This window comes from Motacilla alba, chromosome 4, assembly GCF_015832195.1.
Source record: "Motacilla alba alba isolate MOTALB_02 chromosome 4, Motacilla_alba_V1.0_pri, whole genome shotgun sequence".
NCBI classification, from domain to species: Eukaryota; Metazoa; Chordata; class Aves; order Passeriformes; family Motacillidae; genus Motacilla; species Motacilla alba.
The window spans coordinates 5,435,936-5,506,162 of record NC_052019.1 but is presented as its reverse complement, the minus strand read 5'-3'; the positions used below and the strand labels follow the sequence as shown (position 1 = coordinate 5,506,162).

The 70,227-nt window shown below is 45.9% G+C and overlaps 3 protein-coding genes and 1 long non-coding RNA gene across 6 annotated transcripts in view; 2 read left to right on the top strand and 2 right to left on the bottom strand.

Annotated features, from left to right (window-relative positions):
* Positions 1–6,968, top strand: part of LOC119700840 — a 9,559-nt gene extending 2,591 nt beyond the window's left edge. The window contains exons 1-2 of one of the 2 annotated variants that reach the window (XM_038136507.1): positions 3,484–3,632; positions 4,611–6,968. In XM_038136507.1, coding sequence (XP_037992435.1) covers positions 3,518–3,632; positions 4,611–6,142 — 1,647 coding nt within the window. In that variant the 5' untranslated portion in view covers positions 3,484–3,517 and the 3' untranslated portion in view covers positions 6,143–6,968. Of the gene's footprint in view, positions 1–3,483 lie in introns of those variants that run through there. The other variant, XM_038136506.1, reaches the window with a different exon arrangement.
* A 2,913-nt stretch (positions 6,969–9,881) lies between these two features.
* LOC119700603 lies at positions 9,882–21,166 on the bottom strand. The gene is made up of 3 exons (XR_005256825.1): positions 21,082–21,166; positions 19,907–19,969; positions 9,882–10,279 (listed from the first exon to the last, which is right to left on the bottom strand). It is a non-coding gene; the product is annotated as an uncharacterized LOC119700603 (long non-coding RNA).
* A 9,840-nt stretch (positions 21,167–31,006) lies between these two features.
* Positions 31,007–57,304, top strand: SMYD1 (SET and MYND domain containing 1). 2 transcript variants are annotated; one of them, XM_038136111.1, is made up of 10 exons: positions 31,007–31,478; positions 40,882–41,058; positions 42,645–42,858; positions 44,246–44,376; positions 46,110–46,148; positions 48,830–49,022; positions 52,487–52,579; positions 53,590–53,753; positions 55,244–55,412; positions 56,832–57,304. In XM_038136111.1, the coding sequence occupies exons 1-10, from the start codon at positions 31,342–31,344 to the stop codon at positions 56,988–56,990; spliced, it is 1,476 nt and encodes a 491-aa protein (XP_037992039.1). In that variant the 5' UTR covers positions 31,007–31,341; the 3' UTR covers positions 56,991–57,304. The 2 variants fall into 2 exon arrangements, with proteins under 2 accessions (XP_037992039.1, XP_037992040.1); XM_038136112.1 differs by lacking the exon at positions 46,110–46,148.
* A 1,805-nt stretch (positions 57,305–59,109) lies between these two features.
* Positions 59,110–62,237, bottom strand: FABP1 (fatty acid binding protein 1). Its single transcript, XM_038136113.1, has 4 exons — positions 62,082–62,237; positions 60,900–61,072; positions 59,775–59,867; positions 59,110–59,233 (listed from the first exon to the last, which is right to left on the bottom strand). Exons 1-4 carry the CDS (start codon positions 62,146–62,148, stop codon positions 59,183–59,185), a joined length of 384 nt encoding a protein of 127 aa, XP_037992041.1. The 5' UTR covers positions 62,149–62,237; the 3' UTR covers positions 59,110–59,182.
* Between the last annotated feature and the right edge of the window lie 7,990 nt (positions 62,238–70,227).

Genomic DNA, 70,227 nt, shown 5'->3' with positions numbered 1-70,227 from the left:
CTGACAGGGCCGAATGGCCAGAAATCCTCAGTGCCATTCACAGGGCCCATACCCTTTGAAATTGGGGCTGCCAAAGGGTCTGAAAAATTTGGGAAAATAGAAATGAAAGGAAAGCCAGGAATTTTAGCCATCTCCTCACTGACAAAGATGGGGGTGGTGGTGGACCTGGCAAACCAAGCTTTGCTACACTGCCCACAAATTGATTTGCCCGTCATCCTGGCAAGCCACAGGGTGATGTCAGTGAAAGCCCCCGAGATCCTGGTACACCCTGAGTGGGAGCCCCGGGTGAAACGGGTCACGGAGCAGTTCCCACAGGTCTGGGCAAGGAGCAAGCTGGACTGTGGGCAGACTGATGCTGCTGTGTCCATCAAAGGGCCAGATCCTCCTCCTCAGCTTCAGCCCTGGTACCCGGCTGAGGCTGAGGACAGCTTGTGGGACACAGTCAAAACCTTGCTGGACCAGGGTGTGCTAGTGGAGCAGCAGAGCACCACCAATGCCCCAGTGTGGCCCCTGAGGAAAGCTGATGGGAAAACGTGGAAGCTGACAGTTGATTTCAGCACCCTGAACCAAGTCACCCCAATGCAGACCTCCACGGTGGTCAGGTACCCCAACATCATGGCAGCCATCTCCCGGGGCTCCGAGTGGTTCTCGGTGCTCCACCTGACCAGCCCATCATTTGCCATCCCCTTGCACCCCGAGTCCTGGCACAAGTTTGCCTTCACAATTCGAGGACGGCAATTTGCTTTCACCAGAGTCCCCCCGGGTTTCCACAGCGCCCCTGCCATCTGCCATGCCCGCGTGGCGAGGATGTGGGAGCAGGTCAGCCACCGGGAGAGTGTGCTGTCCTGTGCTGGTGATATCCTCATCCACACCCAGACAAAGGAGAAGAACCTGGAGGTGCTGGCAGAGGTGCTGAGGGCTGTCCAGAAGACAGGCTTCAGGATCAGCCCCACAAAGGCCCAGCTGTGCTGGAAGGAGGTCTCCTTTGTGGGAGTGACTCTGGGGGAGGAAGGGCGCTCCCTGGAAAAGCAGAGGGTTGAGCTAATACAGAAGATGTCAGCCCCGTCTGATGTCACCACCCTGAGGTCCTTCCTGTTCCTCCTGAGGTTGTGCCGTGAGTTCATTGAGAGCTATGCAGAGAAAACAGCCCCCCTTTGCCACCTCCTGAAAAAGAACACACCCTGGGAGTGGGGGCCAGAGCAGGAAGAGGCAGTGAAGACCTTAAAGGAGAGTGTGGCACAAGCCCCCATGCTGGCACATCCTAGGGGGGACAGGCCCTATGTTCTGCAGCTGGCCAGCACGGGGATGGGGCTGCAGGCCACCCTTGGCCAGCAACACAGTGCCAACCTGCTCCCCGTTGCCCACGCCTCGCGTCTCCTGACGCCAGTGGAGCAACAGTTCAGTGAATACGAGAAGGAGGTTTTAACCTTAACCTGGGCCCTGCAGCACTGGGAGTACCTGCTGGGCTCGGCCCCAGTGCTGCTGAGGACCTCCTGCACCCCGGTGAGGTACCTCTTGTTGGGAAAGGGGGATGAAGGTCCCCTGTACTGCCCCAGGATGGCCAACTGGGTGTTGGCACTGACCAACAAGGAGGTCCCCGGGAACCTCTCACCTGGTGCCTACAGGGTGGTAATCAGTGCAGAGAGGGATGGGGAGGAGCTGGGAGTCTCCCTTACTGCCCCCAAGCCACGGCGGGCACCCCTCTTTGAGAGCAGCCTCAGCCTGGAGGAAGCCAAGGAGAGAGGCTACGTTGTGTGGTTCGTAGATGGGTCCAACTACCACGAGGAAGGGGTGCCCTACACGGGCTATGCCGCTGTCAACAGGGGCACGGGGGAGGTGGTGAAGGGGAGGTGCCTGCCACACTCCATCCAGGCCGCCGAGCTGGTGGCTGTGATGGCCGCCCTGGAAAACACGCCGTCAGACCAGCCACTGGCCATATTTTCAGACTCGGGCTGGGTGGTGCGTGTGGCACTGGAGTGGCTGCCCCTCTGGAGGGAGAGGGACATGCAGTCTGCTGATGGCAAGCCTGTCACCTATGCCAAAAAGCTGCTGTACCTTGCAAGGCTGGCAGAGCAGAGGGCGTGCCCGGCACAGATCATTAAGGTCAAGGCCCACAAGAAAGGAACAGAGGAAGCCAAGTGGAACAAGGAGGCAGACGCCAAAGCCAAGCAAGGCGCCAAGGAAGGGCTGATGTGGAAGGCCAGCAAGATATCAGAGAGTGGCCCAGTGTCGGTGGCTCCCAGCAGGCACTGGGAGAGTGTGGATCTGGTGGGCTTGCAGGCACAGGACCCCAGGCTCTGGGAGTTAGCGCAGGGCAGGGAGTACAAAGGGTGCAAGGTGTGGAAAGATGTCTCGGGGCTGATCCTGGCACGGAGGGAGGGGGCAGATTTCCCGGTCTGGGTGGTGCCTGAGCTGGTCCGGACAGAGCTGGTGGCCCTGGCTCATGAGCAGGGGCATCTGGGGACAGACAAGACCATGGTGAGGCTGCAGGGTGCTGGGTGGTGGCCCGAAATGAGAGAGGATGTGGACAGGTATGTCAGCAACTGCCTGACCTGTGCAGCCAACAATCCTGATGCCAAAACAGCCAAAGCCATCTTGGGCCACCAGAGGGCTTCTGGGCCATGGAGCAAGTTGCAGATGGAGTTTATTGGCCCTCTGTCCCAAACAGCCCAAGGCAATAAGTACTGCCTAGTGGTCAGTGATATCTTCACCAAATGGGTGGAAGCATTCCCAGCTCGAAACAACTCAGCCAGCGCAACTGCAAAGATCCTGGTAGAGCATATCTTCTCACAGTGGGGCGTCCCAAAGGAGATCCACTCAGATCACGGCCAGCGCTTCATCGGGGAAGTCACAAAAGGGGTGTGCCAGGCCCTGGGAATCAAGCAAAAGCTCCACATCACAGGGCATTTCCAGAAGCCAATCTCAGCAGAGGGGCCCAACCAACCACTGAAGACAGCACTGAGGAAGCTTGTGAGCCAGCAAAGGAAAGACTGGGATCATAAGCTCCCACTGACCTTGCTGGCACTGAGGGGGTCTCTGGCATCTCAAACACTTTCTCCCCCAAAATTTCCTCCTGCAAGAGACCCGAAGTTTCTGGAACGCTGGTGGCAAGGAGGGGAGCCCCCGGATGAAATGCAGCCCCGCGTGCTGATGGACAGGTGGGTCCAGGACATGCTGAGGACGGTGTCAGCCACCTATCACCAACTCGCCTCAGTGCAGGAGACCAGCATCCCTAAGATGGATAAGCAGCTGGGAGTGCTCCTGCGCCCTGTCGAGTGGAACACAGGGGACCTGGTCATATACAGAGGGGTTAGGGAGAAGAACCAGGTGCTGGAGCCCCAGTGGATGGGGCCTGTTAGGGTTGTGAACAAGGCCAGCCCCTCTGTGTACCAGGTAGAAATCAGAAAAGGGGCAAAAAGGCAGGAGAAATGGTTCCATTCTTCACAATTAAAAGCATGGAAGGGAAACTAACGGGGCTGGAGAGCCCGCCTTGCTTATGTTTTGCAGATAAAGGAAAATGGAAGGCGATTGTGACCAGCGGGAAGGGCGATCTTCGTGGCATCACCAGCCCTGTTTGTGCTGCGGGGAAAATGCTTTCAAATTTGTGATTGCAGGATTTACTTTGCTTTCTGGTATGTGCATAGTGCTGAGCACCCAGTGTGTCCAACCAATCCATCAGCATCTTGGTAAAAATGCCACTCATTCTCACTTAGACAGGCACCTTGACACACAGGCCACAGCCCAGCACAGGCTTAGGAGGCACACAAAAATTGGGACTGGTTGGCCCTGGTCCCAAGCTTACATAAAACACACGGGAATCATGGGATTAAATTCTAACAAAGGCTTAAATTTGTCAACAGTGGTTATGCATGGGGCAGAGGTGTACTTGGAAAATGAGTGGGGCTGGGATAGCACAAACAGACTTCCACAGCTGCTGGGAAAGGTGGGACAGCAAATAAAGGTGGGGTGCAGGGTAATTAACGGATCCACTCACCAGCGAGTAACTCAAATCTCTGTCACTGAAATAAAAACTAAGAAGAATCAGAACAAAATCTGTGCTGTGGAAAATTTGGACTGCTGGTACAATTTTACTTTGGTCCAGCCAGTCTTTGTGGTTTGCCTTTGGGCACACAGCAGTGTGGGGCTGTCCTTTAAATTTAAGATCAGCACCATAGCACCCTCCTTTGCTGCCATTAAGATCTCAAAGTGCCATTTTTTGGCCTGGCACGCACCCCGTTATGTTGAAATTGGTAACCAGGTAAAACTGGAAATTAAATACTCCCAAGAAAGTGTAGCTGACCCAATGCAAATTAATGGCACCACCATGACTGTCACAGCCCCTGACGGCCACGAGTGGATCATTCCCCTGACCTGCCTCTGTGAGACCAAAACACTTGATAGATCTGAATTAGATGCAGAGGCTTCATGGTATAATCAGGATTATGGACGCTGCCCACACCTGATCATAACCCTCCAGGTGTGGTGTCAAGGAAACCTGAGCGTAGAAATGTCCCCCAGACTTGGAGGAAAGTGGTGGATAGGAGGCCCCGAAGGATTTAAAAAAGAATTTGCCATCACTGCTGTCTTGCCCCCTTTTGTTTCCAAAATAGGTCCTTATGTAGTGAAGAAAAATCACATCCAGGAGCTGTTGACAGGGCCTGTCCGGTCACTAAAGAAGGTGGTGCTGTCTCTCTCCACTGTTAACATTTCCTCTGTCAGTCCACACTGTGCCCCCTTCCTGTCTACTCTGCACACTGGCTGGCTGGCATGGCTCCACAGCCGCTCCCTCCAGGGCACCCGGGCCAGGAGGGACCTGCTGGCCACAGCGCTGGGAGGAGGAGCTGCTGGCCTGGGAGTCCTCAACAGCATGGATGCTGAAGTCTTGGCAAACAAGCTGGAGACTGTCACCTCGGGCGTGCAGGGCCTCCTCAAGCCCCTGAATTCATCCCTGTCCAGCCTTGGGATGGGGCAGTGGCTTGTGTCAGAGGTGCTGCCCACCTGGGAACAAATAAGTGAGAAAGACCATCAGGTGCTGTTGCGAGCCCTGGGCATGGAACAAAGTAACGTCTCTCTTGCTCTTAGCTGCATCCAGGCCCAGATGTGGGTGCAGAGTGTTGTTGCAGGTATCCTGAGAGACGGTGACAACGGCATCCTGCCCACTGAGATCCGAAAGATCGTGTGGGACGCGGCCACAGAGAAGGAGCGGCAGCTCCAAGCCTGGTGGAGGCTCGTCAACTTCACCCACGACCACGCGCTCAACGCAGTCATTGCCCACGTCCTCACTGTGGCGGAGGCTCGCATTGAAAAGGTCTACCCCATCGTGGCCCTGGGGGTGAACACCAACGGGTCTGTGGTCTACCCCCTGGAGCACCGCATGTGGGCCAGGGTGTCTGCTGGGAGGTGGGAGACTGTAGATTTGGAAGCCTGCATTTTGGAGAGGGGGCTGGGATTCATATGCGAAGATGATGCCCTTAAGGCGAGTGATGTGTGCTTTGACACCAAAGAAGGGGTGTGCCACTTTGAGATCAACCCCCAGAGCAGTAACAAAACCATGTTAGTGTACGTAGGGAAAGGCTGCGTGTGCTTCAGAACAATGTGTAAATACGTGCAGATTAATGAAGCTTATAACCAGACCGTGTTTAGCGACTCAAATATGTGTGCTTGCAATGTAGCTACTATTAGAGGCTGTGATTTTGCGTATAAACCACCCGTGTTTACTAGCCAGTTGCTAATCAGAAACTATACCTTGTATCGTAGCATAACCCCGACCCCCATCGGTATGGATTTATCACTTGTAAAAGAAATGTTAGAGCATGCCGATTTGCAGCAGCTGCTAGAAAATGCCAAGGCCGAAGCTAAAAAGATCCTAATAACTGTTCACCACGATGGTAAAGTTATAAAACAGGTAATGGAACGAATTAAGAGGGCGGGAGAGCACCACTGGTGGGAAGTTTTTTTCGGCTGGTCCCCCACGGCCAGTGGCATTTTCAACATGCTGCTGCACCCCATTGTAGTCATCCTGCTAATGCAAATCTGTGTGTGCTTTGCCATGGTAGCCACTTGTTACCGGATGAGGCAGGTGAAGCTCTGCTTTGATAATCAGGTGAAAGAAGCAGGGCTGGCCAAGAGCCTCCTGAAATAGTCAAGGGCAAGACTGGGTTGGCCTCTGTGTTTGCCACCAAGAAGATCTTTTGGCTCCGCTGTTGGCTGCAACCCAGTAGGCGTTGAGCGGTGGGGACACACGCCATGCCAGACCTTGATGAGAGGGATGGCCTTCTCTGTCATCAGAGGGCCATCCAGGAGGGGAGGACAGGCCAAGCAGCCTGCAGATGGCATGAGTCACAGAATGGCTGAGGTTGGAAGGGACCTCTTGAGAGGTTTCATTTAGTCTGAACCCACCTGCTCAAGCAGGGTCACCTAAGCAGATGGCCCAGGACTGTGTTCAGGTGGGCTTTGACCATCTCCATGGATGGAGACTCCACAACTTCTCTGGGCAAACCTGTTTCATTGTTTGATCACCCTCATAGTAAAGAAAAAAAAGTTAGCATAAGTAGCTTGTTTTTGAACTTCCCATCCCCAAATAGTAATGTTAAGAAGCTGCTCTTGTGTGATTTAAGAATCCTTAAACCAGGGAAATGGGGTAAGGAAAGCCAAGGACACTGTCTTTGGAAGGAAAGAGAAGGAAAAGTAACACCTGAGCTCAGAAAAGCACCCATGGAAGGCAGCAGGGGTGTGAACAGCCTCAAAGACTTAGAAAAATGGTAAAAGACGAGCAGAAGAGAAGACCCTGTAATCACCATGGACTTTAAGGAGCTGAATCCACATGGACCTTTGCAGCACCACCTCCAGGTTCCCAAGACTCCCAGCACGCCTGGCCAGTGGATTGGTGAGATCTTGTTCTTGGAGCCTGGACATCACTGCTTTGCTTTGCTTTTCTTAGTTGTGCATGTACTCAATAAATCTGTCTGTTGGAGAATGGGCTGTCTGTTCAATCACTGCCTCTCACTCACTACCCAGGCTTGTACCCTTGGCTACACTGAAAAAGAGAAATCCTGGTTAAAAAATGTGGGGTTTTTTCCACTTTTATAAGCCCAGATCTCTCACTTGCTTTTTTGTCTGCAGAATATTCACTCAAACACAAAGATTTCAGCCCTGGGCTGCAGGATGGGACTCTGAGCTGATGCACAAACTCACTCCCCTCTCTCACCCTGCCCCTCCTCACCTGCATCTCTCCCCTGCCTTGGAATACAGAAAGAGCCTCAAAATACACATAGGGGTTCTCAAACAATTTTAAAACATGGACAATTTCAAGAATTAGATTAACCACCTCATTTCTAGGCCATGTTCAATTTAATCTCAGAGGTGCTGCACTCTCTGAGAATGGGGCAGGGGTGGGGGGTTGCACAGACAAAAAAAAAACCCTTTGCAATTTAGGATGAAATAAATAGATAAAACCTTTTAACCCAGCAGAAACCAAATGAAAACTAAGAAATTAAAATTTAATTTAAAATTTAAAACCCACTTTTCACAATCACCAGGCTAAGAAGTACAAAGAAATATCACGTTGCTGCAGCATAGGTGTATTAAAGAAATGCAAAACTTTCATAAAGACACTTCCCCTTAAAAATATACATTATAACTGAGCTCATAAAAATATAAATATAAAAATCATGGTCGAAACCCAGAGAAATCCATTTTTTCCCTCTCCAAGAACCATAAATACACCCATTTCACCCTGGGGATGGGAGATTGAACTCTCCCTTCACCCCTCCCACCTGGCTGGGAAAGGGCCATAATCTGATCCCCTCTATGCTTTGCTGCTCCCTTCAGTTTCCCCATCACAAAGCCTCACAGAAAACACAGAATTATTTTGGTTAAAGCACATTTCTTTCTTGCCAACACCTCACATGTTTCATGATAACCAATTTCCCAGTGAATAATTACCCTTTTGCACAAAGCCTTTACCCTTTACAGCACAGAAAATTCCCATTATCCACTCTTCAATCCCACACATGCACTGTGAGTGTGGCCCAGCAGGGATTAGCCCTGGGATGAAGGTATAGCCATAGGGAAAGGGGTTCCTACACCTACCCACAGGTTTTGGCTGAGCACAGAGCCCTGCACGTGCATCCCCTGCAGCTGCACCGAGCTGCTCCCTCTGCACAGCCAGCTCATGTGTGCATGTGGGTAGGGAAAGTTTAGAAAAATATGAATTTTCCCCCCTTAACTGCCATTTGTTTATCACCACAAACCAAGGAGGGCTGTTTTCACAGTAGCAGCACCACTGCTGTGGCTGTGACACCCTTGGGGCTGCAGTCTGGGGACAGGACTTCAGGATTTGTCAGCTCTTCCAGCAGTTTCAGTAGATGCCAGAAAAGATTCTTCCCAAACCTGCCTGCTCTTCTGAGTCAAATGGATAACACAACTGGATTTATTCCTTGGTCTTTTTGCCTCTGTCCTCTCTGCTTTGGGGCAGAGTGGACTCTGTGCAGTACACGTGAGCAGAGGCCTGTGGAAGCCCCCCATCCATCCACTATGCTCTGGCTTCCCTCAGCTCCAGCTAGGCACATCAAAGAGGTGGTTTTCAGCTCTAGCCCGGCCTGGCTGCCTCTGTGTCAGGCTGTGAGCAGGTTGCTAGCCCCACTGACCTAGCCCTATGGCAATAATTCAGGTTAAATTCTGAAAATTAGGGGTCAAGGTACTACTGGGAAGCAGTTTTGACTTAACATGAACAAAGTGATGTAAAAAGAAGCCTTGCTGGAACCTCAGACCTGCTGGGGTCCTCTTAAAAGTCTAAAAAAGTGCCCTTAAGGGACAGAAATGTAACAAACAACTTAAGACAAGGTAAGTGCTGATCTCTGGATATATCTCAGGAGGCTGCAGAGAAACTTCTCTGTTATTATTCTTGTGTACCTGGTGTGATGGACATTTCCTGCTGCAGCAGAGGAGCCTGGTGGCTTTGGAAGGTGGCCTGCAGTCACACAGAGGTGCCACAGCAGCTCCTCACTCCATTTGAGCAGACATGGAGTCTCCACCTCCTCCAAAGCACAGGTGAGTGGAGATATCTGATCGTGGCTGCATGGGGCCATCTGCAGAGCCAGCCCTGGGGTAAGGACCTGACAGCTACCCTGAACCCAAACCTCCCACATGGGCTCCAATCAAATGCAGAAGGGATTTGCACCTGGGTATTTCCCTGGCTAGGCTTTGCCTGAACACATGGCTCAGAAAAAGCTCGGACTTTGATTTCCCATCCCCAAACAGATTACAGCATTGTATTTTCAGAAAAATGTTCAACAAAGCTTGGAGCTTTGTGGGGGGTGGTTCTGCAAAGCCCTAAAGACCATCAAGGTTAATTTCATACCTTTTTGGGCAGGGCCAGCTGGGCAGATTTTGCTGTCAGAGCTGCCTCTCAAACCCACCATCAGCATTTTAACCACAGTCACCCTCTGGTGTTAACTTTGCTTTTCAGAGTTGAGGCTTGGCCATGGATCTTTTTCCAGTCTTTCCTTTTCTCTCTTCCCTCTTTCCCATGTCCAACCTTCACCCCTTCCTGCACCAGCTGCTTTCCACCCTCCCTAGCACCACTTTTCTTGCTTCTTGCTTCTCAAGTGTGACTGTCGCTCCAGATCATCCTTCAGGAGTGAGAAAGCCCCAGGGACAGTGATAAAAGGGCAGTGATAACCTGGCTGATCACAGTTTGTCACACATGGGCATGATGGAAGAAATGAGCTTTAGGCAGAGGGATAAGGAAGAGCATCAGGACTGAGAGGCACAATAAGGAGAATTGGTTTGAGAGTTAAAACGCTGGGTAGTTTATCTGGGATGTGGGACAGATTATGGTTTGTGTTGATTTTTTTCTCTTTCATAGACTCTCAGAGAAATTCTGTGATGTGCCAGCACTCAGCATGAAGGGAGATGCTTGATTTATTCCTCACAACAGCCTCAGGAAGTGATCAGATCTACATCAGCCTGGCTGAGAAGGGTCATGAATTACTCAGCAGGGAGTTAGCTTACTCTTAGGAGTGGAGAAATGACTGAAGATGTATCCTGCCTGCAGAAGGAATTCTTGTGGGCTCACTCATCTTCTTAAAAATAAAACACAACTGAAACAAATTCCAATTCTGAGAGATACCTATCACTAATGTGGCTGTTGAATTTGGCATGGCTAACAAAAGAGTGTAATGAAGAATTAGGCCTTCTACAGCATGGGACAATCAAAGTGTCCTCATTCCTCCAGCTGCTCTCAGCATCCTCACCAGTGGATAGGAGTCACAGGTATCTGGAAAGAGAATAGAAAATCATGAAGTTACTTGAAATAGTGCAGGCTAAAAGATATCGGGGGAAAAGATCTGCCTAACAACCTTTAAGTTATCCTTGCTCTCCATAAGCAAATGTTGTTTTAAGGCTACAAAGATGCCTACTTGCCTATGCTTGCCTAAGCAAATGGAATCAGAAAGTCCATTAAAAATTGCTGAAAAAAGAGAAAGAAACAAAAGTTCATTTGTTTTAACAGCACACCCACCAATGCATAAGAAAGCACCACCACAACAGCAGTGGTATGTGCGTCCCCACTTCCTTCACACTTCATCTGAAACCTCATCTGTAATCTAAACCCAGTGAGCTGCCAGAGCAGTCAAATCACACCGAGAGGTGAGGGAGGTGTGAGATGGGTGTTGGGGAGCAGATAATGCCACACAGTGAGGCAGAGATGGACACCAGCCTGAGGGGCTGCTCAGCTCCTTTCCTCAACCAGCTGCTGCCTCTTGCTGCTTGGAGCAGAGTGGAGAGATGAAAGGCAGGCTGTGCACCCCCTGCTCACAGGGCAGGGCAGGCAGGGGCTGGCTCTGCTGGGGCTGGTGACACAACACCTCCACCACAGACACAGCGCTGGGGTTGGCACCCCCGAACGTGTGTGGTCAGATTTCTGCACTTGTTGAGCTCAGAAAAAAACCAAAGAGATTAAAAAGAGCTGTAAACAAACCTGAAGGCAGGCAGTGAACAGCTGGCAACACCTTCTCCACCTCATTCAAGAGGCAATTTTCTGAAAGCAGAGCCACTTTTATAAAATCCCCTCATTTTAAGGGCAGTTCTAAGGAAATGGGTCCATCTCCTTCTTTAGGCTGTGATACTCTCAGAAAGTGACAGGGAATAACTGAGCAGGAAAGAGACATTCATCCCAAGAGTTTTCAAAAAATATCACAGAGCTGTAAGTGCTTGAACAGACTCAAATTCCAGCAATGCCAGTTGCTGACCATTCACAGATGGCCCCAAAATGCAGGCTTTATTAAATCTGATGGGATCTGATGCTGTTTTGCAGGATACAGAATCACAGAATCACAGAATAATGAGGTTGGAAGAGACCTCTAAGATCATTGAGTCCAACCTGTGCCCTAACACCTCACTAGACCATAGCACCAAGTGCCACACAACTCTACTATCAGGGTGCTGATTTCACATCAGCTTCCCAGTTATTCTGGGATGGAGCAGGGATGGAGCTCATGTGTGAAGAAGATGCTGGTGCACACTCAAATTTGAACACTGCACACAATACAGGTGAAAAAGGTGCCTTCCCAAGGGGCTCTGAGCTCTCTGCACCACGAGCACCACTGACACGAGCTATGGGGCCCAGGGACCTCAGTGCATGCCCAGATGTTGCTCCTGAAGGTGAGCCCAGATGTTGCATGAGAGAAACCCACAAAAGCTGAGCTCACGGTGCCCTGACCTGGACTTGCATGAAACTGCAGCACCAAAACTTCTATTGGCCTCTAAGAAGTGGGAAAAAGAGCCAAGTCTTGCAAGCTGCTGAGAAATCTGACGTTCAGGGGTGACACACCACTTTGCCCAGCCTGAGTGACTCATTTGTCCAGGCAGAAATGCAGTTTCCTGGTGCTGCATCTACATGGGGAGTGCAAAGCAAGAGAGGGAGCATTAGTGGGGTGAAGATGAGCAAGGCAGAGTGATTTGTTGTGGTTTTTTAAGCACAGCAGCTGGCTGTGCCCCCAGCATAAGAAGGACGTGGATCTGCTGAAGTGAGTCCAGAGGAGGCCATGAAGATGCTCAGAGGGCTGGAGCTCCTCTGCTGTGGAGACAGGATGAGAGAGCTGGAGATGTTCAGCTTGGAGAAGGCTCCAGGGAGACCTCCTGGCATCTTCCATCACCTAAAGAAGGTACACATGTAGACTGACATAATACAGTTCCAAAAGAAACATTTTGAGGGAAAAAACTTACCTAAATGCAAGAGGTATCACAGCCAATGTATTTCTCACACATCATGATATTATTGATAACTGTGGCTCAGTTTTTGGAGCTTGAATTTATAATGCAGATGGTTTGGAAACATCCAGCACTTAGCTTTGGGGGAACAACTTTCATTAACTAACTTTGTTAGGTTAGTGCTCAGAACACTGCTGGGAATTGTTTCCTTCTTAATTCTAAGGAATCCTTCTTCACTTTCAGGGTGTCTTTTAAATCTCCCCTCTCCCACACAAACAGATTTTCAGTTTTCTCCACAGCTCTCACAGAGTAAAACCCCACAATGTACTACTTCTTTCACAATCCCCCCACTGAGAATCTAGTTTTCTTTCAAACTTTCATATCTCAAGTACAGAAACAGCAAGGACCCGAGCCTGTCAATGCAGGAAGAAAAAGTCTGTGGCCTGAGGATCTGTGGTTTTGCCAGGTGTTGTTAAGTATCAATTCTGCAATGAAGCCCAAGTGTGTGACAAGTGGCACCAGCACATTGTGCAAGGTGGGCTCCCACAGGTGTTCAGGACTTGTGGCTGTGCCAGTCACCTGTGGAAGCTTTGACTGAAGTTTTATGCGCACACTCAGTGTTCCACCCTGGAGCAGAAGTGACTGACAGCACACTCCTAGGAGCAAATCTAGAATCAAAGCAGGATTTTCCTAAATTCAATAGGAATCAATGCCTAAACCTTCATTTTGCCAGGAAAAAAACCACCAAAAGCCAGCCCGGCCTGGCTGAAATAGCACTTCATTGCTTTCAACTGTAAATTGAGCTCTGAAAGGGAGATGAAGAACCCTTGGTGCTCCTTTTCCAAAGCTGTCCCACAGATTTATGGCACTGCACTTATTTATAGTTTCCTTATATTGGGAGTTTTTGTGACTATTTGTGTGGCACCTGTTTTAGGGTGCACTCAAGAGCTGTTGCAGCTGGTCAGGGTTAAAAAGATACCATGCTTGGCTGCTCAACACCGTGCTCTGAAAACAGACGCAGGATGGGAAACAGGTACAGCTGGAGAGACACCATAAGATCTGGCAGGGCTCTGACCTCCTCCCTCAGGCCATTTCCACCACTGCATGTCCAGAAGAACCAGCAGCTACAACATGTCATGGTTAAAAAAGCTGCCACTGTTTCACACTGTGATCTAGTTCCACCGGTGAATGGCACATTTAAAATGCAGCACAAGGTGCTGCGTTTGGGTAATTTGTAGTGATTTTGGTTGAATGCCTCTCAACCTTTAATGAAACATGCTTGGAAAAGTTAAAAGGTTAGATATGACAAGGATGTGGCTCCTCAGCCAGCAGTGGGGTTAACTTGGCAGGTGTTGGTGCTCCCTGTGTGCCTCTCTGAAACCACAGCCCGGGTTCGGGGCACACAGGGTGATTCAGTGGTTCTCCCTTTCTTTGGTGAGAACCTTCCACTGGGGAAACAACTTTTTGCTCTCTTCACTCTGAGATGTTCTGTTTCAGCTGTGGACTTTTTCAGGCAGATTGTGAACCAGGATCTTGCCACAAATTACTCACATACTGCAGCCAGTCACGAAACCAATGTACAAAAAGTCATAAAGGGGAGAACAAACTATAAAATAGTGACACAATTTTGCACATTTATGGCACTTTTCACAGGGCAATGAGTGTGACAGCTGTGTTCAGAGATGAGTATCTGGGCTGCACTGTGTTCACTGAGCAAGCAATTCTCCTGCTTGCAGGCATTTCCTGTTATTCCTGCTCCCTCAGAAGGGTGCTCTTACCACCCTCTGATGTTGGCTGACCTTCATGGAGAGTTCCAGCAGATCTGTTTGCCTGTGAGGGAGAGCAGCAGACACAGGGACACAATGATGTCCAAGAAATGGTAACCTTGGGGAGAAATGCAGGGAAGTGACAGGAGCAATCTGCTTCAGGGGCACAGCACGGCCAGGAGAAATCTGCCAGAATCTCTTTTTGCACCATTTGTAGCTGAAACAAGAGGTCTTGGAAGAGCTACTTAATCCAGGTGACCTGGTGAACCAGGGACAGAGCCAAATTTCACCTTGCAGTGCTGGAGTCTTCCATTCAAGCTCAGTTTTGAACAGCAGCTTTAACCTCGGTTTTGTGCTCTTCATGCAAACAGTTTTACCTTGTCCTTTATGCACAGAGCCAAGCAGCACACAAATTTTCCAGACAAGGAACAGCTCTGATTTAGTGCTGCAGAGAGGAATGCCTGTACCTGCCCTGGACACTGTGGTCTCCAAGGGGTCTCCAGGAAGATCTGAAAGATTTTCTGCTCAGACGTGATAAAGATCTGCGGCTTCATTTGTTTCTCAGATCAGAACTGTAATGCTTTGGTGGCTTTAATGGGAGGAGCAGATGAGAAGAATTAGGTTTCATTACTGACATTTGTCTCTAAGAAGTGAAAAAGAGATGCATTTAAGTAAAGAGTAAAGAACATCGTCAGTCTCTGTGCTTAGTACTTTAAATGTAAAGAAGTACTGGCACAAATGTGAAAGGCCAGGAACAAGGAGATCAGGAAACACATCAACAATAACCATTATTTATGTCCTTAGAAAATTGGTTATTGCTTACCTAAAATAAAGCTGTAAGTCACTTCTGCTAGATGAGAATCTGCTCATTTGCAGCATTTACATCACAGATGCATCATTTTTCAATGGAAATGTGACAAGAACACTTCATTTGGGATCTTATCTTTCATGTTTGACACCAAGAACCTTTATTTGGAGCACAGTTTCTGCAACCATTGTCCAGTGGGTGGGTGAGCAGAGTTCACATTTGGGAATGATCACTGAACAAACCAAAATAATTTCCTTGTTTCGCCAAATCATGCCTTTTCCATATTTTCAGAGATGTTAATCTCCTCCTCCTGACTTTCAAAAGTGCAACTCTATTTTCAAAAGTGAGTCAATTGGCACTTACTGCCCTTCAATTAGTGTGCTCTCAGTGTGCAAGTGGAGTACTACATCATGGCCTTTCCATCTCCTGGGAAGTTTTATGAGTTTTTTTAGACTGACTTCCTAAGAAAAGGAGGTCCATGTGACCACATGGAGCAAGGGTTCCCCAGTAACAAATGTCACTGGCCAAATTTGCACAGCCCTCTGTGACAGAGTGGCAGGAACTCAGAGGGAAGATCAGATCTGAGTGAGAAAAGAGATACACTGAAGAAAGCAGAGGCATTATCAGTCTCAAATAAAGACTAGAAGAGTTTAGGAAAGGGGACTGAAACAAGAACCCCATGGACACTTTGAACTCAAAACTGAATCCTCATGGACCTGGGGTTGAGGTTCCTGGGACCTCTGCCCAATGAATTGTTACTGGCACCTACATGTCCCTGCTCAGCTCAGCTTAGTTCAGTTTGTGTGCTAGAGAATGGACTAAACTACTTGACAGCTCAGGTTCTGACTACCCAGATTTATAATTTAGCAGTAGCAGGAAAAATCTCGAGCCAAGATTGTGATCAACTAGAAAATACAAATTAATTAAAAACAAAAACTCAAACCACCCCACGCCCTCAAAAAAAAACCCAAAAACAAAACAAAAAAAACCCCACCAAAACCAAACAAACCAAAAAAACCCACCAAAACCAAAACCCAACCAACCAACTAATCAAACAAACAAACAAAAACCCCCCAAAAACCCCAACAAACCAGAAAGAAAAAGCAGACTACATTATTTTCCAGGGCTTTTCAGCCTTCCTCTTATACTCACAAAACCAAAACTAAGAGAAATCAGACAGAATTCAAGGTTTTGAGGGCCCTGGTCTCTACTGTATCCCACAGCACAATAACCCACAACAGAAAGCTTCAGTTGGGCAGATTTACTGAGCACAGCAGCTCAGCACAGGTGGCTCTTCAAACAGAGCCACCCTGGGGAAAGCACAGTTGGAGTTGTGCACACCAACAGTGTGATGGCTTTCAGGTCCCACATCAAGGCTTACAGAAGCTTTCCTGTGACCTGAAGACAATGAGAGAGACACTAAACAGCCTCTCATGAAATTGCTTTTAAATGATCAGTTTGCAGAACCTCACAGTACTTGCTCAGTGCAGCAGCTTTCAGGGCAATGTCACACAGGCTTCAGGGGCTCTGCACAAGCCCTGCTCTGAACCCTGCAGGCAGACTGGGCAATTCTCCTCTTTCTCTTGCCTTTCCCTGCCTACCCCAGGCCCTGTAGAAGCTGATGTTTCCAATGTCTGTGGTTTATTGAAGGTCACACTCATGAGTCCTGGGAGCAGCACGAGAGCTTGAACACATTATGGAATTATAAAATCACAGATTAGTTTGGGTTGGAAGGGACATTTCTAGATCCAACCCCCTGCCCTAGATCAGGCTGCTCAAAGCCCAAATCCAAACTGGCCTTGAGCACTTGCAGGGATGGGGCATCCATGGCTTCTTTGGGCAGCCTTTGCCAGGACCTCACCATCCTCACAGGGAACAATTTCTTCCTAATATCCAATCTAAACTTGCCTTCTTCTTAAAAGCCATTCCTTCTTGTCCTGTCACTCCATGCCCTTGCCCAAAGTCCCTCTCCAGCTCTCTTGTAGCCCCTTTAGGCACTGGAAGGTGCTGGAAGGTCTCCTGGAGCCTTCTCCTCTCCAGGCTGAACAAGCCCAGCTCCCTCAGCCTGACTTCAGAGCATCTCAGCACCTCTGTGGCCTCCTCTGGACTTGCTCCAGCAGATTCATGTGTTTCCTATGTTGGAACCACAGGGCTGGATGCAGTATTTGAGGTGGGGTCTCACCAGAACAGAGCAGAGAGGCAGAATCCTCTCCCTTGGCCTGCCCACCCTGCTGGTGATGCAGTCCAGGACAGGTTTGGCTTTCTGGGCTGCCAGTGCAGATGGCCAGGTCATGTCCAGCCTCATTCACCAGTATCTCCAAGTCCTGCTCAGCAGGATTGCTCTCATTCCTTAAAAATCGGGAATACAGGAGGAAAATCTCCTAGACATTGTGTACATCACAACCATTTCTACGTCTAATGGACTCATTTTCCACTTAGAACTGGTAACCAAAAAAGCAAAGCAAACCAAAACCCCAAGAGCAAATAACATGAGTAATAATTTTGTTAAACTGCAGATAGGCCTGTAGCAGTTTCCTACTCTTTTGTTTTGGGGATTCTAATTCTGTTCTAAACAAATATTTAAAATCACACCAGTTCTACATCAGTCTTTCGTGGTTTTATTATTATTGTGCCTTCACTTAAAAATTTTTAATGGCCAGACTTGATGGTCTTTGAAGTCTTTTTCAACCTTAACAATTCTATAAAATGTTTTATCAAAATGCTTAATATGTAAGCAATTTTGATATTTATCCCAGATGCGCAGCACTCTCTAAGAAGTACATCTGAAATCACCACAAAATCCATTTTGCAGTTAACAGTCAGCAGCCCTCTCCTGGGTAAAAGGGAAGGTACAAGAGCTCAATTCAATTCAATTCAATTCAATTCAATTCAATTCAATTCAATTCAACTCAATTCAATAAATATCTTATGCCAAATGTAAAATGAATCCTGAAAGCAACACAATTGATGCAGCCTCGGCACTTTTCAGGATTAAGGTCACTTTTGCCTGGTCAAAGGGAATCTTTAAGTTCAGACCACTTCCTTCTAGACTGAGCACTGCAGATGCTGTGCCAAAATAGGTGCTGCTGCCCCCAGAAAGCAAAATAAGTGGGAAAACTGCAAAGGTTGAAGGGTCTTCTCTGGGGCTGTCACTGAAGATGTAACTATGAGAAATCTAGGACTGCATCTCAGTTTAAGTAGACAGTGCCTCTTAAAACCATTAAACAAACAACAACAAAAAACCCAATCGAAAACCAAAACAAAAAAAAAAAAAATCCCCAAGAACTTATTCAACTCAGTTAACAGCAGACATCAGGGCTTATGAAGAAGTCTGAAAGTGCAAACTGCAGAGGACTAGTAACAGAAGAGTTACTGACTTACTTAATCTGGTGTTTATTTCCTTCCATGTGAGAATGGAGTTATGGAATGGGCTTGCTAAGAAAGTAAGTGTGATATTATAGACAGAGCGAAAGTAACAACCAGCCCAAAGTGCTGGAAAAAGGAACCTGTAGGTTAGAGACTGCAATGGAGGCACGAAACTCAAAGCACACCACGATCCCGTTCCATGCGAGAGTGCTGACACAATGACATGAACAGCATTTACAGATAATACAGCCTCAGCTGCAGTTTTACACTAGAATTGATGAATTTTACTCTAGTATTTATGAAGGGAGCTGGTAAGGTGTCCTGTTGCAGTGTAACCATGGCTTAAACATTACCAAAGAGTATTTCTGATGTCTGAAGTGATGCAAGAGAATTGCAGCAAACTGTTGTCAAGTGCTGATGAGAATAAACCATTCTGAAAAATTAAATAGTATATAGATACTTGACCCAAAGCAAGTACCAGTAGATACCAGTCTAGTCAGACCAGATTTAATTAAAATAAAATCAGCTTAAATATTATGTGAGACAATATCTCCCCAGGAGTGTGGCCCCAACAAGGGATGCCAAACTGGGTATCAAAATATTGCTGATTGGCATGAAGTGCCACTTGTTTCAATACAGGAATTGATTTTACAATAAAAGCTTTATTTTTATGACACACAATGGGCCTGGTGGCTCATCTCTAACAGATTCTGTGTGCTGTGGTGTAAGTAATCCAAAAAAGTTCAATATTCTACTGTTGCTGATTCATGCAGCTTAACCCCTTCAACAGAGCAGTGAAAGATGGACACAATAACTTGAGTTGATTCACACAAGAAAATCCAGTGACTAAGTTCTGGCCATTAGATGAAAGCCCTTCCTGCACACAAAATACATGAACTGCCAGTGTTTGTAGCAGAAAAGGCATTTACAGAGGAAAATTGCAGATTGCTCAAGTGTACTGAACTGTAGAACAGCTACCTAGAGAAAGATAGAAGGAACAATATTCTCTATTAAAAACCTCCCACCCAGTTCAAAAAAGGTCAACTGCAGCTAGGCACAAGTCTATGAAATGTTACTACCACGGGCAGCATTCACTCTGTTTCAATTTGCATAGCTTCTCACTGGAAAACATGTATTTGTTTCAAAGACAGACTTCTTGATATGAATTAAGGACAGTGCTTGCTGTATATTTTCCTTGGACTGGCAGTGAACTGCCCAGCCTTCTTGGCAGACATAACCCAACCAAGTGCACGCTACAAAAAAGCCCTAAAACTTTATAATGCAAAACTTAAAATGAGGTTTAGTTCACCTTTTTCTTGCTGATCACTGTACCGAAAAGACTGGATTATAGGGAGTAACAGTCTGGTTGGCCAAGTTACATCTATTGCACCTCCTGGAGCAATCCTGAACCCTGCTGTGACCTTGTCCTCAATATTTTACAGTAGCTGATGAATTGCACAGAAATATATTCTAGGGACAGCTTCAAAGATTACCCTTCTTTGTTATTACAAGATCCATTTTCATTCCTCGGTGCTGTAAAAAGGCTGACAGGACTTAAGATTCTTTCTTCTTTGTAAATTCATCATATTGTAGTTCTCTTTTTATATAACTGTCTTTTCTCCTGCTCGTTAAGTCAATTTCCCACCTCTTTACAATGTAGTCCCTCTGGTTGCGCTCAATCTTTGCCAATATAAAATTAAGCTGCTACAGCTGAGTCAGCAGTGATGAATGCAGAGCTACAATAACCTCTTACCTCAGTAGAACACTTGTAGTGCTGGAAAACTCAATAATTCATTTGCCCCAAGAGAGAAACAGCCTCAAAAAAAAAAAAAAAGGACACAGAATTCAAAACATTTGTCTCCACTTTGGAACCCTAAAGATCCACTCTGCTCAGGTTTTCTGCATGCTCACAGGATGGTGATTAACACATTTGACATATGTGACTATGAGAAGTCTAGGACTGCATCTCAGTTTAAGTAGACAGTGCCTCTTAAAACCATTAAACAAACAACAACAAAAAAACCAATCCAAAACCAAAACAAATAAAAAAATCCCCAAGAACTTATTCAACTCAGTTAACAGCAGACAACAGGGCCCATGAAAAAGTCTGAAAGTGCAAACTGCAGAGGACTAGTAACAGAAGAGTTACAGGCTTTTTTCATGCATTTGACATGAAACAGGCAGGGCTCCCAGGCAGTGACTTGGCTGGGGAAGGCAGGGCAGCACCTGGAGCATGGCAGTGTCACCTGCTTTGATGCAGCTGCTGGACTGCCCTGCTGTTCCATCAGGAAACAGCACAGGAGCTCAGCTCCAGCTGCGCCGGGGTCACACAGCCCAGCACAGCTCAGCCTCCCCTGCTCCCCCAGCCCAAACAAGGCCAGCACGTCCTGACCCACAAACGGGACAGCAGCTGCTGCTGGGGATGGCTGGAAGCACAGCACCATCAGAAGGGCTGGGTAACCACTTTTCAAAAGCCTGATCTGGTATAATTTCAGCTTCAAAGTACATGAAAAAAATGTACAAACACATGTAGCATTTTTCTTTTTATTTCTGGGTAGTTACCGTATTTTTAGGCAAAGATATGTTTGTATATATATATATATGTATATATATATATGTATGTATATATGTGTGTATATATATATGTGTATATATATGTATATGTGTATATATATATGTATATGTATATATATAAATAAATAACACCTATTAAATATATTACATATATTAAATATAAATTTACATATATATCTATACATACACATATATATCTATACAGACACACATATATATATATATATATACACACATATATATACATGCATATATAAATATCTCCATCCATATATACACACATACACATACACACACATATATATATTTATATATGTATGTATGTATGTATGTATGTATGTATGTATGTAATACCTGGGCAGGGTATTTCTACATGGTATTCTGACAAACTGCAAGAGGCAGGCTCAGGAATAAACTGATGTGTCTCTCACTCAAGTCCCAGCCAGGCAGTGAGCTGTAAATGGCCTTCAGTTTGGTCTGGGGCACTGCAGGCTCCTCCCCAAGGACGCCACTACCTCCACAGCTGCTAAATGACACATCCCTGCTCTCTCCCCCTGCTCTCTCCCAGAGAGGGCTCATGAACAAGTCTGACCTTTTTCCTTCCAACTCTGCCTCAAGGCCACTTGTTACACATAAAATTGACAGAGCATGAGGAGATCTATGCTCCCACTGCCTGTGTGCAAGCAGGTCTAGAAATATTAAGCCAAATTTTAGGTTTTTTGCTTTCAGATTCACGAGACATCTTTCCTGGCAACAAAGAAGAACTTCTTTGAAAGGCTACCTGACAGTTTGTAACCATGTCATCAGAAACTTTTGAGAGAATCAATCAAAAGCTGTGCCTCTGCAGAACTGCCAAACTGACATTGTCATTTATATGCCTCCAAAATATTTAATGGTGCTGGTGGTGTGAATTTGGAGTGGAACAAGTTAAGAAATGGTTCACTGCAGAGCAGACCAACTGCTGATTGTCACATTTATGATTGTCATCATAAAAAGATCTTGATAAAAATGCTTAGGAAATGTAATACAAGATTTTTGTTCTTTTAAAAAAATACAAGCATTCATAACACATGAAGAAGTCAACCAATATTTTTTCAGTGTTGTTTTCCCTTTATTTTTAGTCTAAACAATTTGTTGGTCAACAGCCAAACGTCAGAGGGGAAACCAGATTTCTGGACTGGAGACATGGATCCAGCCCACATCTCCTATCTACCAGGACCCAATGGCAATATCTCCTCATGGGATTCTTAGTAAATTTTATGGTCTGCCCTTGCCACGGGTTCCTAGCTGTGTTTTGGAATTTATGGCACCTGGCAGTGCCACAGACATGCTGTGAGAGTTCATGGCTTGAGGAGTCCACTGACATACCACGGCTACAGCAAATATTAACAGCAGTTTAAGTATCTCAAAGGAATGCATAAGTGAAGCAGCAAACATAAGGAGTTTCTAGAAAACAAATGATGAATCTGATCCCACTGAAATGCTAAGAAGGGTTTGGCAGGTGATTTTAGCACAAGATATTTAGCCTCAGATACTCATGAGATTCCATGAAGAGAATTGCAAAGATCCCCCACAGATTTAATTTCACATTCATGGGAAGTGTGGAGCTGTAACAATTCCCTCTGGCTTCTGGGGCGAGAAATCCCACTGAACAGATTGGTCCTTCTGCAGTTATGGCCCTGTCTTCAGTTTCACAACTCACCATCTGCCTCACCTGTACCATTTGCTTTGCCCCATCATCCTTCCCAAGCACTACAGAAATACTTCTTTGCAGAGGGAACTGGGCTGCAAAGAGCACCTGTCAAAGCTGATTAGACAGAATGGGAGATGAGTGTTCAGGCACCATCCAGGCATAGAGGGAAAATCCAGCAATAAAACTGGCAACACCTTCCTGTTCTGCCATACTTCACTTGTGTGCCCAGAAAGTAAATGTGAAATACAGCCTAGACTTCCATGAATGTACTGCCTAAAAGCTGTCCTTTAAATAGCAGATATTTGTGCCAAGAGAAACAAAATGTTATTGCTGTTGGATTGTCAAGGCCAAGGAAAGCAGACCCTGGAGACTTCTGCTACCCATAATGGCATGATTCTTTTCACTACCAACTCTCAGCAGCCATACAGTATTTCCTGTGATTATTTTAGCTCTTTGATGATTCAACAACTCAAGTCTAGGACAGAGAATCGGTGCCAAAAAGATTTTATCTATCAAAATGCCTGCAAAATGCTAAAAAGGCAAAACATTTGCACACAAAAGTCAATCTGCATTCCTCCCTGGGTGTGTAACACCATTCATGTACAGTAGTCATCTGAGATGCTTGGGCACTTTAATAAAGGGCTGCTTTACAATCAGACTTAAATCCCAAATGTGCTGCAGAGGCTATGGAGCCCTAACAGAGAAGGAAGACAGGTGGGAGGAGGTGAGAAAGAAAAAGGCTGGAAAGTTGCTTTATGGCTCTGCACAGAGACAGGGGACAAGACTTGGTCAACACCCGTAAATATACATTCTCACATGTAGGTACTTTTGTATTTAGGCTTGTAAGTTTGAAATCTGGTTTTCACTTCTGTGCATCTCTGAATCCTGCAAAGGTAGCATGGGAGCAATGAGTTACTGTGAAGGGGTGAGTTAAAACTTAATTCTTATGAATGTAACTTTGATGGACCTTTCAGTATTACCCTAACCAGCAGCACTGGCATAAACAGCATCACTTAAAATGACTGTTTTCAGTTGGGGTATGAACAATCTTTGTTTGAATTCACTGGTTTTATCAGAAAACAGGCGTTTCAAAACTGTTCAAAGGGCTTGACTCCTTTGAGGAAACACAGTCAGTGTTCTTGCTGCATCACTGCTCCCTCTGAGCCAATGCTCACCTTAAGTCACACTTGGAATTCTGCCTCATAATTTAACTTTTTACCATACCATTTTAAAGCTTGAGATAGAGGTTTGTAAGGTAATGATTTGATTCAAAACTAATGTTTTAGTGAGTTGGTCTCAGTCTTACAAGTTCTCCAGCATAACACAAGCTGTGGATCACTGAAAGTTTATTAATTAGCAAAAACTACTCAAACTTTACAAAGACTGGTGGATGAAGACTTTTCTAAACACATCCACTTTTGCTCTCATAAAAATGACTTCTCATTCTTATCTCCAATGTGACTTAAAAATGGCATGAATATATTGAAAGAAACTGTTATTAAAACACAATAAATCATAACAATAAATGCATGCTTGAAAGCCAGCATACTATTTATTGGTGTAATTTTCTGACTTGTGCATTCTGAGAGGACACAGCACCTAATACAACAGATGAAGGGACATTAAAATCAGTCTGAGACAATAGTGGATAACAGTGAAGACAGAGAGCAGCTTCATTGTTTCAATGTTCAGACACAGAAATTCTGGACATTGAGAAGCCAACGGGAACTTCAGGCTCTCTTAACAAAAAACCCGAAGTCCTTTAAATAAATAAAAAGAATAAAAGTAACTGAGGTGGATTTTGAAAACCTGAAACTAAGCAAGTTGCCTAATAATAATAATGAATCAGACTCTTGTTGTGTGAATTGAAAGATAATACTGGAATCATCTGCTCAGGGAGGTGGTGGAGTCACCATCCCTGGATGTGTTTAAAAAAAGACTGGATGTGGCACTTGGTGCCATGATCTAGTTGAGGTGTTAGAACATGGGTTGGACTCGATGATCTTAAAGGTCTCTTCCAACCTAGAAATTCTGTGATTCTGTGATAATGATTTGCTTACTGTTTCTTTATTCTCCATTGTGACCTTAGAATCACAGCCAGCTCTCTAAAAAGTTTTTTTTCCTCATTGTTACAGCAATTCCATAAAGCCACTAAAACTTTGATATGAGAACTCTTAAGAACATTTTAACATTATTGTATTTGCATATTTTACCACTTGAGAGAAGCTTGAGAATGTTCCAACTTTAAACCTTTGCTGTCTGTTTTCTTACTTTTGCTGCATTAATTGTGGAGGAATATTTGTAGAATTCCATGTAGGAAAGGCAAGGAAAAAAGTGTTCCCTGGGGGCAATAAAAACATGGTAGGAAAAATAGTAACATTAATTAAAATATCAGAAACCAGGTAATTTTAAAAAGTCTGTTCACCCCAGGATTTTCTACCACTTGATTAAAAAGGAAACGCTCCCAGCTTTAGCCTATTATTAACTTTTCTTTCCCAATACTTCAGGGCAAAGAAGACAGAAAACAGAATAATGGAGTAAAGAAAATGCCTGGGCTAGACAAACCCCTTAAGGCAAAGGCATAAAGTTTCAAGTTCAAGGTACTAAACCCACAAAATGACACAGCCAAATTGTACCTTCAGATGCCAACAGCAAACACAGCATTTTAATGAGAAGTAGGTGGATGTGCTTGAATCAGGTACAACAACTGCAGTTCCTCAAGAGCAAACACTGACTCACACCTTGCTCAGTTTGGGAGCCCTTCCTTCCACACGGCACCTCCGAGGCACAGCCTCACAAGCCATGGGTGTGGGAATCCTTAAAATCAGAGGGTTTTGGGAAAGCTGCAAAAGGCAGCCTCAGAGAGAGCGGAACAGTGATTAGAGCTGAGGAGCAGCCATGAGATTGGTCAGCAGAAAAGCTACATGAGATGTAGAAAGTAAGGACAGCTAGAACAATGGTCTGTGAATTAATGCTTGGCTAGAACAACTCCCTTGGCTACAGAAAAGTATATCTAGCGAGATATTAGGAAATTCTAAGCTTAATAATGGAGCTCTGTGCATTGTGTTTTAGGCTCACAAGCAGGTATTGTATTCGAAATAAGTAAGCATTGCTTTAACTAAAGCTACATGTGCTTAGAGTGGTTGGACAAATCTACTGTCAATGTGCTTTTGCTTTGTGTGATTGGTCAAAAAACTTTTAAAGTGAGTTGTAACATTGAGATCTTTTTCTGCTGCCTGGGATGTGAGCTGCTGGCATCTTCCCATTGTCATAACCATGTAATGAGACTGATGCTGGAAAATAAACAGCTCGAGATGTGTCCCACAGCAGCCCTGTCCCGTTTGTGGTTTGTACATAGACCCCTGGCTGGCAATTCTGGGGTTACACAGCTCACCAGGACCACCTGCCAGCCCCACTGGAACTGTGCATGCTCAAGCCTGTCCCAGCAGCACACAGAACAGGTTAATTTGCATCACGTGCACCTCATTAATCCACATCCATTGGTTTCACTCTGCAAGCAGCAGAGGCAGCCTGCAGGCTGTCATTGTCTCAGCTAGCTGCTTGCAGCTCCACATGATGTTCAAACTCTCTTGCTTGTAATCAGGCCATCATATTCCTGCCCCATAAAGGGAGGAAAGAACAAAACCTTGGATGCTGAGAGTATCAGGTGTCTCAAGCTGCAGGCAAAGAGCAGCACTGAAATCCCTTTAGGCTGAGGGCAGCAGGAAGCACGGTCAGTGCACAGGAGGAGTCAGGCAGCAAACGTAGATTCACTCAGATATCCACAGAAATTCAACTTAGAAAGGGCAGGCAAAGGTAACAGACTTTGAATCCCCTATCAAGTACAGTGGACTGTGGTGTTACAGCTCTGTATTCCAAATGAGGAAGGGAGGCTCTGCCAGTGAGATTTCCATTTCTGCAGTGAGGTGAAAGACTTTTCTCCAAGGAAACAATATCGTAGTAGCATTAAATTGTCATTTTCTCAGTGAGTTTACTCACTGAATATATTTTGAATGATTTTTGTTTTGTTTTCAAAGCTCATGGGAATGCACAAAAATGAAACACCAAACTGGTTTCTGCTTGGAAATGAATGCTGTTAATGCTGGCACTGCATGTTTCCATAAACTAGCTTTATCACTCAAACCCTAAGAACTTTTCCCCACAGAATGCCATAGCAAGAGTTAACTTACAAGCTTTCATATGCAATTTTGAACACTACATTAGCATTAATGGGCTACAACACAGGACTAAGTCTGTCCTCTGCTTCCTCCTTCCTATCACAGCCATGAGAACTGGGCCAGATTATCAGTGCTGCAGCAGACTGAAATCAGCTATCCTTCTTCTATCAGAAAAAAAAAAAAAACCAAAACAAACTGCACTTTTTAAAGTGTCAAAAGATTTTTATTGAAACCAGCAGCTCAGGATTTCAGAAAACAAGTATTTGATTTTTTTGTTTCAGTTTATGTGAGCACAGTTTGATCCTGCTGTGCTTTTCTTCTTGAAATACACCAAACACTTGACTAGGGTGCAGCAGAAAGCTGAGTAAGTCTATGCTGAGTGGTTGATTCCTTCCAAAGAAGAATCCTTAGGATAACAGACTCTTTTCCTTTTCCACACTGGCATGTTTTAGTCCTCCTTGTGTCCTAAGAACACAGGAAGAAATACACCTCACTTTGCACTCTCTGGGGCAGGTTAAGACAAGGTGCTTGTCCTTCTGCCCAGCTCTGTTCTGACATACAAATGCTCCCATTTGATTGTAAGAGAGCACTTTGTGCCATGCTATTTCCCAGCCTCCTCTCAGTGCCCTTCAAGAGGAGTTTGTGGAATACTGGGTGAGAAACATGATCAGTAAATTGGTACCCAAACTCTTCCTCCTCTCCAAACATGATCAGTAAATTGGTACCCAAACTCTTCCTCCTCTCCAAACATGATCAGTAAATTGGTACCCAAACTCTTCCTCCTTTCCAGTAAGTGAATAAGATTTGCTGAAGAAGGGAGGGTGGAAAATTAAAAATTCCTACCATATGAGAGCTATTTCTTGAGTCTTGAAAAAAGGATGCATGACTTTAACTACAGACTGACTCCATTCCTACAGGCACCAAGGGGTTTTAGTTTGTTAACACTGAGTCAGAAGAAATTCCTTACACTAAAACAAAAATTATAAGTTCTTTATAATTTTATCACACAGCACACACATGCTCCAAAGGGAGGATGTGTGTGTTATGTGATAAAATCATTAAGAATTGTACCATTGAGTCTTTCCAAAGCTGAAAGTTACTGCTGATTTTGCACTGAAGAAAAGGATACCCTCTGTTCTCACAGATTCTCAGACCAGAAAGTACCCATAATATGCAGTTCCACACCTCTGTTTGGCAGAGGTATGAGCTGACAAACACACCCAACAACCCTTGCTGTGTCTAGCTCATAAAAAATAAGAGTGTGAGCTACCTCTAAGGGTTAAAAACCACAACCCTCAGACTCCTAAACCCCTTGAAATTTCCAGGAGGTTGCAGCGCTTTTGAAGTTGTTAATGTACCAAATCAGATTTTGGAGTTCAGAAACATGAGAATTCAATTTAGGAAATATGTGTGAAAATAGGAATTTAAACCTAAACATAGCAAGACCAGATTGCAACTTTCCCCAAGTATATTCCTTTGGAGAGCTCTCATTCTTTCCTCCAGAAAGCTGACTGCTTAAAATAGCTGTCAGCTTTCTAAAGGGAGTGATTCATTCCACTGCAGTTATTTCTGCTCCCAAGAATACTAACAAATTGATCTGACAATGGGGAAAGCTGCTGCTAATGGATGTCTCACATATTTTAAATAAAGCCCACATTTATGCGTTGCTTAGTGTGTGGTTTTCAGTTTTTTAACTTGATTTTCATCATACAACCTATCAGTCAGTGCTTTTAAACCACTGACCAAAGCCTTTCAATGACTGCTAGTGACTGCTAGTAATTAGTTAGTAACTCCCTTGTAATTGCCTCAGAGCTAGTAGAACCTGTCTAGTAATTCCCAATAACTACTAGAGCTAGTAAGTCCCTAGGAACTGCTCAGTAACAAGAAGAGCCCCTCAGTAACTACTAGGAAGAATCTAACAACATTGAAATAACTTAATAATAATATTATAATATTCATATAATAATAATTGTTATTATGGTAACTGCTGGTAACATCTTAGTGCCTAACAACTGCTAGTAATGACTTGGTAGCTCTGTAATATCTAATATCTACTAATCTGAATATCTAACCATTACTAATATATATCTAACATTTACTAATCTAATATCTAACAATTACTAAATTACTAATTACTGTCTCATAACTGCCCAGCAAATAATAGTTACTGCCTCACAGCTCCTAGTAGCTACTTAATACCTGCTTAATAATTACTAGTAACTGCCTAGTTATTACTAACCAGCCCTTCCCTTCATGGCCCCATTGACCCATCCCTTTTCAGGGCTGAATTCCCCTCAGCCCCCATTGTTTCCACCCCAAGGAGAATGAGCACAGTAATTTCCCCCCACTTTTCCCTGCTGGTGCCCCAAAAAGGGGCTTCATTGAGGTCAGGGCCTCCCCTCACCCTGTGAGGGGTCACAGTGGGTGGTTAAAGCTGGATTGCAGTGGCTGGAGGAGTCTGAGGAGCTCCTGCTTGGTACAGGGACGTTTTCCTCCTGTTTTTTCTTTTTTTTTTTTTCCTCTCTAATTCATGGCTTGTCTGAGCTCTGCTCACAACAGTCCAAAGCTGCTGCCACTAAATTTGATAAAATCGTGTTTTGGATAATTTTTAGAGGGCAGCAGAGGGTGCTGGGAATTCTCCTGTGGGGAGGATGGGGCCACTCACCCCTCCAGCCCAAACTCCAGGAAGATCCAAAGCCCAGAATAATCTCCTGCTGAGGGCCCAGCCTTGCTCCATGCTCCAAAACTGGTGCTCTTCTCCAGCTGGCTCTGAAATTCAATGGTTTTTTCAAGGGGCTCAGAGTAGGTTCACTGCTCTAAATACAGATTGAAAAAGAAGGAATCCCTGATATCCAGCACCTACTTTGAAAATATAGGCTATTTGTTGTAATTTTATTATTCTGTTATTCTATTCTGTATTATTTGTTATCTGGGAACCAGAAACAGTGCTTGGAGTGATTAATGACTGTGCTCAATATAGCCACGCTCCAAGCTGTGAGAGTTTGGGAGGAAAAAACCATCAGCAGTGATTTTGAGGTGTTGAGGTCCTTCTGACAGTTTCTAAAAGATGCCCAGAGCCAAGGGAATAACCTCTGAACAAGAGATGAGAGCAGGGCATCCTGACATCACCTACCACACGTGTAGAGCATTGCAGCCAAAATTGTGATTACTTGTAGGAGTTTAATTGACTTTTCTGGGCTGCACTGGATGAACGGGGAGCCTTGTGCTGGTGGCTCTGGGACAGCTCTGGCCCTCCTCAGGAGCCGTGGAGGTGTCTGGTTGGTATGGAAATGCTGCTCACAGCCACACGAATAGCCAGATCACCCTGAATTTATGGAGCTGTGGATTGACACTGTTTGGGCTTGGCACAAACAAGACAAGGTACTTGTCTTGCAGGCAGGCTGTAAGACAGGGATTTGTTATGATACCAGACTTTATCTGCAGGCAAGATGAAACACTGCCAGAGGCTTTTAGCAGAAGCTGCTGAGCTGCTGTGCCTCAAAGAGCCCAGTGATACTTCCCACTGCCTTGGAAATGTAAAGGATTTATTTTACTGCCACAGGATGCACAGGATTTACTCTCTTTCTTTCTCTGCATCTCACTTTTGCTGTTGACCAGGCAGATTTTCCTGTGCAGCACAGAGATGTGGGAAGAGGACTGCAATCACTGTTATCTGCACAGTGCTTAGAGCAGGAAACAGCATCGGGTTTCCAGGGTGGAGGGTGAGATTAGCAGGAACCAGCCCTGTGAAATGCTGTTAAATGATAAAGAAATGCTGAAGGACAGTGTGGGCTGGGCTCAGTTTTCACAGTGAGTTCACTCTTAAACATGAGGGCCTCGTGTCTCCCTGAACTTGCACTGGTGCAGAGAGTAAAGCCAGGGCCTTGCTGCTCCCGAGTTTGGTCTCTCTGTTGGACCATCCTTTGCCACTCAGGAGGCTCAGATTCTCTTCCACGGCCGAGCACTGGGGGTGGGGACAGCTCTCAGGTGTTGGTTCAGAGAGGTTTGGTGCATCCAGGATGGTGAGAGTATCTAGGATGTCCTGCTTGCTCCTGCAGTCTGAGCTGAGCTGTTGGTGTCCTTCCAGCTCCTTCCCCACTGCTCTGTACACACGCTGCCCCTGGCATTTGAAATGTGAATTCCTCTTTTCCCGGTGGTGACAGGATGCTGAGAATGTCAAGGCACATGTTTCTCTGTTATCCCTGCCTCTAAACTCGCTGTCCATCTCTTGGAGGGTAAAAATAAAGCAGCTTTGTTTGATTTCTAGAAAAAGCCAGACCGCAGTGCAGGGGTCAGGAATAGGCATGCCAGCCCTCCCCATCCCACTGTCTCAGCTGTTGCTTCCTGAGAGACAGAAGCATGTGGTGGCTAAAAATACCCTGTGAAGAGAATACACTCTCTCTCCAATGGGAGAGTATAAATTGAGCTGAGTTGTAACATATACAACTTCTCGTGCTTGGGAGAAACACCTCCCAGCGTCACTTTTGGAGAGGGTTTTCCTAATGAAGCAGAAACCCCAGCCCTGTCCTGTCCCTGCATAGTTCAGGGCTATTGAGCAGAGGATCTCCTGCCTCTCCTGCTCCCACCCCCTGGCCCTCCTATGGGAATCCATGTGGCCAGGGGAGGGGGCAGAGCAGCCCTCCTTTTATAAGCCTGGCCTCACAGCACATCCAGGTTGGCAGGAGTGACAGGAGGCTTGGCTTGCTCTGAGATCCCCACCTCCCAAACCCTGGGGTCCCTGGGATGACCAAAGGAGGAATGGAGTCAGTGGAATTGTTCACAACTGAAGGCAAAGGCAGGGGTTTGAAAGCCCAGAAGGAATTCTTGCCCGGGGATGTCATCTTTGCAGAGCCAGCCTACGCAGCCGTGGTTTTTGACAGGTAAGAGAAAAGCACTTGGAAAACTCAGACCAAAAATAATCTCGCCACAAAATTTCATCTGGGTGGTTTTATAAAAGTTTGGAGGTGCCTGGATAACATCAGAGAAGGGATCAGAGGGAAGTCAGGAGTCTTCTGGAAAGACACATTCACAGCTTGCAGGGAATGTCCTTCCCAGGGCTCAGATCAGCTTGTTCACTCTCAGGAGGTGCAGTTTGTGAACAGGATGTGACCTTGCAAGGTGCTTGGTGTTGTAACCTTTTAGAAAAGCAGGGAAAGTTGCATGCATTCAGTGCCTCACAAAACCAGCCCTGAGCTCCACTGCAGAGACCTGCCAGGCTCAGGGTAGTTCAGGTACAGCAGTCCCAGACTGGCTTTGCTGAAGTCTCTGATGGGTAATACATGATAAAAGTGAGTTCTACTGTGCTCTGCTCACATTTACCATCCCCAGCTGCACCTCCAGCTTCACCACCCGCTGCCCTGGAATGAGTTGCTGGTGGGGATCAGCAAGTGACACTGTTTCTGTTAAACAGATTTAACATTTACAGCTGGCTGAGCTCGCTGGAGACAAATGTCTGCTTTTGCTCTTTCACGAGACTGGTTTTAAATTTATGTTCAGGCTGATGTAGCCAGACTCTGGTGCAAGGATATTTTTCTTTTCTGCTGCTTGTTTTAATCACAACATTTACTCAAGCTGTGCTGCTGGTGTGGCTGGTAGGTGCCCACTCCTGCCCTTTGGATCAGTGGAAGATTCACTTAAATAACCTGGAAGAGAAAAGATGCAAAGAATGGATTTCTGTGTTGATTTCCATTGGGTTAAAGTTAAATTAAAGCCCCTGACACAAATGAAATTTCTTCAGCCTTATAACATGGTAACTGAGAACAGAATGTGGCCCAGATTTTTAAACTGAGGACTTAGATGGCAGCTGAAGGTTTCATTGTGAGTGCTCTTCAAGGGCATCATGGTAAGTCCTGAGACTGAATTTTTAGCCCCAAACAGCCAGTGACTTCAGTAAATACTAAACAGGGCTGTGAGCAATTCTGCTTAGCTGAGTTTTGTCCAATTAAATAATCTCTGCTAACAAAGTCTGGGGCACAAGCAGAGGTTATGCTGCTGTTTTAATCATAGCTGAAGCTGATCAGTGCCACTGTGTGATCTGGCAGTAGCAGAGAACTGGATATTAACTAGGCAGAGGAAGAAATAAGTTTTTTATGGGTCTTTCATTCACTGTTTCTTTGTCCTTTAACTGTCAGTGGGGGAACATGATTATGAATCTTTGTTATAGCAGGAATGACACCTTTAGTTTTTATTTTAATATGTCACTGCAAGAGCTCACATTAAAAATGTAATTTTTCACTTTAAAATGTTGAGTTCTCGAAGTCTTAACCCTGAGCTCAATTACAGGAGTTGGTGACAAAATCATTTCTCCTTGATATGTCCTTTTAGCTCTTCAGTCAGTACTTCAGTTTCACTCGTGTCACTAGCTGGAATTTTGTGGTGATTTGCTTCAGAAGTGCCTATGGACAATTATTTCTCTCATATGCCTTATTAAAAATACTTGTTTTTTTTAAACCACTGAAAAGTGGTTGACTTTTGATGGTGGGTTAAAAATATGTTTTCTTCCATGTTCAGTGTTGCACCATGCATGGAGCAGAGCTGCCCATGCTGAAGAGCTGCAACTTTGCTGCATTTTCAAATGTCACTGGTGTAATGTGAGATAAGGGCAGAAGCTGTCACTGCACAGCTCAGACTGCAGGCTGAGGTTTCCAACAGAAAACCTCCGATGTGTTTCCCTGCTTCCCTCCCTTCCTCCCCAAGCTGGCCTTGTGTAGCTCCCAGAGGTCCAGAGGTTGAGCAGCAGAAGTCAAGGCAAATACAGCCCTTCTCTGCAAGTGTTGTGCAATAATAATGGATTCTTACCCTCCTGTGGCACATTTCATCTCAAAGCACTGAATACGGGTCAGAGGAGAAACACACTCCCAAAATCTCTGAAACAGCCTAAATGCTTGTTGGTAAGAGCTTGGCAGGATATAGCCTGGGTGTGAGATATGATGGAAACACACATTTTTCTTATGGAAATTACCCTGATGCTTTTCTTCCACACTCAGGGCTTTGGTTTTGAAGGTCCCTTCCATTGCTGTCCCAGGGTATTCTGCTGCATCAAACCCCAGTGAATTAATTGCTGTCAAAGAAGGGTTGCCTGCATCCTCACATTCTTTATTCCTGCAAGATTAAATCCACACCTGGCCATGGTAGCTGGTTTTACCCTGCAGGAACTGCTGCTGCCTCTGCATGGATGAAGACCCCAGTGAAGAGGCATGTGCTTTTCCTAGCCCACAAATACAGGAGTACAGGTCCTAAAATTGCTGTTGAGTCTACACTAATAAAAAAGGGTCTCAGCCTGCACAGGGAAACCCAAAATCCAGAGTCCCTCATCCTAATTCAACTCAGAATCTCCCATGCCTTGCTGAGAGCGCTGTGTATGTGTATGGAAAAGGGACTCAAATAGGAATGATTGCTGTGTTTAGGTTTTTGGCTCGGGCCCTACCAGACATGTGACCAGATTTTCCAGAGACCTCAGCTTTCTTTGTCATAAAGACCACACAGATGCACTAGAGTGCAGAGCTGGTCTCTATTTTCCAGCCCTTTGAAGAACTCAGTCCTTTGGGAAGTCCATTCCCAGTCTGTGGGTATTGAGACCCTGAAATGCTTCCCCTGATATTGCTGTTGCAAGGTGTACGGAAGGCAGCTGTGGTGCAGAGGCCACACAGTGATTTCTCTGGGGCTGCATAGGATGTGCAGGCAAAGCAAAGGCCTGTTTGAGATTAGCAGGAGGAGCTCTGCAGAGATACAGCACCATTGTGCTGTCCAGAGCACAGCTTGGAATGGAGATCAGACTGGGACATCAGCCACGATTTACCTGGCCAATAACCAGATGGTCAAGTTTAAAGTCAGTAAAAGTTACACGTGGGAGCTTTGACAAGCTGCCAGGCACATCAATGCCCTCCCTCCACCTACCCAGAAAGTCAGGGCTGTTATCACTGCTGGGGGCTGTTTGCAGAGGCTCTCCTATCAGCCCACTGTGGATCCAATCCATATATATATATATATGTATATATATATATACTGTGGACATGACAGTACAGACTCCAACCTGACTTACATGTGTAGATGGAGATGGATGCCTAGATGGACAGACTCATGTGAGGAGCTGTCAGAGTCAGCTTTGTCACCCAACTGCACTTTATTGATGCCTGTCTTTCAGCAGGAGGCTGAGTTTGAGGAAGTGTGGAGATTTTATTTTGCTAGGAAAAAGGACAAATGTTTCCTTTGACAAAGCTCTATCATCAGGTGTCCCTGCAGAGTCTAACACTGGAATTCTGTGTCCAGACAAGTGAATCCAACACTAAATGCTGAGGTAATTAATGGAGCTCTATATGTGCAGTGAACACAGACATCCACCTTTGAGCTGAATGGCTTTCCAGACCCCACTGAGTCTGGTGGGGAATCTCTACTCAGACACAGAGGGTACAGATGAGCACATCTTGGTGTCTAAATCTACAGGCTGCATCCCACCCTGGAAGCCCCTGAAGGTCACAGGGACCCTGAAAATCCCTAAAGTCACTACGGTTAGTGAGGGCTTGTGCTCTTCAGGCCAATGATGGTCATCTGAGCAGCAGTTTCTTACACAGTGCCAGAGACTTTTCATCTAGAAGTACATAAAACTCAAAGAAAAATGAGGTTCCTATAAACACCAGCCACTCATAGTCAGATTTTAAGGCCAGACTATGACTCACAAGGCCTGTTCATTTCAGGGGGGTTGGACTAGGACTAGGTGACCTTTAAAGGTCCCTTCCAACCCAAACCATTCTGATTTTATGATTTTATAACTTAGTTGCTTCACACAGTGTATGCCTAGCATTGACTCCTGTATCAAGCCTGCAACTTCTACCTGAATGAGAGCAGGCTGCTTAAAGAAATGGTGAATACTGATGGGAAAGGGGTGCAGAACTCTGTGTGATTTCCAGGATAAAGTGCAGACACAGCCTGATCTCTGATTTAGCCTTGCTGTCATCAGCTGAAACGTCACCCAGAAAACACCACTGTCAGGCTGCTTTGCCCTGATGTAGAAGCAGAAAGCTGGAAATACATCTTCTTTGATTTTGTTGGGGTAATATTTCAATTTGCAAAGGCCCTGAGCCTCTCACTGAAGCTTTCTCTAATCCTTTCCCCCCCTTTGCTTTCTCCTTGAAGATCCCAGGTCTCCTTTCCTCCATCACCTTCATGCCCATGGCGTTCCCAGTGCCTGGGCTCAATGTACTCTATGTGACCTTCTCCTCTGACACCTCCCTTGGCTCTCAAGCCTGCAAGAGTTTACATTTCCTATAAGCAAGGGGATGCCTCATATGTCTCTGTCAGCCTTTGCCAAGAGAAGGTTTGCTCTTTAGCCAGCAGGATTTGAGAGACAGGAGTCAAGGAAAACAGTGTCATGTGGTGGAAAGACAAGATCACCTGAAGATCTGCTTGATGAGTGATCTGCAAATTGATAAAAAACTGAGATCATGCAAATTTTGCATGTCTTTTTCATGTACAAAGAGGCCAAAATAATTTTCCAGTTAAATGTGAGGAGCTCTGCTATTGTAGTCAGGATGACCTAGTATAAGAAATCCAAAATTTTCCATAACAGCATGACTGAAAAGATTATGGGAACAAATTCTTTGAGCTGACACCAATAAAAACTGAGAGTTAATGTGATTGTATTCATATTTTAAAAAATGTTCTGGGGTTTGATATTTTTATTACTATCTCATTTGTTCAAAAGCCTAATTAAAACCTGGGAACAAAGCTAGGTTTTTTCAATAAAATCTCACCCACACCTCTAAGAAAAGGCTGGGAAATCTTGTAATGAAATACTAAAAATATAATAGTCAAAAATTAGTCTAAAATAAATCCTCCTCTCAAATCAGAAAAACTAGGCTATATCATCCCTGACATTTTAAAGATGAAAGTACTAAGCTCCAACTCTTTTTTAAAGGAGCAAACCCATTCTTATGCTAATAATTCATCTTTAGGTAGCAGGTGCATTTTCTAAGGCTGTTGTCTTTAATGAAGTGTTACAGCCTCTGCTTTGAAAACCAAGGAGACTTTGCCTACATCCTAAGTTGTTCTTATGCTGCTCTCTGTAGCAGAGTGAGGAGAGAGATGCCCTGCCAAGCAATAATAAATAGGATTTAGGTGTAAGTTAAACCATCTCTGTGTATTATCTGTGATGTACAGAATAGCAGGGACCCATGTTTAACAGTTTGGGAGCTACTCACTGTGCCTATCAGCTACTCAATGAAACCCTCCTCTGTTCTTTGCACTAAAGCCATCTCACCTGGCTTTTCCAGGCCACTGAATGAGATGTTTTGTGTGCTGGATGGCAGATGTTTGGGCTGTGCATGTCTCAGAGATGAGGTTAATACATTTCCTGTGACAGTGCTCAACCCTGGCAGGTCCAACAGACCTTAATCTGCCTGAATCCAGTCCAAGCAGTCACAAGAGTTATTGGTTTCTTGTGCTTTCACTGCAGGCTGTGCTTGCAGGAGCCATGGTTTAGCTGTCAGTGCTGTGTTACCTCTTGCATTTGTTGGCTGGCATGTTGAATGACTGTTTTTGTCACTGTAGTTGCATTCAGGATTAGTTGTAGTTGTGTGTCCCACCTAAGTAACACCAGAGCACGTGAGCCCCTTGGAGTTTAGCTTGATGCTGGAGTGGGAGGCCAAGGAAACCTGAGGCTCCCCAGAAAGTCATTCAGTGACTCAGTCAGTGGCATCTGCCCTCTAAGTCAGCCCTAAATCCTGACCTGGCAAGCTTGTGATGGGCTGGAGGCATCACTGTACTAAAGAAGATCCTGCTTTTGGGTAGGGTGAGAACCAGTTCTCACTATGTGTGGAAAAGGGCACTGATCACCTCAGAGGTTGTGGAGGGCACAGACAGAGCAGAAATCAGTTGTGTTGTCCCTGTGATGAAGCGAGGGAAGCTGAGCAGCAAGACCTAGAGGGTTCAGACCTCCAGGGTTCCTTGGTGGGTGCCACAGCAGAAGGCACCTCCCCAGGGTCCTCTCCAGGAACTTTTAGTGCTGCCTTTGTGCCTCAGGTTTTAGCTTTTATATTTTTCAGATTCTGTGCTGCTTTAGTGTGTAATTCTGAGCTTCATATTAGGGGATGGTGAGCTCTCTGCACAGAGTAGAAAGACAAAAGAATTCCTTCTCTAGCTGGGTACCAAGGACAGATGATCCAAATCTCAGGCCCAAGAGCACAAACAACGTGGGCTGAAGAGAGAAAAACAAGAAGGATGGGACTTCTTAACCTAAAGCTGTAATTGGACAATTAACTCCAATATGCAAATAAACCAGAACTTATAAAAGTGACAGACCCCGTGAGTGGTTGTGCATTTTGTGACCATTTTGGTTCATCTTGGGTGTAGCCCTGGCTGGGTTCTTGTGCTGCCCAAGGTGGATCCATTGAGGCCTCCTAATAAATCCCTATTTTTATCTTTTACTCTGTCTAGTCTCTGTTCCAGGTCAGCCTTCACAAGGCATCAGCCTGGCCGTGCAGCACCCTGCCCACATGGGCTGCTCTCCGTACTGGAGAGGAGATCAGGGACACCTGGAACCATTTTGGGTTGTGTTAAACACTTTCTAGACCAGACAGAGAAGGTTTTGTAGACCAATGATTTCCACAGGCTGAGACACTTAAATTTAATCTCAGGCTGCTCCATTTGGAGAACCTCAACATTGCAGAGGGGAGGAGAGAGGAGCCTGTGAACCGCTGCAAGCCTTTGGTGTCTGGGTGTTGTGTGTCTCCAGGACTGGTGGAACCAGAACCCAGCCAAGGGAGAGCCCCACTTTGTCCTTCCCTTTTGGGACATCCAGCTCTGAGCTCCTCTGACACAGCAGGAGTTTCACAACTGCCAAGGGGCACCTGGGGGATTTAGGTGCTTGCAGATGTTTAAGCAATGTTAGTTGAAGTTTTATGGAATAGAACTCAAATACTTGTGTCTCCTGATTTTCTTACTATGCCAAGAGTTGAGCCCAGGCCTCTGGAGTCCTGCTAACACACAGTATCCACAAATCCAGTCTTCTTTGAAACCATTTTGGGGCACAGAGGATCCCATACTGGTTTTGTAAGAGCTGCAGTGTTTCTTACACCTGTCAGTCAGATTACCTGGGAGGAACTGTCTCTGCAGTTTTCAATACCACAAGGGCTGCTCCTTCTCTTTCTCAGAAAGTCTTGTGTAACATTTTTGTTGCATTTCTGCATCTCCTCAGAAATGCGGGATTTCCAGAGCTGGTGGTAAGTTCTGCCAGCCTGGTTTGCTTTGGAAAATCTGGACACCCCATACAATAAACAACACAATGCAAAGTCAGCATTCCAGTATTTTTAATTCTCAGGGAACAAACTGAGGGGAGAGAAGCACCTGGTAGAGGACTTGGATTTTTCTGCACCATGATTCCTTCCAACCTGTCATTCCTCTCTACAAGGAAATTATTATTTTTTAAAAATTTATTTTATTTTGCTTTTAGACTGCCCTTAAAACACCCTGGTGGCAGGAGGGACCCCCATTCCCTATGTGAGATATCTCCCTGTGCTTCCTGGCACGATGTAACCATGTGGGTTTATCAGCTCTCTGGCTCTGCTTTGCCTTACAAGGAGTGTAATCTCTCTTGCACCTCTCTGGCCCCCTGACCTGACAGCTGACAGAGCACAGCCTCACATTTCTCACCAGCTCTCAGCTCTTCCATTTGACACAGTGGAGCTGGCTGCATCCCCCTTCCCAGACACAATTTCCCCTGCCCCATCCCAGGGGCTTGCCTTACACTGGGCTCCCTCCAGCACTGCTCACTTTCCTGAACAATTTTTTCCAAACCTCATTTTTGCACGAGGTTTTGTCTGATGTGGGTCATCCTGCTTTTAAATCTGTGGCCCTCTTTGTCCTGCAAGAGCCAAGGCACAGGGTAGATAATGTCAGCAGCTCACATAATATTTTCAGAGAAAAGAAAATGCATTTTAAATGTACTGTGATATAAATATAAATATGCATATATATGTGTGGACCTATATATAGGTATAGGTATAGTAGAGACAAAGGAGAATCTTTGGGCTGGATTCTCTGGGGCTGTGAGTCTGATTCCTGCTTGTGGCACATCCTCCTTACAGGCTCATCAATAATTTTTTTATTTCCCCGTGCCTTAGTTTCCCCACTCTGCACTGTGCACAATTATAAATGTTCCTTTGGTCACGAAGCCTCTGTGGTCCCTGAGCTTTTTGCAGGGAGGAAAACCTCTCTTCTGGCACCAGCAGTGGCTGAGTGATGGGAATTTAAATTCTTCTGTTCTGTCAAGCCTGGCTGGAGGCCCAGATAAAGTGGGTGGTTGCCTGGAGAAGCAGGCAGCTGCAGACACCAAATCAGGCAGTGAAAAGCCTTCTCCAGCACCAAGGGGAAAGTCCCAAAAAGTTTTTGGACAGGAGACCAAAGTGTCTCCCCTCCTTCTCAGTGAATTAAGTTCTAGGAGCAAAAGCTGAACACCTGAAGGGGGATATGGGGGAGGTTTCTCCTCAGTCTGGGACCCTGGACATTCTCAGAGGCAGGATGTGAAGTCAGACTTCTTCATCAGTATCCTCCCCCAGCCTTGGTTATGGTTACATGCATACAATTGTAGGATGCTTCTTGGAAATCCTATTTTGAACCCCCCAAAGATGAAATACCCCTTTTGAAAGGGTCCCACAGTTACTCCATCACCATTTAACTTACAGCAACAGCACCAGGCAAGAGCACAACCAAGAAGCTGGGTGGGGTGTTTCTCCATCCTCCCCAAAAATCTTGAGGGGTTCATTTGTGTTCAGGGGTGCAAAACTGACAGGAAGCTCACTGGGCAGAGCTGGGCCTCACTGATCCTAGGTGTCCTTCTTTAGGAATGTGCCCTTTGTTGACGGAGTGACAAAACTATCCTTTGTCCTCTTGAAAAGGAAAGAAGCTCAAAAGTTTCTCTCCTCAATTAGGTGAAAAGACTTCTCATAGGCCTGAAGAGGCTTCACCTCAAACTTAAGAATAGCTAATTAAACAAAAGCCAAAAAGTCCCACCTAGGCAATTTACTGAAAAAAAGAAGTGAACAAAGAAACTAATCGCTTTTGTAAAGTGTTTTACCAAGAGCAAGAACTTCTTGCACCTGGCTCGGTTTTTCTCTGTTTGTTATTTTGCCTTTTATGAAACCTTTTTGTTTCCAACACTGCAACTGAAGACATCGTGCTGATTTTTATGCCTCCAAAAGTACCTAAGCTATCTTGGGTGTGACATAGACCTCCAAGAGCATACCAGACCTAGCTCAAAGAAGCTCCTATATCATCCTTCTGTCCTTCCAGCCTGACACACGTCATCTGCCACACCTGCTTCAAGCGGCAGGAGAGGCTGCACCGCTGCGGGCAGTGCAAGTTTGCCCACTACTGCGACAGGACCTGCCAGAGAGCAGCCTGGCTCAACCACAAAAATGAGTGCTCTGCCATCAAGAGACACGGCAAGGCACCCACCGAAAACATCAGGTGAGAGCTGGTCCCTGTGGCCTGGGAAAGGACAGGAAGGACAGACCTGGGACACGTTCTTCTCATGGCAAAGAACAGCTGGGTGGCCTGATTCGGGCAAGGTGGAGGTGGGAGAAGGTTTAGGATAGGCCAGGAGGATTGCTGAGATAGGGAAGGTGTGTGGAGGAGCATCAGTGGTGCAAGAGGTGTGTTCCTGTTTGGTTTTTTTTTGGTGCTGGGCCTCAAAAACTCTGAACGTGGTGAGGTAAACCTGCATGGTTTAGGAAGGGTGGGAAACTGGGGAGTAGGTGGGAAAGTGAAAGAAGAGATGGGTTCTTCCCCAATTTGCCTTTAGGATACATTAACTTTATTGTATTTGCTGGGAATGCCCTGACGAAGGCAGGAATGATGAATCTGAGTCCATGTTCTCAGAAGGCTAATTTTTTACTTTATAATACTATATTATATTAAAGAATACTATACTATACTAAAGAATACAGAAAGGATACTCACTCAACACTGAAAAGCTAATAATGAAAACTCGTGACTCTTTCCAGAGTCCTGACACAGCTTGGCCCCAATTGGCCAGAGAGTCAAAACAACTCACACCAGAGTCCAGTGAAACAATCACCTGTGGGGGAACAATCTCCAAACACATTCCCCAGGAGCACAACACAGGAGAAGCAAATGAGATAAGAATTGTTTTCTTTTTCTCTGAGGCTTCTCAGCTTCCCAGGAGAAAAATCCTGGGCGAAGGGATTTTATCAGGGAATGTGAATGCCACATAACTTGTCTTCACATTCTGGCTCCACCATAAAAAATGAGAGAAATCCTCAAGGAAATGGGAGCAGCTGTGGAGAGCTGGGGACCTAGGTGTCTGTAGAACTTCTCCAGATGAGAACACAGGTGCTGAGACAAACCCCTGCATCTCCCTGTCCTTCAGAAGGCCAGGGATGCTGACCATCCATCACCCATTGGATGCTGAGCCTGTCTCAGTCAGTCTGCCTGCACACTGTTTCCCCCTAGGAGATGAATTTTGTTCTCTCCATGATGAATTTTGATGAATTTTGTTTCCTCCATGATGAATTTTTGTCACACTGATATTTTACGAAAATCCCTTTGCCAGTTATTTTTTCTCCCGAGAAGCCTCAGAAAAGAAATATAAACAATAACTATCTAATAGCTGTAGAATGTGATCTGGAAATGGTTTACCAACAGGTGCATCTTTGATTGGTCTCACAGGAATTATTTCTATTTGATGACCAATCATTAGTCCAGCTGTATTGAGGCTCTGAGCAGTCACGAGCTTTTGTTATCGTTCTTTTCTATTCTATTCTTTCTAACCTTCTGATAAATCCTTTCTCTCTATTCTTTTAGTATAGTTTTAGTATAACATTTTAACCTAATATATATCATAAAATAATAAATCAACCTTCTAAAACAGAGTCAAGATTCTCATCTCTTCCGTCGTCCTGAAAACCCTTGAACACAACCACAAATTTTGATGAATTTTCATGAATTTTGTTCTCTCCATGATGGATTTTGATGAATTTTGTTCTCTGCCCATGGTGCTGGGGCTGTGACCCCCATGGCTGTCCCCTGGCCAGGCTGGCTGCCCGCATCCTGTGGAAGATGGAGCGGGAGGGCAGCGGGCTGTCCGAGGGCTGCCTGGTGGCCATCGAGGAGCTGCAGAACCACGTGGACAGCTTTGGAGAGGAGGAGAAGAAGGAGCTGCGTGCTGACGTGGAGAGTTTCCTGGAGTTCTGGCCGCCCCACTGCCAGCAGTTCGGGATGCAGCTCATCTCCCACATATTCGGGGTGGTATGTCCCAGGGGGGCAGTGCACGTGGGGAGGGTTTGTAATGCCAGCTTTGGGAGAAACTCTGCAGCTGGCCCCATGAGAGGATGGCTGACTTCATCCCATTCCCCACCTGCTTCTCCTCTGCACTGACACTGGAAATTGAGGCGTGGCAAGGGCTGAAACATTTTGTCTGCCTCAATGTGCAGACAAGTTTGCTCAATCATAGGTGCTTCATTTTCATCACAAGTCCCACTGGGCATCTCTCTGCACCTGGGAGAGATGAGAAAGTATACTTTTAGTCACTACATCTAGAATGTATTTGAACATAGAAGATCTGTTTTAGTAGATACATTAATGTCTATTAATATTGTGTGTCTTAGATTTTTTTACATTGACATAATATATATATAATAAAATCAGTAAAAAATGGAAATATATTTAATAATATCAATTACAAAGTTGTTAACTACAAATTTTTGCTCTCATTGTAGCAGAGAGGGAAATTCCAGTTCAGGCTGAGCTGCTCTGCTCCCAGCCCTGGGTGACCGTGCTCTAACCCTTCAGCTCCCAGCACTGCCAAGAGGAGACACAGGCTCTGCTCCCCTCTCTGCCAGTGGCTGCTGTGCAAGACAAGCTGGCCTTTGCCACTCCCAGTACAGGGAGAGGATACAACATGCTTTGGCACCCACAGCACAAAGAAAACCCAGTCCACTGGACACAAGGGGAACCTATGTGCTAGTGACCAGCACAGCTTGTCTGTGGAGGAGCAAAGAAATACATAAAAAGTACAGAATCAGTTCACAAAGGAAATAAAACTATTAACAGGGTAAAATAATCAGCAGCTGAGTTAATTATTTCCTTTATCCTATCACTTTTATCTTTGCAGATATTTCCATTATTTATGCTTGCAACTAAAAACTGCTCTGTTCATAAAAGTGTATCATACAGGAAAGTGAAACAATTCATTCTTGGAATATATGTCATGCAAAAGTAGTAATACTGAATATTCACAGCAAAGAGTAGTAGCTGGTTTTTATGACCTTTGAGGGCAGCCCAGCAAACATGAGCAGGTTCAATACAGCAGCCAAGGTTAATTTCTAACTGATACCTGCTTTCATGAGTGTGAACTTTGCTTTCTGCTTGAATTGCCTCAAAGTCATTTTCCTGTGACCTTTCTCTGAATTATTTTGAGGAACCAAATATAAAGAAATCAATGCATGGCCAAACCAAGCTTATCTTAGGCATCCCAAGTGAACACTGACAGCAAATACTCTGTAACATTGACTCAGCTCTGGCCTGGTCCCTCTGCATGACTCCTGCATTGTTTCCCTTCTGATGTTTTATCCCAACTGGAGTGTTTCAGCTTTTTCTGCTCTGACACTTCTTCCTGCCTGTGTTTTGGGACTAGATCAGCTGCAATGGCTTTACCCTCAGTGACCAAAGAGGACTGCAGGCTGTCGGTGTGGGAATCTTCCCCAACCTCTGCCAGGCCAACCACGACTGCTGGCCCAACTGCACTGTCGTCTTCAACAATGGCAAGTGAGTGGATTTCTTTCCTTTGGTGCAGCAGGGATGCATCCTAACAGCCAAAACCCAGCAGGCTCTGCCACCCCCAGTGTCAGGTCTCTGCCCCAGAAAATCTATTCATCCTTCTTTCCTTTTCTAGCTCAGGAAAAAACCCCAAACACTATTTTCTTTCTGAAGACAAACTGGTTTCTCTCATTGTTATTTAAAAAATTGTCATCTCATGCACTAACAAATATGTAAGATTTGACCCCAAATCCAGCAACCAGCAAAGGATTTTTCCCAGATTTCTTATGAGTTTTGTAACTAGACTCAAAATAGGTAACTAAAGTAGTAAGTAGCTGTTTAACTCACTCCTTATACTGAAGTCTCATTTATAGATAGTGAAGGAGTAATTCTACTTGCAAATTATCAAGGATTAACCTGAGTCTACAACCCAAGAGTTTCTCCTAACTGAAGCTTGCAATCAGCTGTGCATCACTATCTGCTGGTGTGTTTATAACCATTCCTAACACAACCCCCATCTGGTGAGAGTGTGCCATCTCAATTAATCACTGATTAACTCTTTAGCAACGGGACCTTCGTGACAGCTGTGATTGTTATGTGCAAGCATCCTGAGAGTGCAGGATGCTCTCAGTCTCTGGGCATTCCCTATTCCCACCCCAGTCCTGACAGAAAACCTCTGCAGGATGAGTGAGATGGAAAAAGATTCAGTGGGAAATGGGAGATGTTCCACCAGAGCTGGGAGTGGAGGTAGCCCACAGGAGGGATGCTCTGCCCTTCCCAGCTTCCAAGCCATGACAGGTATAAACTGCTGTTGATTCAGAAACTTGCAGTGTGTGCAAAACATTAACTGTGGGAAATTGCTTGCCAAAAACTGCACAGCCACAGGATTTCCTCTGATCTTTCTGCTACTGTTTTACAGCTACCTGTCTTCACTAAGCTTTAGTGCTATAACTTAACCATCCCTCTTCTCCCCAGCCCCTCCTTTTTTTACTAACACTGGTTCTGCACTCCCATTATCACTGCTGGTTTTCCATGATAAAACTACACCAGCATTTACCAAGCAGCTGGTAAATGAGCCAAGAGAAAACAAAACTGGATGATTACCTTGGTGGGAAATAGGGTCTGATCCAAAGTCAGGCTGGAGTCTGTACTATGATATCCCGTTGCCCTGGATTGGATCCACAGTGGGCTGATAGGAGAGCCTCTGCAAACAGCCCCCAGCAGTGATAACAGCCCTGACTTTCTGGGTAAGTACAGGAATGGCATTGATTTGCCTGGCAGCTTGTCAAAGGTCCCACATGTATCTGGTTACTGACTTTAAACTTGACCATCTGGTTATTGGCCAGGTAAATTGTGGCTGATATCCCAGTCTGATTTCCATTTCAAGCTGTGTTCTAGAGAGCACAACTGCTGATGTCAGTGGAGACCTTTCTGTGCAGGAGATCCAGTCCCCTTATCCTGCCAAATATCAGGAGCAGGTTTTGCACACTCCCTGACCTAGACCACTCCTAAAATCACAGTGCCAGGGCAGTTCTCCACCAAATCCTCTATGGCCCAGTGATGGACAATTTGGTCCTGGCAGCTGCACATCAAAAGGGAAGCTCTCATGCAGTGCCACGTGAGCCAGCACAGGCAGCCCCCTTGTCTCCTGTCAGTACAGTGTCCAGTGCTATGCCATGTACCCATTTTTTGTTGTTCTACTTGTACATGTGTAAACTGCAGATGTTTGTTTTGTCTTTCAGTCATGAGGCTGTAAGATCAATGTTCCACACACAGATGAGGTGGGTCAGTCTTGAAAGCATCATTCTCCTCCACTACCCTGTACCCCTCATGCCCCGTGTCTAATGGGAAAGATGCAAAGACCCCAAGGGGCTCCCTCTGTTTACTCCAAATTCCACTTTTCTTGTTTTCTAAACTTCTCCTCTTCCCCTGTGTAAAGCCCCACTAAACCCAAACCTCACTTAACTCTGCATTTTGTAGTAAATTAAAATAATAGTGGTAATAGACTGTCTTGCCCAGAGTGAATTCCCTCTCTGCCTTCCCACCCTCTCCCTTGGCTTCTTCCCTGTCAGTATTTCCCCTCTCCACTTCTCATTTCTCCTCCCCTGACCATGGCAAGAGCATGAAAGTCAGAACAAGGTCTTGCTAATCTTGTACAGCCCAAAATAAAACCTTGCATATTAGGAGATGAGAAATGACTGTGTTACTGACACACTAAATACTCCATGTTTCTCCTGCAACAAACTGTGCCCGAGGAATGTGTTGCCTACAGTAGCAGTACCATGAGATGTAGGTTTCAATTCCTTTTTATCATAATCCATGATTAATGTTCCACCTTTTAATGATGCCACTGTTACCTGATCCAAACTAAATAAATCACAAAAATACGTGCAAAAAAAATATCTTTGCTTAGCTCATGGCATTGGTATATTACAGTCAGTGTTCTTCAGGGGACACTGTTGTCTTTAAAATTTAATTTCAAGCAGGCATGCATTTTCCTCAAAGAAGATGTGAAATATATTTGAAGTGCTCTTCTTCACCACTGAATCTTACTCAGTACATTATAGATAGGGCCATAATAAAAGGGAAAAAGAGTTTCACTTCTGATTAGAGCTGCTATTTGGGGCAATTTGAGTTTTGAGCTGTCAGGCACTCGCTGTGCCTGTGCGTGCAGCTATCAAGGTCCCTGCTGCTCGTGGCAGACACTGGGGAAAGAGCCCTTGACAAGCTCAGTGGTGTGCTCCTGGCTGACAGTGTCTCTTTAACTACAGTATTTAAAATATGCCATGTGTTTCCTGGCTTACCCCAAAGGCTATCAATCCTCTCCACACAAGGGATGGCTGCTTAAAATACCCCTACAGAGCTTGGGCTATCAGGGGCATCATGAAAGTCAGAGGCTTGATTTTGCTTCTCTGGTTGCATGACTCACTTTGATGAGGATCCTGTGAAGTGTGAACAGGAATGTTTATATGTGTAAACTCTTCGGATGGGAATTGCTCTTTTTTGTGCACTTTCCTCCTGGAGTAGCTGATTGCACCTTTCTCTGCCTGGCACTTTCCTGTGGTTGTGACATAACTAATAGCTGCCCTTCGTGACAATGGCATGTTTGATGGTAAATTTTGTCTGAAATATGTTGCTGACATGGCAACACCCAGAGAAGATCAAGACCAGCCTTGGAGAAGAATTTTGACAGCAACTTTAGCAGAGCTGGAAGACTCAGAGCTACGCCCCTGGTACTGAGAGCCTGTAACAGGAATTCCAAGGGAATTAAAAGGGAATTACAGGAGAATTATAATCCCTTTGCAAAAAACATGATCACACAGAATAAGTCATGTCCTCCCCAAAAGGCTTACTTCTAAAGCACCTGGTGACACCTGTGAGTCCTCTGCCACCTCTGCCATTAGTGAGGTTTTGTTGGGTCCCACCTAGAGCAGCTCATGTTCAGGGGGAGCCAGCAGGTCCCCCCAGGTCCATCTCCGGGCAGACATGTACATTAAACACGCTGTTGAGCTCACTAGTAGTTGGGAAAGGAGGTGGATACAAAAGAACCCCTCACAGTGGGTATTTGATGGATTTTTTCCCCATTCTGGCCAAATTCTCCAGCCAGTTGTGCCTGTTTAGCCCCTAGAACTGAGAGATGGCCCAGAGTAACTGGGACATTCAGTATGTAGAGTGAAAGAGCAAGGGAATACTTCTGAATCTCCACATTATTTAAGTCCTTTTGCAGGGAATGACACAAGGGAAAGGCAGGTACAAATGTCTGGCTTTTCAAATCCCATCATCAGGGGCTTGCTATGGATTTCAGTAACAGAGATTGGCAATTGAATTGTAGTAATAGGTCAAAAGAGCTATTTAAAAATAGACTCTCTCCAGATAATTACTTCTAAGCTTTTATGTGGAAATGCATGAAGAGGGTGAGGACATTTCTTGTGCAGCACCCAGAGGGAATTTGTCTTAACTTTTCAAAGTGAAAACGATACTGAAGGCAGCAGAGCTCAGGATCTGGGAGTATAGCCAGGGGTGTGTGGGTAGCATGCAAAACAGCACTTAAAAAAAGATCCCAAATCCAAACTCAGCATTTTGGTCTGTATTTCTGATCTCAATGGTTTGTTTTTTTTTCTGGTGAGATCTCCTGCAATAACCTAAAAGTTGATGTCTAGGTTCAGCCCCCATATGGGTAAATGAATGGAGCCATAACCTCTTTATAGCTCAGACCTTTACATATCCCTACCAGGAACTTGTAGAGGGGCAGGAAAAACTGGTGTGAGTGTGTTCTTGCTCTGTATTCAGTTAGCCAGGCTGCTGTTCTCCTCTGCACTGCCTCCCTGAAGACTTAAAGCAGTGCCTTAGGGCGAGGGCTCACGTCTGCAAGCAGGGCAGGCTGCAGGATTTGTTCCTGCCGGCTCTGTGGCTGCACTTCTGCTGCTTCTCCAAATGCACATGCCATCTCCTGTGCCCCCAGGATCGAGCTGAGGGCCCTGAGCAAGATTTCCCCGGGGGATGAGCTGACAGTTTCCTACGTGGATTTCCTCAGCCTGAGTGAGGAGCGGCGGAAGCAGCTGAAGAAGCAATATTACTTCGACTGCACGTGTGAGCACTGCAAGAAACAGCTCAAGGATGACCTGATGCTGGCAGTGAAGGCAGGGGAAAGCAAGGTATGGTTTGTCCTGCAGTGTCCAAACCCAGTGGTGGCTGCCTCTCCTCTACCAAGGCACCTGTGGGTCTCTAGGGTTGTGGTTTTTCGGCAGTGTCGATAGGAACATAGTCAGATTTTGGCAATGTCAAAAAATGAGAGCAGAATTGGAAGAAGAAATTGGGCACAACACCAATTCAGGCCCACCACGCAAGGCCAGCTTAATCCTTATGATGCAACATAAGTACAGTTTTTAATTTTAAAAAGCCCCATTAGTTGCCTTTAACCTCAAAGTCCAACAATAGACGGGATATAAAAATATTGGAAAATTAGGTCTAGAGCTGAGAAAAAATGCTGGCATTTTGAGATTGTGGGGTTTTTTTGTTGGTTTTTTTTTTGGTTTTTCTTTTGTTTGTTTGTATGGGTTTTTGTTGTTGTTGTTTTTTTGTTTGTTTCCTGAAAAACTGCAAGGGAATCTACATTTTGAGCGCAGAAAGAGAAATGTGTTGCAGGTGATCCATGGTGACAGGATTAACGAGTGCTGCTGAAACTCTACAGTTTGTACTTTCACCAGCTCCAGGAATGTGGGAAGCCTGAACTTCCAGTCCCTCTTTGCAAAGGCCTGTCACAAGGAATTTGCACCAACACTTGACATTTTTGCATGCTTGCTGCAGGCACACTGACTGTGAGGAATTAACATGTTGAACTGCTCATTTTAAAGTTATCTTTTTTTTTCCTTGGAGGTCTCACATGTCATCAGTAGGAGGCATAAAGCTGTGTCTTGCTGTTGGCAGTGGGATGTGTTGCTTGGCCAGCAGCTCCAGTTTATGAGTGTGCTGGCAGCTCCAAGAGTTTCTTTTTAGTTCCTCTGTCCAAGGATATAATTGCTCATAGGTTTTGTGATCTCTGGCAGTGTTACCTTGGGGATTTCTACTCCTGCAAGCCTTACAAAGTGTATAAGGGAAGGCAAAGCAAGGCAATAAGTGTGTCATCAAGTCATTGATCTGCAGGGTTGAGCAGTCACACCATGAATCAGACAGTACAGCCCAGGGGATGATGTGGAGCAGGTGGGAAATGAAACAGAAAAGCTGGGCTGAGGAAATGTGACCTCACAGAAGCAGTGCCACCAGGAGAGACCCAGTGGAATGCAGCTTCCCGGGAAGGAGCACAGAACTCTCAGCCCCCCTCTCAGGAGGTGCCAGGAAGCCAAGCGCAGTCCTGTGACTCTTCTTTCAGAGAGGTGGAGCCAGGAAAGGCTGGATACTGCAGAGCGTAAATCTCTCCTTGAGAAAGGTTTAGAGAAATAGCATTGAGCTGCTACAAGGGAGCTCCCTTATGGGAGACAGGAGATGGGACTACAGGAGACCCTTTTCTTGCTGGGTCAAGTTCTCCTCTGCTACAAACGACCCTGCTATAAACCCATTTTAAATCATCAAGCTTCATCTTACGGCTAATGCTGACAACTGTACTTCTCCACTTATAATATAAAGCTGTTCCAGAGCTCAGTTCTCTGATACAGAAGGATTTTTATCTGGCTTTCTGCAGGAGTATTTTTGAACACATTCTCCAGTAGGCAGCATAAAAAAAATCTCATCCCTCATTCAACACCTGCTATCAAGTCTTGACTGAACAGTGAGACCATGAATGATTTTGCTTGGAAAGGACCTTATAGATCATCTCATTCCATCTGCCCTACCATGAGCAGGGACACCCTTCCACCAGACATGCAGCATCCCCTTTTTGTGAGCATCAGAGGTGCTGTGCAGCACATAGCAGGAAAACATGCACTTCTGGGGGAATGTTCTCCACAGTGTGAAGTGCTTGTGCAGAAAAAGCCTGTGAGTATGCAAGGTGCATGATTTCAGCTATTAAAAATACACCCCATCCACAGACAATAAGTATCCAGGCTGACCTCACCGGCAGAGCACGTTGGCTGTGTCACATTTCCTGAGCTCAGGCACACTTGTCTGGGGGCAGCAGCACTCACAGCTGCATGGAAAAAGTGCTAGGAATACATGGGAGATGGACAGCTTCCATCCTCAACAGCTGCTCTGACCCCCAGTCCTTCACCCCTTCCAAAGAGTAGCAAAGTTCCCCTTGTTTATAGTGGCAACTGACTTAGAAGTCTAGTAAAGGCAAGGGAGGATTTTTATTAGACAAAGACTCTGTGCAAATGCTGTTTCTGGTGCCTATTCTGGGCGTCTTGACTCAGACAGCACAGCAATGTGATTTGCACTGACATTAACATTGCCTTTGGATGTGCTCTGTGCCCCAGGACACCCTGTGTGCTGCTCAGGCAGCTGCCCAAATCTGATAGCTTCAGTATAACGCTACAGAATAATAAATCATAACACAAATGTTAACATAATAACATCTGTAACAGACAGGGGTAAATGGATCTGAAAACCATGGGTTTTCCTTCAATACCAGACTTTTAAGAGGATTTCCCAACTAGATGAATTTCAGATTCCTCAAAAGTCTAATTGTGTGGAAAAAAGACAATAGGACAGTCCTACAGTCCTGACTCCCAATCTTTGCATCCTTCATTGCAATATTGGGACTCTGCTTTTGATCTGCACCCAGAGGTCTCCTGGCTGCTGGCTCTGCTGTGTGTCTCCAGACCAGGCTCTTCCCAAAAATTCCCATAGTCATGTGACTGTTGGCTGATTTCAGATTTCCCCATTTATGAAAAGGAAGGTCATGATAGCTAGAATAGTTGGGAAATGCAAATTTGAAGGGCTCAGAGAAGCAGAGGATGAATGGCTGCGCTGGATATCATGTTATATTTCAGTATTAAGAGAAGAAAGACGTGGCAGCTAATTATGAGCTCATTAGCGTTTTGCCAGGTGTTCCTAGATGTGCTTCATGTCTCTAAATGCATGGTGAAACACAAGCTGCTTTGAGGTGTGCAGGAAAATACATTTCCCCATCGGGGTGCAGCTGAAATCTGAGCTCAGCCATCTTAGGGAATTTGGAACTAATGACAGCATTCCTCAGGGTAGGTAAAATCCAGGGATCTTTCCTGTTCCACTGATCTCTCATTCAAGAGCCTCATTTCTCTCTAGCAGCTGCACTAAGAGCACCTGATACTCACCAGCTGGTGGCTTTCACAGCCTCTTTGGTATCTCACGAGACCTCTCAGTTGCAGGGTGAATTCTGCCCCTTCTCCAGAGGGGAAGAGTGGTGGGGAGGGTTGAGGAACCTGGTCATGAATCTCAGAGGCACACGGCCACTACCCTGGTGGGCAACACTCTCACTGAAGTCAGCAGGTCCTTCACCTTTTGACCTGGAACTGGGACATTGCTGCCCATTTCAGCCTTGGGCAGGTCTGAGGGCCACACTGCTCTTTGCAACCAGCAGTAGGAAGCGGTGATGTGGGAAGCATCCCACCAAGCTGGTTTGGACCAAGCATTCTTTCAACCAGTATATCTTTGCATGTGAGAGGCAGTGCCTTTTCCTTATTGGTGTTCCCACTGTTGTCCCCAGCCCTCTGCAGACACGGTGAAGGAGGTGATCCAGCTCTCCAAGGACACACTGGAGAAGATCAACAAGGCCCGCATGGATGGACATTACCACGAGGTGAGTCCTGGTATTTCTGCTCTCTTGCTGCACACACACTGCCCAGGAAAGGAGGCCTTGTCCCCCTCTACAGTCACAATTTATGCATGAAACTGTAAAGCACAACTGTGTCTGAGGCACCCCAGACAAACTTCTTTTGTAGTGATGACACAAAGAGATTCAGGTGACTTCCAGCACCTCTGACCAACACGGGTGTTGAACCCAGGGCCCCTGGGTGAATCTCAGGAGTTCCAGGGCAGGTGTAACAAGTCAGCTCTGCCAGGTAGCCTCAAAAAAAGGAGGACAGTGGGTTTGGAAGTGGAACAAGATCGTCAGGGGTCTTTGTGCTGATCTCTTCAGTGTTCTGTGTTGCTTATTTGTTGACTGCTGAGGATAAGTGTGTGGTTTGGGTGAACCATATCCCACCTTGGAGCCCAAGCTACAACTGCGATGGGTGAGAGAAGTCAAGTAATTTCTTTTTTTCTCCCTCTTTTGCTCATCCAGGAAATATTTAATTTTTCTCCTCAGAGAGCACTCCAGGTTGAGTAATGACCTCTGGGGTTTAACTGTCTTTGGGAAAAGCCTGAAGACCCCTAGAACAGAAATCTGGACACTGACTCATGGCTAGATCAGGCGTGGAGCAGGGCAGCTCTGTGTCTCCAGCCCCAAGGGGTCATTAAGAGTATTCCTTGCATTGAATATTTTCAGAAGGCTGGTGGATGGCATTGGGGTATGAGTCCTATAGGCACTTGGTGTCTTTCTTCTCCTGACCAGTAGACATCACATTTTCCTCACCAGTTTTAGGAGTGTAACCCTGGGAGAGAAAGCTGTGAGTTCCAATCATTTTCCTAGGCTGATGTTTCTCAACAAATCAAAGTCCATCCTCTCTTCCCCAACCTTCACAGAGGCTGGCTCAGCCTCTGGGACTGGTGTGGACTGTGCAACCCACAGGGTCTCACCACAGGGGTGGCAGCTTCAGACCCAAAGGTGCTTGGACTCACCCTCCCTGTCCCTCCTTCCTCCACACTCAGGTTGTGAAGCTGTGCCGTGACTGCCTGAAGAAACAGGAGCCTGTGCTGGGGGACACGAACATCTACCTGCTGAGGATCCTCAGCATTGCCTCCGAGGTGCTCTCCTACCTCCAGATGTTTGAGGAAGCAGCTGACTATGCCAAGAGGATGGTGGATGGCTACCTGTGAGTCTACTCCTTGTGCCACATTAAGCAGTGTGTTACAGGAATAATTTTCTTAGTCTGCTCCCATGAGGGCAGTGGTGGTGAAATTCATATGGGGACGTTTTTGTACCACCAGACAGAGAGGGGTCCCTTAAACGCACAAGGGCTCCCAAACACCTTGATTCACTAAACTCGAACTTGCAAATGGTTTAGGAACATCTTTCACTGGCCTTTTTGTTTAGTCTCAGAGGCATCTCAGGGCTGCCCTGATGGCAAGACACAGAGCCTGGGCTGTGACTGCAGGAGATGCCTGTTCCCTGCACCCTGCAGGAAGGACAGGTCAAAGAGAAACCATATCACATGGCTGTCACTCAATATATCCCCTCACTCCTGAATATTACATGGATTTTTTCTTGGCTAATGATATAGTCCTGTGATAAAAACTTAGTGAGAATAAAGAAATTCAGGTTTAGTTCAAAGAGATCCAGGGTAAACCTCACATTAAAAAATACATGCTTTATTATTACTGAGGTTTTATGACAGGACAGATGAGCATTTAACAGAAGGGGGGAAAAAAAGGAAAGAAAGAAAAGCAATGGAAACTGTTGAGAAGAGAGAAAAGCCTAATTCATCATCTCATTCACTCTCCTGCTGAGGGCATCTCACACTCATTACTTGTCTTTTTGGTCAGTTCTGCCCCAAAGACTTGTTATATTTTGTTCTTTTGCGGAGGGGTGACAGAGTCACCTCCCTGGATTGCAGGCCTGACAAGCAATTTCACGTCCCAGCCCTGGTGCTGAGCTAATTGACTGAGAGAAAATTCCTTCCCCTCTGTCTTCCTCAGTTTTTCAGACCATGGTTAGGACCTTGGTAATTTCCTTTCTTGCTTAAAGTGCCAATTCAAAATTCCAAAGATGCCCTTGAGGGCAGGTTTTCAGCTAAGTCCAAGCAGCTTCTAGCTCTGCTTCAGCTTTCAAAGTTGAATGTAGAGGAGAGGTTTCATTTTTCCCACCTTAGGCACTGAAAATTCCCAGATGAAGGGATGCATCTGCAGAGGGTGAGATGAACATTTCTGGAGTTTCTGGAACCACTGTTTCTCTTCCTGCTTTGAATGAGGAACTGGTGATTGTTGCATTGTTCCCCCACTAAGTGTGTCAGGTTAAGCTGGTGCCAGCTGAGCTGTAGGGTCAGATCTGTGTTCTGCTTCTGCCAAAATATTGACAGAGCGTGGTTTTCTCTCGGCATGAGATGACAGAGCTTGGCTTTCTCCAAGCCAGCAGCTGAACTCTCCCAGTTCACATCCCATCTTGCATAACTCATGTCCCTGTACAGCTCTGTCCTTGAGTAATGTGTCCCCACCCCTTTCTAAGAAGGGCACTTTTCAAAGGTACTGGCTGCAACAGCCTCTTCACCTGAGTAAACAATCTGCTCTTTGGCAAACGTATCATGTCAGTGACACTTTTGGGAACCCAGATTTCTCCGGAACTAAAATTACCCAATGTTTTTTCCAGGAAAATTTACCATCCCAACAACGCGCAGCTGGGGATGGCCGTGATGCGGGCGGGAGTGACTCACTGGCACGCTGGCCTCATTGAAGCTGGCCACGGCTTGATCTGCAAAGCCTATGCCATTCTCCTGATAACCCATGGACCTTCTCACCCAATTACCAAAGACCTGGAGGTAGGTGTCATCTCCTGTCTTGTCTCTGCTCTACATCTGGGCAAGATTGCAGTTAAGCCATAGAAACAACCGCCCAAAAGAGCTGAGATGTATAAGTGCTGACTGCTTCTTACCAGCACTGTGGTTTTAGTTAGATTCTGTTACATTTTGCTGGGAAATGCATGTCCTTTCTTATTGGAAATTTTCATCCCTGAAAAACAGCTTTTATTCTGCACCAGAATATACATGAGAAATGGCAGCTGAGCCCCTGAATCTTCTTTGAAATTGCTGTGCCAAAAGACAGAGCCCCCCCATCCTTCCAGCAGGCTGATTTCACTGCTCTCAAATGGATGATATTGTAATTTGAGTGTATCAGATTACATGTGGTGGATGTGCCCAGTTTCCAACCTGATTATTGGTGTCCATTCTTTTTTCTTTACCACTCCCCACTCCTTCTCAGCAGTGCCTTTTTTCCTCAGATGACTGACAGGTGCATTTCCTAGCTTAGAGTCAAAAGTGGAGATCCCAGGGAATTGCATCTGCTCAGATGTGAAGAATTATTTACAATTGCAGCTGGGGATCTATTATATCTTTAGCCCCTAATTCACTTCATGTGACCTGTTTGCTTTATAGCATTCTCCTTTATTACCCCCAAAAAATTATAGGATACCAGATGAAATCCTTTATTGATGTCTTAGTTCCCATATAGCAGAGCTATAACCTTTATTTTATATCTTCAGAAAAATGATTATCTAGTACCTAAAGCAAACCTGTTGACTGTTTCCACACATGAAGCAAAGGATGAGACAGAGCAGCTCCATTTCTGTGTTTCTCTTCACATTTTAGGAAGAAAATAGTGGATATATGGCACATGCTCATCTCTGTGCTTCTAAACAAAGGGGAGAATAAACACACAGACAGGTGTGAATATATATCCTAGAATCCCTTCTGATCCTCTACTATAATGCATCACTAGGAATGACTGCTGCTGCTGAATCCTGGGGTCTAAAGGGTGCAACTGTGGGACTGAGCAATCCTCTTCTCCCACTTGAGGTGACCCTACCCTGGTGATGGGCCACCCCAAGGGCCAGGCCCAGAGTGTGGATGGGAAGTGCACTCATTTGCTGGCTCTGCACAGCATCACCTCTTGGTCCTGCATCACTTTTTGGAGCGTGAGGCTTCCCAGCAGCCTGTGGAAAAGCTGGATGTGGGAAAGGCTGATGCCTTCTTCAGCACGCAGGCAAATGAGAGTGAGAAAGGAGCAGAATATCTGTGTCCAGTCAGCTGTGGTCCTGATGATGGGACACCGAGGGGAAGGTGCCTCGGTCACTGCATGGCCTAGGACATCCCCTGGGGACAGTGCCTGAAACTGGCAGTGTTTGACTCACGTGCTTTGAGGTCCCCTGTGTCACGGGGTGTGTAACCTGCTGTGTCCCGCAGGTCATGCGTGTGCAGACGGAGATGGAGCTGCGCATGTTCCAGCAGAACGAGTTCATGTATTACAAGATGAGGGAAGCGGCCCTCAAGAACCAGAAGATCCAAGTCATGCCTGAGCCCAGCAATGAGAATGCACCAAGCCTCTTCCACAAAAAGGAATAGACCCAGAGCTTGACACCAATTGATGCCTGCAGGGTTCCATCACCCGTGGCACTTCCAAACACTGGGAATGGGATACAGCAGTGGGATATATCCACAAGGATTGTTTCCAGTGGCACAAGTCTGACAGCATAGACCTGCTGGGGGAGCATCCTGAAAACTCTTCTGAGGGCTTAAAGCAGAAGAGGTCCTGGCAGAAACGACATCCCTTTTTCTATTACTAAGGCATTAAATAATCAAAGAAAAACACCCTGTTATAAATTTATTTACATTTTTATTGGAAGCGTGTTTCTCTCTACACACGTCCTGGTTCTGAATTTCTTTGTTAAATTTTGATTGATTTTCCTAAGGGGTTCTACCTCTTCCTTGGGATGACATAATTTCTCTCCAGTGGTGTCCAAGGGATGATAGAAGTGGGAAGCCAGTCCCAAGAAGTGTCATGTACACCTGTGGGCAATGAATGAAAACTGAACAAGACCCACAGATTTTTGTGTTTTGTGTTAAATGATATTTTTTTCTGATGAAAAACTGCTGGAAAGTGATTTTGCAGCTGGCACAGGTGCAACATTGAACTGTGGGCCACTTGCAAGTGAGACTAACTGGAATCCCTACATCAAGATAAGTTAATTGAGATAAATTATTCTGCTTAGGAACAAATCAGAAATTGTCCACAGTGATGGGCACAGGGCCATGCCAGAAGCCAGTTGCTGTAGTTTGGTGCACTGGCTGTGTGGATTTTTCTAACTGGACAAGCAATTTCCAGGGAGGGGAATCCACCCTTGCTCATCTTTAAAACAACTTGCTCATGCCTTAAAACACCTGCCTTTTAACTTAGGTGTTTAATCAGTTTTGCACTGAGGAATAAAGGATAGTCCATAGATCAGCTGCCAGTGGACTGCCAACAGAATTAAAGAGAAGCCTAACAGCTAAAGTTGGATTTCTAGATTTAAAAAAATGTATTTGTTGTCTGCCCATATGTCTCAAAATCCAACTGCTTTCCTGCAGACTTTCAGTGGCAGCCAGGAGAGGAAAAGGTTTATTCAAGAATCCCCTACCTGCTCCTCAGCATAATAGCAAGAAAACAAAACCAGATTTTTTCCTCTTTGACATTTCTCAGTAATTTTGCTGATTTTTCTCCAGATCTGAGTTCACTAAAGACCAACATCTGATTTTTAGGCACTGTTTAGCTAAGCCCTTCCATTTGTCTGTGAGGTGCCTCTGCTGCCCTGTGTGACAATCCATATTGGTTCAGTTCTTGGCATGAGGATCAATGTTGACCTGTAATATGAAAACCTTTCCTGGGCACAGAGGAGTCCTGGCAGTAGCCTTGGAAAAGACAGGTAAGAGGAAAGAGTTTCCTTTCCTGTGTGCAGCAGAAAACCGCATCTCCATTTGGCCTGAAGTGCCAAGCAGGAGCACAGGAGATGACTTTGGTGCTCCCTCTGTCTACAACTGTGAACAAGCAGCCCTTCTCCTGCCAGGAGAGAAAACCTGTATTTCACCCTGGAAGAAGTGTTTAATTCCAGTTCAACCCAATTTATCAGGTGCAGCTTGGGGTGAAACACACCCTGGATACCTGTGGCAGTTGTGACCCTCCTGCTGGTGGGAAGGGATGGGGAGGAGATGGGGATGGGGTGACCAGAGCCTTTGGGGCTGGATGCCACTGCAGAGGTGTGAGGATGAAGACAGCAGCTGGTAGCCTGTGCTGGTTTCTTTCCCAAAGCAGCTTCCAAAACAGGATCACTGGTGCTTCCTTGACTCCACCAAAACCACCCCAAATCCTTTGGCCCTGCTGGTCACTGATCACTTTGGCCATGTCTGCAAGGAAAGGGAACAGAGCCCTTTTCCTGACCAGTGCTCCCCAGCCCAGATCAGCCACGGGTGCAGGACCCACCAGGGCATCCCCAGCAGGCTGCTGGCACCTGTCCCCAGGAAAGGGCTGGAAGAACACTCGTCAGCATGTGTCACTCAGTGACTTTGAGCCTGTGCCTTGCCTCAGCTCCATTTCTCCAACACCAGCACACCCTTGGACCAGTTTGTTGCCCAGTTTCTACCATTGCTTCCATGAGCTTTGGAGGCTTGTGTCTATTATAGCAGCAATGAAGAGGTTGATGACAATGAAGAGGATTCAATAATTTTTTTTTTATTTTAATGGCCACATTTTACATGGTAAATTGCTGGCACATGTAATATTTCTAGATTCTCTTGCTGACTCTCTTCAAGGTGAGGTCACCCATGGTCATTGTCTGAAAAAGAAATGGAAAGTGTTAGCTTTTTATGAATTTGTAGAATCAGTGAATATCTCAAGTTGGAAGGCACACATAAGGATCATCATAGTATTTAGCTCCAAACTATACTTAGGATATGGTCTTGCAAATCAAAACAGGACTGATCCCCAGTCTACATCTCATAAACTGGATTTTTAAAGCTTTGGATTTCTTCATGAATACCCCAAAGCACTTAGGGATAAGCTGGCATCCCTCAGCTGGGATCAGTTTGCCTCACCTTTCTTCTCTAAGAGTGCCAAGTCCTGGCACATACCCGTTCCTCTGGGTGGGTGAGAACATGCCCTCATTACCCAAAACTTTGATCAGCTGTGCCTAAACTGGGGTCTTAAAAAGTACTTTCTAGATCATACTCTAATGAGAAACTGCCTTCAGCTCCTGGCTGCAGAGCCTGTGTGCAAGCACGTGCTCTGCTCCAGCACCTCCCAGTGCCTCTGTAGCTTCCTAGGGCAGGCTCCTGAAGGCAGCCCTGCTGTTCCAGCCATTGCTCTTCTACACTCACGTAGGTGATGGTGTCTCCGTTGAGCTCCGTGACGGATTTCATCCCTTTCACCTGTGTGACCAGTTTGTTGTTACCCTCCATCTGCACAACAACCTGGTGGAAGACAGAAGCATTCATGTTATTGCTGGAGACCACCTCGACCCCTGCATGTTGACCTTCCCCTGCCACAGCAGGAGGGGACTGCAGAGCCACCTGAGCTGCACATCTGAAAAGGCTACAGACAGCACCAGCACCCCCAGGGCAGCTGTCACAGATCAATGAAATTAATCAAATAAATAAGACAGCAAAGCCCATTTCTGCTTATCTGTCTTGCCCAGCTATAAGATGTGTTCATTTGCCCTTGAGCTGCTAATATACAGATGCTAAAAGTCTTCTAATAACTGTTTCCCCCTGGTTTATGCCAAAGGGAGTGCAGTGAAGCTGGAAATCGTGACACAGCTGGTAGAGCTCTCAGAGCCCCATTCACAGGGCATTTCTTTGGTGATCACCCCTCCTGCTTTCAAAAATCCCTGCAATTCCATCTTCTCCTGAGGCAGAGATGAGAGGCAGATTTCATCAGTGGTGTTGCCTTGACATTCTATGAACCATTGGAAACTAATGTTCAGGAAAGAGACCACCCAAGTTCAAGGGTGGTAACTCCTCACCTTGCCAAATCATCTCCCCCAGGGTAACCTGAAGCAGTGGGAAAGGCTAGCAGAGAAGCTAACAACTACTGGGACTTAAAAGGAGAGATTTATTGGTTCATGATTGATTATCTGATTTTCCTGCATTACCTTTGAGTCAACAAAATTAAGGCAGAGGTATGCTTTGTGTTGCATCATGACACAAAGTCAATCCTTTTGCACCTCAAATCGTTCAGAACATTTCCTGTCAAAGATTTTTACCAAAGCATCTCTATCCCCCTTTTCTAAATGGGATATTAAAACACTGGTTTCTAGTGTTTTCCAAAATTATTATTGAAATAGATTCAAAAAAACAAGGCTTCTTCTGCAGGAAGTGCAGTGCATTAATTAATACCTGTGGTATGGTCAGTCCCTTTGCTCATATGCAGAGAGAATAGCTGGAAAGGAAATTTAATGTCCCTGAGCCCCCATGGCCCTGGAAGAGGAGGGGCTGCTCACTCACCTTCACTTTCTCTCCATTCAGCATCTCTATCTCACTCTCCTCCCCAATGGTGAACTGGTTTTTCACCACTTTGGAGCCAGTGGTCACAGTAACTGTGAACTTTTTCCCATCCTGCACAATTTCTGAGACGCTCTTGAGGTCCTTGCCCTTCTGGATCTCGTCCTCAGGGAGCCCTGCCCAGGAACAAAAGACACTGAGTGAACGGTGGAGCCATCTGTGGGTAGATTGCTGCCGCTGAACAAATCAATGTAGCAGGATTTGGGAACATACAGTTGGGAAAATTTCTATTCCAGTGTAGAAACCCTTTCAATGATGGTGCTTCCCCAAGAGCCATATGTCCCTGAGTCTGCTGGGGAGGAAGATTAATACTGTCATCCTGAATTTCGTGTGGGAACTAGACATGTCCTGTGTCTAGATGACCTGACTGGGAGCACAAATACCACCTCTCTGTCTAAGAATAAATCCTGCTTTCCTTCCTTCACTGATAGGCAAAGAAAAATGGATTAAATAAGACAGAATAAAGGAACAAAGTGGTTTTTTTATGAGATTCAGGAAATCTTCTCCCAAAGCCTGAAGGTGATCTGACAGGTAGAGCCCTTCTGGCTCATAACCGTGCAGAAATATTGCAAAGCCCCCTGGATTCCTGCAGGACCACATTCCCTGTCACAGACACAAGTGGAAATCTATCAGACACATTCATCATTCAGCATTTACACAACACCAACCATTGTTCTGCTGAACGGTGGGATGTGAGGCTGTACAGCATCACAGCACAGTGGCTGAGCAATGTCCTGCTTGCCCTCAAATTTCACAGCCTGATGGAGCAGGTCTGCAGTGCCCCCAAGCCACCAAGGTCCTGCAGGCTTATCACGTGTGTGCAGCACTCAGCCACAGTGGCCAGTGGCTGCAGAACCTGCCAGGACTCACTTCCTGCAAGCCATAAAGCTTCACCCATCATCTCCTGACCTCCCACCCCAGACAGAGAGATGCTCTCTCTTCTATTTTGAGATCACATCTCCACACAAATACATTTTAAAACCCCATAATTACAAGGTGACAGACAAAACCAGGAAATCTCAGAGATATCTCAATCTACGTCATCAGAACATCAGCACAGTTGGCTCCCAAAAATCAGTGGGATCTGCAGAGACAAAGCAGTACACAGCACATGCAGGCACATACCGAGGGCTCTCATAAAGGGCTCAAAGTTTTCCTGGTGCTGGAGCTCGTATTTTCCATTGAAGCTCATGGTGGAAAAGCTCTCTGTGCTCCTAACACAAGAGAAGGTGCCTTGCTGGTAAGCAGAGCTTGGTTTTATATCATCCTTCTGCCTTAACAGTTGGTCAGAGGTAAGATGATGTAATTGGTTTATGGGCATGTTCAAACATTAACATAAAACTGGGCAATGGTCAGTGATAAATTGCTCTGCATTTACAGACCACAATTTACAACGTGGGGGCAGGGAAAAACCCATAAAATACATTTTATGGAGGTTGTAATTTGGCATCCATAAACAAATGATAAAAAAAAATTATAATTATTGTGTAAAGAGGCTCATTATCAGAGGAACGAGCCAAATCATCTAATGAGTTTGCAGTCTGGAAGCACGTATGTGGAGGAGGAGAATGTGGTGCCTGTGTGTTGCCTGGAGCTGACACTGGGGGCTTTCTGCTCGCTGGTGTGTGTAGGGTGGGTCTTTAGCACTGGCAGAACAGTGGCTGCACACTGGCAGGGACTGACTCACTCACAGACCTGTGCTGGTGGGGTTTGGTGTAACCCAGCTGTAGCAGCAGCACAAACCCATCGCTGTTCTCTAAGAAAAACACTCCAAATCAATTCCTGGCCTTGCACTGGTCCACCTGAAGGCTGCAGTTTGAATCAGGCTCCACCTCTATGGTCCTGCATGGATAGAGAACTGGTGCCATTAGTGATCTACCAAATCGCTTTCATCTCCTTTCCCCATAGGAGTCACAGTCACTCATGTACTGAAGATGCATTCCAGTCCTTGGAGCTGCAATTCTCCCAAGCACCACATTAGAAGAAGGGCCATCAGCAGCCTCCAAGCTGAGCTCAATTCCTCCCTCCAAAGGAGGACTCAGAGCTGGGCTCCTCTTCCAGTCCTGTCCCTTTGGCTGAGCACCCCAGGACTGCTTCATGGCATCTGAGCATCCATCCTCTGGGTCTGAACTCCCAGGCTGGGCTTCTTGCCTCAATGAATTCCTCCTTCCTCTCAAAGTCAGCTCACATCTTTGTCTTTTTTTGAAGTGAAATCATGTATAAGAATGAAAAAGACCTATCTCCTTCCAATTTGGAGACGCTGTCAGAGCCTTCTGCTGCCGTCTGTCCTGCTGCTGCCACCTCAGCCCCGCTCTCTGTGCTGCAGTAGTGAGCCTCAGTTTCTGGTTAATTAGTACAGGCAGTGTCTGCCAGATGAGGCAAGAGAGGGAAAACCTTGGCTGGTGGGACGGACAGTGGATGAAGTTGGCTGGGAGGGGGGAAAATCCGCAGGGACATCATCCCTATGCACTGTGAAGGGAGCCAGGCAGGTTCAGAGAGCATTGATGGAGGGGTGGATTGACTCAGCAATTTCTCCAAACAGCTTTTCGGGGTTTTTTCCCCATTTAACCCCCATTGATGTCATGTTAGGAACTGTGTTTCATTTTTATGCCTGCCTCAGGTGAATAGCCTGGTGTCACATGGGGCTGTGCTGACATGACCCTTTTCAGTGTCCTTTTCATGGGGACAGCGGTGACTGACCTCTTTTGCTGTGTCCTGGCAGCACCCTGAGCTGCTAGATACCTGCCTCCTGTCAGCCAACATTCTCTGGCCATGGGCTACCTGGAAGCACATGTGTGCCTCCCACATTTTCGTGCCCTGGAGCTCCAGCTGCTCCTCCAGGCAATTCAGGTTCCCTCTCTTTGCATGATGGGGAGAGAGATTAGGCTTGAAAAAACTGCAGAGTCCCCAGGCCCACAGTGTCCATGGAGATGAAGCTCCTAAGGGCTGGATGTCACTCCTCAAATGTTAAAACTGTCAAGGACTCTCTTGGTAACAGGGCAGAAATTTTTCCATTTTTCCATTTCCAGTTGTCCATTCACAGAAATGGACAACTCATGAGAGAATTCACCCCATTTGGAACCCAAGTTGTTTTCTGTAGGTATCCTCTCCTCCTCTGCTTACTGTGAATAGCTATAACATATCTGTGCTCCTGATTTGCTATTGCTAAATGGGGACTATGGGTCGCTGTTAGAAAGTTTGGAAATGTGACCAGCTGATTTTTGATCAATCAACAAAAATAAAACCTCTTTGTGTTCTGTTGGGCTCAATGTTATTTTACTTTAGCAAAGAAATGCAGTTTGTACTAAAGAAAGGAGAAATGCTTATTGAATGAAGTGTGGCCAAGGTAATTATTATCTAGCCAGGCCTGCTGAGCAAATGGCAGGTGAGATAAACTTAATCTCAATAGCAAAGTTCAGAATACTTGTACATCTCCCCAGCAGAATACAGCATCTTTTAAAATATGATATCATTTTAACTTTCCAGGGCCAAAAAAAATGCACTTGATTTGCATTAACATGAGACCATGTCAATTGATAATTTGATTAAAGTAAATTCATACCCTAAAACCTGAATCTGGTTTGTATGAAGAGAAAAGGCATGGATCATTTTCAAAAATTATGAGGAAGCTACATCTTGAGGGAAACCAGCAGGTACTTCTGTCTTAAGACGCTTTGAAAATAAAGCAGAGGGTCTTAGAAGATTATCAGAAAAAAAAAAAAGACTGAAGTATCTTATTTCTGCTTTTTGCACCTGAATCAGAGATAGGGACATCCAGAATGTCTTAGGCAAGAATATCACCAGTGGATCAGACATGGTTTTGGCCAAATTTTAACCCCCACCTCCTCTGTCTCTCCAAGACCCACCTCTTGAAGGAGAGGTGCTCAACCCAAACCTCCCAAACTGCAATTTGTGGCTGGTGCCTCACGTTACATCAACTTCCATAATCAAGAAGAGTTTGGCTCTGTCACCTCTGTAGCTGCCTGTGGAGCAATTGCATCCTTTTATGACATCCCTCAACCCTTCCCTGGGATTCCTGAGCTCAGCTCTCACTTTCACTCAGTGTCTGGGAAGCCACCCTCCTACCTGCACTCCTTAGTGAGCAGGACATCATAATTAGATTTTGAGGTTTACGGCTCGTACAGAAAAAAAGTCTCTCTGTCTCCTCCAGTTCAAACTGAAACTCTTAATTAAGTTCTGAACTACAAAACTGACTTTACAGCCAAAGTATGGGGAGAGGCACTTCCTGTAGCCCAGGGGAGGGTCCCTGGCAGCCTTGTGGAGGTCTGGGAATGTCTTCATGCATCTCTCCTCTATCACCTCACTTGCTTCTCTTATCTATCCCACCAGTGACTCCCCAGACTCCAGTGAGCCCAGCACCTCCGTGCTTTGGGAAAACAGGGTTGGGCTCTATGCTAGGATTTTTTTGGCCCAAATGTGAAAGGCTACAAGGCAGGACCTTTGATGACGCAGTCCTGGATTTTTCTAGTGCAGGTCCAGTTGAACACCCTAAAACCTCTAGACATGTTTTAAAAAAGCTTGGTCACAAGCTTGACAGTCACGGATCCCCACGTGGGCTCCCCTCTGTCTCAACCTATAGTACTGTTAGGTAATTCTATTTCTGCTGCCCTTGAACCTGGAAACTTGGTCTGCTGCCAGGTTTTGACATCTCTGGTATGATTATTTTGAACCTTGAGGAACAAAGGTTTCTTCATCAGGCCACATGACTACATTGCTTCCAAAGGTTGGATGGGATGGAGAAGATGCTGCTTCCGAGAGTTCTCCATCCTTCTTGGTTTTCCTTGTGCTGTGTTACCAAGACAGCACTGAGATTAAATACAGCATCTTTCCCAGATTCTTCTCTTTTTAAAATGGCTTTGGCAGTCTGCTGAGATTCCTGCCTCCAAGCTGTACCTTCCAAGCTGCAGATATGCAAGCACCATTTCTTATAGGTTTAGATTAGATATGTCACTATCAGAGCCCTGATAAGAATGCAAAAGCAGTAGCTTGTGCACAGAGCTGCTGCTTGATAAAGCTTTCCATCGATGCTGCTATTCAGAGAAGAGCAGCCCTCAACCCTTGTCATCTTATTGCAAAGGTCCCAAAAAGAGCAAAGGGTTTGTATTGCTTCTTCAAGGTCAAGGTGGCTCTATCACTGATAGCACAAGAGCCTTAGCTCTGCTTATCAATGATCACCTGGGGACCAGAGCTTACAGAAGAGCTGGACTTTGCTGCTGGGATCTTGCTTCACAATAGGAGTAAAGCTACTGGCTCTGGCACCCACTTCCCATTCTCTTTCTTCCAACATCTGTGGCGTACAGCTGTGGCCTCTCTCCAGGCACAGGGACCCTCTGTTTATGCCCTCAGAGGATGTGTATTGTCCCAGCAGGTTGGCCTTTGGTGGGGTGAGGCTGCCCTCCATCCCACAGCCCAGCTCATGGAGTCAGGGTAAAGGACTGAAAACGGTGCTCATTGCTTATGGAACTAGTTTGTGCCAGGACAATGAGAGAAAACGTTGGGAAAGAAATGGAGCCATTAGCAGTCAATGTTTTTGAGTGAGGAAGGTCTGGAAGAGACCCCCAAAGCAGAGCCAGTGAAGATTTAACCAGTGGTGCATCTGACCCCACCACCATCTGCAGTGCAAACATTTCCCTCTGATCCAGACACATGAAGAGCCCCTGAGACACAGTGGGGACAAGGAAACTTTTATCTGGGAAGTGCAGGAGACCGACGTGTTGGCATGGAAAGGACAGCAGCCTCCAAGTGCCCACAGGTGGTCAGATGAACTCCAGTCCTGGAGGGACACCTGGCTGTCACTGCGGGCCAGTACTCACCTGTCCAGCTGTGCTCCCCTTCATCCTGATTTATCAAGCACAGTGGCTCACTCAGTGCTCCTCACAGAGGGCTGCAGGTGATTAGTCAAGGAGAGCATCTCAGGGCCAGACAAGTGTGGGGAGGAGCCTGTTCCTGTCTCTCCCTGAGGCAAATATATCACCACAATCTAGATATAAAATGAAGGAAAGTCCAAGCAATAACCCCCAATACCTTCCCTGGCAGACAGTGCTCCTGGGCTGGGGAAAGCAATGAGCCAAGAGTGATGCACCAGCCAGAGGGTCAGTGCTGAGGCAGAACACAGCAGTGAGGAGGGCAGAGAATTGCAGGGAATCTGACAGCACCTGAGCCTTCACCAGGTTCAGGGCCACAGAGGTGCTCCACGGAGAACAACCATGGTGCCAGCAAGGCCAGAGCTGTGGACAAAGCCCAGGATTGCCACTGTCCATGTCCCGCTTGGTCCTGTCATGTTTTTATAGTCCAAGTGCCTCCCTGAGCACAGGTAACCCCCTTTTGCACATTAAGGAGCCTGACTTCTCCAAAGTCACCTGGAGAAGCTGATAAAGCATCTTCCTAGTCCAGTCCCTAACTGGGGGTCATAGAGCCCACATGCTATGGGATTGGAGATTTTGATAAAAAATGTGGCTATGGGGTATAATGTAAACTTCAGCACAGTAAAACCAGATTGCACAACCCTCTCCAGGATACAACAGCTTCTCCAATTCCCACCAGGGATGCCAGCCCTGCACAATTCCTTGAGCTCCCTTTCTGCTCTGCCTTCATGAGTGGGTCCTGCACTTTGGCCTACAAGACCCAAACCACAACACAGATGTCCTTGACCTCTGTGAGGTCAGCCCACAGAGGTTGTGAAACACCTTGTTCTGAGGCAAGAGTGTTGCACCCAAATGTGGGGAAAGGGCCAACATGCTGGCAGCTCCTTGCCCTGCAAAATCACCAGAGGTGGAAAAATCTCTATGAGAACATTTGCAGATGAGAGGAGGTGATCCATGTGAAAGTTCTGCCTCATGTCAGCTGAGATACTGGCAATTTAGATCAGATTTAGAAAGTGGGGGAAAGAGCCACCATTGCTGTAGCACAGATGCAGCTTTGTACAGTTTAATTTATTTACAGTCATCCATTTCTGTCTTATATCTCCTTGACATGAGGCTCAAATAAATAATTCTGGGTGTGTGTTTGCCTGCACAGCTGCAGACATTCTGCAAACTTCTGTAGCCCCCTTCCTGGTGTAGATTCTGAGCCTGACTAAGTTGTGCCTGCCTCTGAGAAGGCACAACCAAAATACTTTGATTTCTGGTCAGAACCTTGCAGTTTTTACCTAGAATCTCCCTGTTCACTCTGTGAATGTTCACACTTCTGCACATGAGAGAGCAGGGGACATATAACTTCAACAAACCCCAGTGATAAGCTCCTGCAATTTTTCTCAGCCAACGCAACACACTTCCCACTGGGAGGTACTCTGTAGAGGGCAGTAAATGGCATTGCAAAATCCCAAAAATCCTGGTCACTGCCTTCCTGGACCTGCCTGTGTGGTCTGGGTCACTTACATGTCTGAAAGCTTTTGTTGGAATGTGGTTTTCAGACCCCAGACAACTTGTGGGCAGAGACAGAACTGGGAGTAATGGGGATATTTTTGTTCTGCTCAGGATTATGTGTCACTTTTTTATTAAATTTGGTGCTTTTTCGACCTGGATGAGAGTTGGGGTCCTTTCTGTGTACCCTTTTCTGAGTGTCTCACTGGGGACAGGAGAGATCTTGCTGAAAAGAAGGTAATAAAATCCCAGGATGGAATTCTGGAGAAGAAGGGTATACATGAAGAACCTGAAGAATTCTGAAGAATTCAGGAGAAGATGGGTGAACATGTAGAACCCCCTTCCCACCCCGATGAGCTCTTGCATCAGCTTTATATCCAACCCTCCTGCTGAAGGACACCGCCCACACTTCTTCCTCAGCTCCAAAATTTGGAGAGGTGTTTCCCGGCTTTTGTTGGGACAGCGTCCGTAACCCGAAGGGCGGAGGGACCTGTGGGTGGGTGGGAAAGGCTGGAGGGAATCAGGGAAAGGGATGCGCAGCTCCTCCAGGATGCCTGGACACAAGGCACTGCCGCCATCTAGTGACTTGTGATTCGCCGGTGGCTCCGGCGCTCCTGGGGATGCTCTGCCGAGGAAATGCGTCGGGGATCCCGACCCAACGTGCCTCTTGTGCTTGGCACATGTGGAGGGGAACACTTTGCTGGAGAGGATGGAAAAGCTGCTCAGCAAACACGAAGTTGAGCGTTTTGCTGTGCTAGTCTTTGAGTGCTGCAACGCCTGGGGCTAAGACATGCTATTTAAGGGAGACTGATGCAGGAAAAAATTGACTTTTTGCTGTTATACATGTCTTTCTGGTTCCTCAGTCCTCATCTTGCTTTGGGATGCCTTTGGAAGGTGGAGAGGTTGAGGAAATCCCCCTGGAGGGATGAAAAATTATGCATTAAAAAAAAAAAAAAAAGGTGAAGAGTCTGACAGCACTTTTACCTGGGGTTTGCAAATACAGGTGATTCCTGACATATGAGTCCAGAGACCACGAACTGCTCAGGAATGGGCAAGGTCCAAAGTAGAATTGCAAATCCCAGCAGAAATATGGAGGCAGTCAGGTGAGTAAGACCAGGTTAATTAGAGGCTATTACATTTTCCAGCTCTTCATCTGTTGCTGCAGTGGATGAGTCCTGACAGGCAGCATGGGCACACTCCTCCCCTCCTCTTCTTAAAAATTCAAAATAATATTAAAGAATCATAGAATGAATCATGGAATCACAGAATTGTTTGGGTTGGAAGGGACCATAAAGATCATTGGGTTCCAATTCCCCTGCCATGGGCAGGGTCACCTCTCACTAGACCAGGTTGCTCAGAGCTCCACCCAAAATGAAATGCCACTCTAAACTTGAGTTCATGGAAATTGTAGGACTGAGCATGGGAAAACCTCTCCAGGTAAATGGCAGTGTCATCCTGGTTTGTGTCCCAGGCTGTGTTCTGCACTCACCTGTGACTGCCACATCAGCAGTCCCTGCACCCAGCAGTAACCACTGACCTTGTTAATGAGGGTTATCACTGCTGATAGACCCAGGGCATGGACAGACCTGTGGCACAGCCTCTTTGCAGATGCAGAGCAGCAGGTATCCTGCTGTAATCCTTTTTTTTTTTTTTTTTTTTTTGCAGGGCTCCTGCATCCCAGAGAGATGTAATGCTGAAGGAATCATCAATCTCATTGTAAGCTCTTCACTTGGGAAAAAAAAACAAACCTGGATGCATAAATGAAGTAATTTTCACACAGCTAAAACACACATTAAAAGAAGTAGACATATGGTAAGTGAATGCCCAGAGACATAAGGTCCCATGCTGGTGGGAGTAGGTGAGGTCTCATTGAAGTGTGCTGGTGACCC

What these genes read in the sequence shown, in the direction of transcription:
- FABP1 (XM_038136113.1), bottom strand. Translation starts at nt 62,148, where the DNA reads ATGAGCTTCAATGGAAAATACGAGCTCCAGCACCAGGAAAACTTTGAG. An exon ending in GCCCTTTATGAGAGCCCTCG is followed by an intron (nt 61,073 to 62,081) that starts GTATGTGCCTGC and finishes GTTCCTGGGCAG; the next exon opens with GGCTCCCTGAGGACGAGATC. An exon ending in ACGGAGACACCATCACCTAC is followed by an intron (nt 59,234 to 59,774) that starts GTGAGTGTAGAA and finishes TTTCTTTTTCAG; the next exon opens with ACAATGACCATGGGTGACCT.
- SMYD1 (XM_038136111.1), top strand. Translation starts at nt 31,342, where the DNA reads ATGACCAAAGGAGGAATGGAGTCAGTGGAATTGTTCACAACTGAAGGC. An exon ending in ATGTTCCACACACAGATGAG is followed by an intron (nt 46,149 to 48,829) that starts GTGGGTCAGTCT and finishes CTGTGCCCCCAG; the next exon opens with GATCGAGCTGAGGGCCCTGA. An exon ending in CAATTACCAAAGACCTGGAG is followed by an intron (nt 55,413 to 56,831) that starts GTAGGTGTCATC and finishes TGTGTCCCGCAG; the next exon opens with GTCATGCGTGTGCAGACGGA.